This window comes from Antechinus flavipes, chromosome 3, assembly GCF_016432865.1.
Source record: "Antechinus flavipes isolate AdamAnt ecotype Samford, QLD, Australia chromosome 3, AdamAnt_v2, whole genome shotgun sequence".
Taxonomy (NCBI): domain Eukaryota; kingdom Metazoa; phylum Chordata; class Mammalia; order Dasyuromorphia; family Dasyuridae; genus Antechinus; species Antechinus flavipes.
Genome location: NC_067400.1, coordinates 152,086,626 through 152,158,714, shown reverse-complemented (window position 1 = coordinate 152,158,714; position 72,089 = coordinate 152,086,626). Strand labels below are relative to the sequence as shown.

Below are 72,089 nucleotides of genomic sequence, written 5' to 3'. Positions count from 1 at the left end.
TGAGCAGAACCAGGAGATCATTATATACCTCAACAACAATACTGTATGAGGATGTATTCTGATGGAAGTAGATTTCTTTGACAAAGAGACCTAACTCTGTTTCAACTGATAAATGATGGATAGAGGCAGCTACACCCAAAGAAAGAATACTGGGAAATGAATGTACTGTTTGCATTTTTGTTTTTCTTCCCAGGTTATTTTTACCTTCTGAATCCAGTTCTCCCTGTTCAACAAGAGAACTGTTCGGTTCTGCAAACATATATTGTATCTAGGATATACTGCAACATATTGAACATATATAAAACTGCTTGCCATCTAGGGGAGGGGGTGGAGGGAGGGAGGGGAAAAATTGGAACAGAAGCAAGTTCAAGGGATAATGTTGTAAAAAAAAATTACCCTGGCATGGGTTCTGTCAATAAAAAATTATTATAAAATAAAATAAATTTTTTAAAAGGTTATTTTTACCTTTCTGAATTCGATTGTTCTTGTGCAACAAGAGAACTGTAAGGATGTGTACACATATATTATATTTAAAATATACTTTAACATGTTTAACATGTATGAGACTGCCTGCCATCTAGGGGAGGGGGTGGAGGGAGGGAAGAGAAAAGTTGGAACAGAGGTGATTGCGAGAGATAATGTTGAAAAATTACCCATGCATATGTTCTGCCAATAAAAAGGTATTATAATAATAAAAAAAGAATGTTCATGTTTCAGATATAATCTATGCCCAAAATATGTGGTAGAATTGGACCCAAGTTTTTGTCATCTTTCCACCTTTATTGTTGGTGTTTTTGTTCAGCCATTCAATTGTGTTTGATTCTTTGTGACCCCAAATTTGGAATTTCTTGGCAAAGATACTAAAGTGGTTTGCCATTTCCTTCTCTAGCCCAATGATGACAAATGTAAGGCAAGCAGGGTTAAGTGAGATTCACACAAGAAAATGTCTGAGACTAGATCTGTACTCAGGAAGATGAGACTTTCTCTATTGTACTCCTTAGGGATCCCTTCTACTTTTATAAATAGTATTAGAGGATTGTTTAGAGGATTGTTTCAGACACTAAGAGAGTGAGTACCTCATCCAGGGAAAACACAGTACATGTCAGAGTCAGTATTTGCATTTAGGATTTCTTTACTCTGAGGGCAGCTCTGTCTACTATTCCAGGTTCCCTCCTGATCATAAAGTTATATAATTCCTCAAGGCTTTCTAGAAGGGATATGAAATAGTCTTTAAAAATATGAATACGGGGGCAACTAGTTGGTGCAGTGGATAGAGCACCAACTCTGAAGTTAGGAGGACCTGAATTCAAATCTGGCCTTGGACACTTAACACTTCCTGGTTGTGTGACCTTGGGCAAGTCACCCAATTGCCTCGGCGAAAAAAAAAAAATTAATACTTAGTTTATTCTTGTCAAGAAAATTACTTTCTCACTTGATAATAAAGTGGAAATTAGGTAGTAGTCACATTCATTAGCATGACTGTTTAGCCTTGTATGCATAACAACGAAAGAAATATCATTGGAGAAATGGAGACAATTCCCATTTTCCCCAAATTATTTCCCCACTCAAGATTCTTCATCAGGAAAAATGCTTATTATCAGCATCAGAATGGAAACAAACAAATCATTATAATGTTTGTTTCCAGGAAAAATTGTTATTATCAGCATCAGAATGGAAACAAACGAATCATTATAATGTTTTCTAAGTTTATGTCAAAATATAGGTTAAAATATCTGGTCTATGGAAAAAAAATACATATTTTTAAAAATGGTTAAGATCATCCATGAACATTCTAGCTATCTGAAAGGAGTACAAGGAAAAGTCAGGCAGCTAGGTGGTACAGTGGATGAAGTCCCAACCCTGGATTCAGGATGATCTGGAAATTAAATGTTGCCTCAGACTTTCACAAGCAGAGTGAACCTGTTCAAGTCCCTTAACCCCTGTTTGCCTCAGTTTTCTCATCTGTAAAATGAGCTGGAAAAGGAAATGGCAAACCACTCACTAATCCTTGCTAAGAAAATCCAAAATGGGGGTCATAGAAAGCCAGGCACGATTGAAAAGACTCAAAAACAAGAAGGCAAAATTGCAAAAGGATTTCTGTGACATGAATATAAGAGAATGAGAGTCATTTTTATGAACAGCTTGATTTTATAAAGGTATTTTATTGGCAGCTACCTTACCCCGGGCAGATTCTATGATGAAAATCTAACCATGTAACTATCAGAGAGGAAACGTGTTAAGTGAACCTTGTAACAAGGAATAATACTGCATATCACTGTTACTCATTTACAACCCTGTTTATGCTATACTTACTTTGTAAGTTTTTATTTGTCTTCTTTTACTGTATCTGCAGATATACACCATAAAGGAGCTGATACATTCTGCTACTTCACGTGTGCTTGTCGTCTTCCCTCTCAGCCTTCCTTGCAGTGACTAACATATCAATAGATCAAATGTCTGTGATTTTTTTAGACAGGTGAACTCTCTCCACAATTCAAGAGCAATCAGCTATAACTTAATAGGATGAGGACAAGAATGGATGTGTGACTTCTTTGGTACCATAGTAAACTCCTGGATAAGGCACCACCCTCTGCTAATGCAGATTCTACTTTCTCAGGGACTTATGGAGTTAGAGAGTTATCTAGAACAAAGGTAGCAAACTCAAGGCACATTAGAGAACAAAAGAAAACTTAGAAGGAAACCAAAAAAAAAGTAGCTTTAGAAACAATTTGTAGTAGTTACTACAAGTTTTTTTTTTTTTTTAAGTAAACTGTGAAATAGAAATTAATGGTTTTATAGTGAATCCTCATTTTATGTAAATGGAAATGTTCTTTTCTCTTTTTTTGTCATGATGTATTTAAATTCAAGGTGAATAAATTTTTTAAAAAAGATTTATGGGCCACAAGCCCCACAAAACTCCTTACTACTATTGAATCAAATTAAAAAGTTAATTGGGAATAGATCTGTGATGGAAAGTGCCATTTGTATCCAGAGGGAGAACTATGGAAACTGAATGTGGATCAAAGCATAGTATTTTCACCTTTTTGTTGTAGTTGTTTAACTTTTTCTTATACTCTTTTCAGATGCTGGAATGTTCATGGATGATCTTAACCATTTAAAAAATATATATTCTTTTTCTATAGTCCAGATAATTTAACCTGTATTTTGATATAATCTTAAGAAAACATTATAATGGTTTGATTTTTTCCTTTCTCCTGTTTTTTTTCCCTTTTGATTTGATTTTTCTTGCATAGCATGATGAATATGGAAATATGTTTAGAAGAATTACAATTGCACATGTTTGACCTATATCAGATTGCTTGCTATATTGGGGGGGAGGAGAGAGAGGGAGAAATATTCGGAAAACAAGGTTTTGCAGAGATGAATTTTTAAAACGATCTTTGCATGTATTAGCAAAAATTTAAAAAAATTAAACTTAAAAAAAGAAAAACATAATTAGGAAATGTTTAACAAAAATTTTAAATGATAATTAACATAAATAATGTTTGTGGTTTTCTAAATCAATATGTAGTAAGTAGTATCTGTTTCTATCTGAATTTGACACCCCTGACTAGAGCATTGAGATAATTAACTGACTTGCTCAAGAGGTTACACAGCTAATTTATGTCAGAAGTGAGTCTTCCTGATTCAATACAAATTTTTTGCTACTATACCACACATAGTAAATGTTTAATAATTAATGGTTGAATTTGAATTACATTCAAAAATATATTCAATAATATAGCATAAATTGAGAGACATTGCTAAAGGCAATAGATAAGTTAAAATGTTTTTTGAATGGAATAATTTAAGATTTTATATTCATAAGATTTTCAGAACTTCAGCTTTGAAAGGGAGTACAGGAGCCACCTAATCTAATACAAACATAAAGAAAAAAATCCCTTGGAAAAAGATAAAATTGGGAATTCTCATAAGAGGAAAAAAGTCAGCTGGTCTTCCAAGTAGCACTGACATAGCAGATACTTGTTTGGTCCTCATAAAGCTCTCTTATGTTGGTTGTGAAAATTTTAAAGTGAAAAACAATTAAATGCTTTTTGTTGGTCAAAGGCTGTAGAGAGCTAAAGAAGGATGAGGACTAAGAGAAGGCCTTTGTTTGCAATGATTAAGAGATCACTGGAAACATTGGAGAAAACAATTTTGGTTAAATAATGATGTCAAAAGTCTAATGGTAGAGAGTTAAGAAGAAAGTGAGAGGAGGGAAAGTGAAAACATTTATGTAAATGACCTTCTCTAGGAGTTTGAGAAATAACAATATTAGGAGTATAATTTCAGAAGCTTCAAGCCCCCAGTCTTCTTGGAGTTATAAAAATTCAGACATAAGCAGTGTTCTCTGCTCTAATTTGAATTTATGTTTATTTCTAGCTATCCCTTCACTTCTTCATAATAGAGTCAAAGTTTTAAGTTAGAAAGTACAGAAAAAAATTAGAATTTTATTATTAGAAACATTATAACATATCATATTAGAATATGTTATAATGTCCATCAATGGACAAGTACAGGAAGGCAATTTGGGTGAAAAGCAGACCTGTTCATTTAACTTCCCTCAATCTCGAGAAATTGAGTATAACTGTTGCCTTCTATCCAAATCTTCTGCTCTGAGACGCCTGTGGAGTCCAATGGTCTTTCTTGGTCTCTTTCTTTTTCCCACATCAACTTTGCTTTTTCTTTCTCTTTTGGCATGTTTCCCTTGTTCCGAGGATTCTTTCTGATTTTTGAGACCTCCTTTGTTTCTCCCAGTTTGCTTCTTAAAGACTGAGTTTCTTTTAGAGCAATGGGGTATCAATGTCTGGCTGAAAATCATTCTCAAGGCTAAGAAACTACATTTGATTAAATAGGAGAGAGGTTTTTTGACTTGAATGGTAGAAAGTTACCTTATTGGCAACCTCAAGTTTTATTTCCTTCTAGAGGAATCCAATAAGCTATTTGAACACATTATGTTTCTATATCTATCTCCTGTGAATCCTGAGTCTTGTGGCAAAATAAATGCCATCTGCACCCTGCCATTCTGTAGCTTAAGTACATGTATGAGAGCCGGGCATCCTATTACCTACATTTGAAAAGATTTAGTGTAATACCTATGAGCATAATAGGAAATTTTTGTGGAACAACTTTAAATATATTAGTGAAATGCAGAATCACTTGTCCTCACGCCCCTTCCTTCTTGGGGGTTCATGGGAGCCCAGAGTCTTTTGCAGGAGATAAAGAGGGGGTTTCTGCATCACAATTACATATTATTTCTATTATAATCTGAGAAGAAAGCCATTGTGATTTTTAAAACTGGAAACAGCATTATTATTCTATCTAACAGTTAAAGATTTTTCTTATAGATACAAGGAATTTTTAAAACTGTTTCTTATATTGCCAGATAAGTTAACGAATTAGAAATACATACTGTGCTTATCTCTACATATTGTAGGCCTTTTTAAAGTTACTGCTAAGTTAAGTTGTACTGTTGCATGACTGGTAGAATCTGAAATAACTGGGGAAACAAAGGTTTGAGCTTCTGAGCATATTAATCCTTTTTTTCCTTTTTTCATAATAGTAGCTTTTTATTTTTCAAAATACATGTAAAGATGGTTTTTAACATTCATCCTTGCAAAACCTTATATATTCCAAATTTTTTCCCTTCCTCCTCTCCTACCTAGTCTCCCAAGCAGCATGTAATCCAATACAGGTTAAACATGTACAGTTCTTTTAAACATTTCCACATTTATGATGCTGCCCAAGAAAAATCAGATTAAAAGGGGGAGGGGGAAATGAGAAAGAAAAAAAAAACAAGCAAGCAAATAGTCATAACAGCAAAAAAAGGTGAAAATACTAAATTGTGATCCATATTCAATCCCCATATTCCTCTTTCTAGATGAGGATGGCTCTCCCCATCAAAAATCTACTTGAATTGCCCTGAATCACCTCATTGTTGAAAAGAATCAAATCCATCACAGTTGATCATCACATAATTTTTGTTGTTCCTTTATACAATGTTCTTTTAGTTCTATTCACTTCACCTAGCATCAGTTCATGTAAGTCTCTAGGCTTTTCTGAAATCATCCTGCTGATCATTTCTTATAGAACAATAATATTCCATTACATTCATATACCATAATTTATTCATCCATTTCCCAAATGATGAACATTCACTTAGTTTCCAATTTTTTGCCACTAAAAAAAGGGCTGCCGCAAACATTTTTGCAAATATGGGTCCTTTTTCTTTTTTTCATGATCTCTTTAGGATGCAAACCCAGTAGAGACACAAACATATTAATTCTTAAGCAATGCATTGTGCCAGACTAGGCCTCCTTAGCTTGGAACTGGACCAGGAATACAGTATGAGAGAGAATTTTTATGCATCAAAAGAAAACAATTAATTAGATTAAAAAACCAGGATGAAAGATTGGACAATCTGATTTCTAATTGGAGGAAAGAGTAGAACTATCTCATTTGGGAAGGGGATGGGTGATTTTTGAGACCTGAAGGGAAGGGGAAGGCCAACATACTGAAATCAGAAAAAGAGGTATCCCACTCCTCTCAAGTGTCTGTATTCAATCAAAGGAACAAGGAAACAATAACTGATTGATCAGTAGAGAGCCAGTTTTTAAATAAGAGATATAGAGTGTTTGAGATATATAATTGTGAGAAAACTTGCATCTGTCTTTGGATATAATTGGGTTCCTGGAGAGCATAACCTAAGTCCTTAGGTTAAGAATCTCTAAGCAACTGATGGATGTGGTCCAGCTTTCTACCATACAGGGCTAAATTCAAAGGGCAAAAATACAATTTTCTCTCAGCTCCCATAATTGAATAAACTTTTCTCACAAGACTGAAATTGGAATAGATCTATAGTAGAATAAAAAGAGAACTGAGCTAGACACAGAACTAAGTCACAAGATGGAGTCAGTGTGGTTCATTCAATTTGCACAATTTCCTCAGTTTCTATCTATGATGTGTTGTCTATGGACAAATAGACTTTCAGGTCCAGAAATGCCCTTCAAAAAGGAAAGAAAACTTGGTTTTGTTTTTCTCTGTACTTTCCCCCTTGGGATCTTTCAGTTGCATTTATAAAATCATGAAGATGAATCAACTGACATTTCTTATTTTTCCTGAAAGCATTTTTTAAAATGTCATCTATAAAGTTCAATCCATAGACTCAGGTTTAAATTTAAAAGGGACATTGAAAGTAATTTAGTCTAATCCTTTTATTTTACAGATGAGGAAACAAAGATGAAACTACTTGTGTCAAGGTCATATAGATAGTAAATGGGAGAGCTCAGATTATAATCCACGTTTTATGGCTCCAAATTCAGCATTATTCATATCATCTTAGATTTTTGGATAATTTTTCCTCACAAATTTTTAAAAATAAATCTATTATAATTTTTAGTGCATCATTATATTAATTTAGGTCTTAGAAACTTTTAAAATTTATATCAAACTTTTAACATTTCAGATTAGTGATAAAGGCTGGAAAAAAGCATAATTCTATAACTATTCATTAATAAATATATAGTTTCTAATTTGAAAAAATAACACTTTTAAAGTGAAACAGAAAATGAACACTAGAGATAATTCTTGTTTTATTTTTAATTTCAAAAAGATTATTGTTAACAATAAAGAGAAAGCAGTTTGACAAAGAGATAATTAAAAATAAAAGCAAAATATTTTATTCTAATGAATGTGGGAATTGTTTCTTCTGTCTCTAGTCCATTCTTCAATTTATTATTTAAAAAAAATACAGATAATTTCAGAGAGATTTGGAGAAACTTACATGATGTTAAGTGAAGTGAGCAGAATCAAGAGAACATTGTACATGGCAAGAGCAAAATTATATGATCATCAATTCTGATGGATGTGGCTCTTTTCAGCAATGAGGTGATTCATCCAGTTGCAGTGGTCTTGTGATGAAGAAAGACATCTGCACCCAAAGAGAGCACTGTGGAGACTGAGTATGGATCACAATATAGAATTTTAATTTTTTTTGGTTAATGTTTGCTTGCATTTTTTCTTTCTCATTTTTTCCTTTTTGATCTGATTTTTCTTGTGCAGCATAATAAATATGGAAATATGTACAGAAATATGGAAAAATGTAGAAATATGTGGAAATAGAAATATATAGGAAACATAGATGTGGAAATTTTTAAAGAATAGCACATGTTTAACATATATTGGATTATTTGCCATCGAGGGGAGAGAGTGAGGAGAAGGAGGGAGGGGAAAAATTGGAATACAAAGTTTTGTAAGGGTGAATGTTGAAAACTATGCATATGTTTTGAAAATAAAAAGCTTCATATAAAAAATAAATGCATGTTCAAAAAATACAAATCTATGTCACTTAGTTATTTTACATCTTCAAAGGCCCCTTATTGTTTCTAGTATCAAAAATAAATTTTTCACTCTGCCACTGAAACCTTCTAACTATTACATTACACATCTTGCTTCCATGCTTTAATACAAGTATCCTCCTCCAATTCAAAGAATCCTTCAAAGAATAGTTTGAGTTCTGCTTCATGTACAAAACCTTTCTTAATTCTTCAAGAAGGAATGAAAATATATGCTGTTATTTTAGATGTATTTTGGTATGGTATTGGTATGAATGTTTTATCCCTCCAATAGAGGGACAGGTAAGAGCCAATAAATACAGAACTGTTTTTTTAAAATAATTTTTTAAATTTAAAATTAAAAAAAAAATTTAAGTGCCTAGAATAGTGCTTTGCATATAATTGGTACTTAAAACATGTCTGCTAAATTAAATTAAATTATGTCACTGAATGTTCTTAAAATGAATGCATACCAAAAATTTTTAATTTATGCAAATTGGAAAAATAACTACTGAAAGAACTCTCAGCAAGTTTCTCATAAAATCTAGATATATGAGGTATATAGGCAAATGATACAAATACATTAGAATATGATACATTTTCCAATAGATAAATGGTCAAGGGATACTAAGAGGCAGTTCTCAAAAGAAAAATATGCAGGCTATCAGCAAATATATTAAAGAATGTTCCAAATCTCTAATAATAACAGCACAATAATAAGAGAAATGTGAATTATGATAAATTCAAACATGTACCTCACCACAATCAGATTGACAAAGATGACTAAAAAAAGGAAAAGGAAAATTATTGGAGGAGTTGTGAGAAAATAGGCACCCTAAAATATAAACATGTGAATTGATTTGGGCATTATGGAAAGAAATTTTGAACTATATTGGGAAAAAAAAGGCACTGAACTATGTTTTTTCTTGGATCCAGTAATGACCATTAGTAGGCATTTAACATAAAAATTACCAAAGCTTGAGGGAAAGTATTAGTATTTATAGCAGCACTTTTTGCTACGGAAAGAACTCTTTTAAAAAAGTGAGTGTTCATTAATTGGGGAATGGTTAAATTAAATACAAAATGTAAATAAGATAGAATATTATTATACTATTAGAAATAATAAAAGGGACATATTCTGAGAAATGTGGGAAGACTAACATAAACTGATACAGCTTAAAATGAGCAAAACCAGTTATGTTATACAATGGCAAGTACTACACCAGGAATCAGGAACACCCGAGTTCAAATTTGGCTTCAGATGTTTACTAGCTATGCAATCTTGGGCAAATGACTTAATTTATTCTTGTCTCAGTTTCCTCATCAGTAAAATGAGAATAATAATAGCACCTACCTCCCAGGATTGTTTTGAGATCAATTATAAAATACTTAGCACAGTGCCTGGCATCATAGTAAGTAGTGCTATGTGAATGCTGGCTATTACTTCTACTACTATCACCACCACTACTACTACAACCCATAGTTCCTCTACCCCCATCACTGCCACTACCATCACCATCACTACTACACTGAAAAGAAAAACAACCTTGAAACAGAAGACTTAAAATAACTTATCATTTATAATTACAAAAGCCTTTATTTTAATTTATAATCTTATTAATGGTTGTCTGGATTTTTAGAAAAGAATTTGTTCTTTTATTGAGAGGCAATTGGGGTTAAATACCTTGCCCAGGGTCACACAGTTAGTGTCTAAAATCAGATTTGAAGTCATGTCCTTCTGACTTCAGAGTCAGTCCTCTATCTATTTAAGCCATATAGCTGCCCCATAAAAAAACTTGTAACCTGTAGGTTAGGGTATTCTACCTGACAACAATGATGGATTAGTAGCACAGGATGACACATTTTTTAGACTCAGGTAGTAAGTAGATTTTTATTGCTCTAAAAGGAGCAGTGTTGGAATCCTTACTAACTGCTAAGTAATTAGAGTTGATCTAATCTTACAAGAAGTTGTTTTGGCCAGAACCTGAAACAAGGTACTAAGTAGAACTAATCAAGACAAGGCTTGTGTTCCCACCTTTACTCAAAGGAGTCCACACCTTAAAGCTCTTTGGGCCAGAGAGCACTATGGGAGAAAACCCATAATCCCATTCTCTCAGAAGGTTCACATATAAGGCGAGACAGCCATTCCAGAACACATTTTTTTCCTCTTGGCTGGCTGATCGCGCTAGACTCAAGAGAAACGACTCTGCTGCAGAGAACACTTTTGGGATTTCAGTGGAGCTACGCCAGAAGCCCTCTCTCCGCGGCAAGTTGGTGCTGGGCTCCCCAGAAGGAGATAAGAGAGATCTTCCATCTCTGTTGGAGGCAGAAGAAAGCAGAGGCAGAGGCTGAAGGACAGAACCTTTGGATTTGGAGACATCCGAAGGGCTCTAAGCCTCTAAACTGGCTGTGCCCTGAGAAGAACAAACTCCAACATTTGAACTCCAACAGAGCAGCTTTTTGTTCATGTGAGACAGGGAAGGAGGAAGCAAAAGAAGAAGGGAAGGAAAGAGGAAGAAAAAGAAAGAGAGAGAAAAGAGGAGTTTTCACAAAAAAAATAGTGATGTCAAAAAAAAAGAAAAAAGTATTAATGAAATATTTTTAAGATACATAAGAAGCAGGAAGAGAATTTTAAATTGAAAGAAAAATTTAAAAATTTTAAATGCACAGGAAAAAAGCATAAGTTGAAGGGACATAAACAGAGTAGAATTGGAACTTTTAAAATTAATATATATATATATATATATATATATATATAGAAGTAAGCTCTACATATAAATTCATGGATTTAAATATAATCTAAAACTTTAAAATAAATATAATATTTTCCTGTTATTTCTTACCCATGTAAAATTGATGTTTAATTATAATAATACGAAAGAACATTTTAAAATTAAAATGGTAGATCAATTTAAAACAATAAATCTGTTTCTCTTTTTTGACTTGTGCAAAAGGAAACTATAACAAAATGAGAAGTAATTATTATTAAAACAATATAAAGCAATTATTGGATGCTATTAAATGTCATTTAAAGCTCTATAAATTCATAAAAACTTAACATTCCAAATTTATATTCTTCAACATACCCAAACACCCAAATCACTATTGATCAGAGAAATGCAAATTAAGACAACTCTGAGATACCACTATACACCTGTCAGATTGGCTAAGATGACAGGAAAAAATAATGATGAATGTTGGAGGGGATGCAGGAAAACTGGGACACTGATGCATTGTTGGTGGAGTTGTGAACGAATCCAACCATTCTGGAGAGCAATCTGGAATTATGCCCAAAAAGTTATCAAACTGTGCATACCCTTTGATCCAGCAGTGCTACTACTGGGCTTAAATCCCAAAGAAATACTAAAGAAGGGAAAGGAACCTGTTTGTGTCAAAATGTTTGTGGCAGCCCTGTTTGTAGTGGCTAGAAACTGGAAATTGAATGGATGCCCATCAATTGGAGAATGGCTGGGTAAGTTGTGTATATGAATGTTATGGAATATTATTGTTCTGTAAGAAATGACCAGCAGGATGAATACAGAGAGGCTTGGAGAGACCTACATGGACTGATGCTAAGTGAGATGAGCAGAACCAGGAGATCATTATACACTTCAACAACGATATTGTATGAGGATGTATTTTGATGGAAGTGGATTTCTTTGACAAAGAGACCTAACTCCGTTTCAATTGATAAATGATGGATAGAAGCAGCTACACCCAAAGAAAGAATACTGGGAAATGAATGTACTATTTGCATTTTTGTTTTTCTTCCTGGGTTCTTTTTATCTTCTGAATCCAATTCTCTCTGTGCAACAAGAGAACTGTTTGGTTCTGCAAACATATATTGTATCTAGGATATACACAACATATTTAACATATATAGGACTGCTTGCCATCTAGGACATGCTTTGCCTCCAAAGGGTGGAGGGAGAGAGGGGAAAAATTGGAACAGAAGTGAGTGCAAGGGATAATGTTGTAAAAAAAATTACCCTGGCATGGGTTCTGTCAATAAAAAGTTATTATAAAAAATATATACATATAAAAAATACAAACAAATAAGCATTAAAAAATACCCTAACACTTCAACTAGTCTGTCCCCCAATATATCTTGTTGCATTCCTGACTTTTCACTTTGGTTGGGATCCTTTCTCTTGCCCGAGTATCCACTTTTTGCTTGCCTAAATCTGATCCATCCTTTGAAACTCAAGTCAAAAAACCATATTATTCAGTCTGATATGACCATGTCCAAAGACTCTGATCTCTTCCTCTCCAGATTCTTATATTAATGTTTATATATTGATGTCTTAATTAATTTATATATATTTTAATATAATTAGCTGACTTCTTGTAGATAATCTTGCCTCCCCTTTCTAGCTAAGTTGTGAAGTCTTGAAGAAAAGAGTCTGCTTTATATGTTTTTCCATCTCCATTAGAGCTTTGTACCTTTTGGATACTTAGTAAATATTTTTGGATTGATTAAGATCTCCAAAACTTATAATTAGGCAAGAACTGTATGACTAGATCAATGAAACCTTTCCAATTTCTACCAGAATGCTGTGGTCATATAACTAAAGACTGGAAAGAAACTGGATCCCATTTGTGAAGATAAAATAAATAAACTCTTAGATGCCTTTAAGAGTACAAATCACCTCTCCAAATCCAACCGCACTTTAGGATATATGAAAAATTTACAGGTGTAATTCCTGGCAAAATTATAGAACAAGTGATTGAAGAAAATGTTCTGTAAGTCCCTAGAAAAAAAGAATCTTGATAACCAGGATAGTCTTTGGAAGTCCTAATCTATTTCATTTAAATTTCATTTCCTTTTTTTATAGTGTTATAAGACTAGCAGGAAAAGGACCCTCTACATAGAATTCCTAACTTCAGCAAGGCATTTGACAATGTATCTCATGAAATGCTTCTGGGAAAATGGAAATTTGTGGGTTAGAAGATAGTACAATTAGATGGATTCAAAATTAATTAAATGATTAGATACAAAGAGTAGTGATTAATGAATATGTACCATCTTGGAAGAGAATGGTCAGAAGAATGGCCACACGATTCTGTCCTTCATTTTGTTCTGTTCATAGTATTTATCAAGACTTAATCTTAAATTGTTGTATAAAGACTTCTAGAGTTCATCCAAACCCTTTCAGAGTCAAAACTACTTTTATAATCATTCCAAGAGGTTTTAATTTTCAATGCAGTAAATAGCAATAGACATAATCCACACAAATAAAAGTTCCTCAGTTAGGGTTCTCAATAATTTTTAATAGTGCAAAAGGATCATGAGACCAGAAAGTTTAAGACTTTCTGACTTAGGAGGAAGACATAGATAGCATACAGACACTGTTTGAATACTTAGTATACTGTGCATTCCCTTTGATCCAGCAGTGTTTTTACTGGGTTTATATCTCAAAGAAATCTTAAAAAAGAGAAAGGACCTGTATATGCAAGAATGTTTGTAGCAGGTCTCTTTACAGTGGTCAGAAACTGGAAACTGAGTGGATGCCTATCAATTGGAGAATGACTGAATAAATTGTAGTATATTAATATTATGGAATATTGTTTTGTAAGATATGACCAGCAGAATGATTTCAGAAAGGTCTGGAGAGACTTGCATGAACTGATGCTGAGTGAAATGAGCAGGACCAGGAGATCTTTATATACTTCAGCAACAATACTATATGAGGATCAATTCTGATGCAAGTGGGTCTCTTCAACAATGAGATGAACCAAATCAGTTCCAATAGAGCAGCAATGAATTGAACCAGCTACACCCAGCGAAAGAACTCTGGGAGATGACTATGAACCATTACATAGAATTCCCAATCCCTCTATTTTTGTCCGCCTGCATTTTTGATTTCCTTCACAGGCTAATAGTACACTATTTCAAAGTCCGATTCTCTTTGTACAGCAAAATAACTGTTTGGACATGTATACTTATATTGTATTTCATTTAAATTTTAACATATTTAACATGTATTGGTCAACCTGCCATCTGGGGGAGGGGGATGGAGGTGAGGGGAAAGAGGGGAAAAGTTGGAACAAAAGATTTTGCAACTGTCAATGCTGAAAAATTACCCATGCATATATCTTGTAAATAAAAAGCTATAATAATAAAAAAAGACAATATACTCTGTGTAAAGTAAGCATATTCACAATATGAATACAAGGTGGGCTTTTGCATCTAAATGGTTTTAGAACCCAGAAGAATCAGAAAAGGCTTCTTGTAGAAAATATCACTTGATCTAAAGGAAGTTCCAAAGGAAGCCAGAGATTCTGAGAGAAAGAAATGAGAAAGAAGCCCATTATAAGTATGGAAGGCAGTCAGAACAAAGACATGGAGATGGGAGATGGACCATTTTATGTGTGAAAGAGAAGGCAGGATATAGTCGGATTTCAGTGTGCATGGTAGGAAATAATATATAGAAATGTCAGAGATTTAAATGTCAGGCATTTAAATCTGCCAAAAAAAGAGAGTTTACATCTGATCCAAAAGATAATAAGAAACTGAAATATACACAATAGGGATGGGGATCCTATGATCAGACTTGCACTTTAGGAAAATCACTTTGGTGGCTGTACAAGCAATAGATTGGAACGAGGAGAGACTTGATATAAAGAGACAAGGGAGTTTTTTTTTTAAAATAATAGTCCAAATGAGAGCTGATAAAGGTCTGTACTAGAGTAATAAGTATGTGACCAAAGATAATATGTCACATATGAGAATTGTTGTGGAGATAGAAATAGCAAGTTTTGACAAGTGAATGAGGAGTTAAAGACAATACTGACATTGAAAATGATTCAGATGATTATGGAACCCTTTTGGTAATAGGAAAGTAGAGAAGAGGAGTAAATTTTATGGGTATTTGAATTCTGTTTTGAATATGTTGAGTTTAAAACACATTCCCCTTTGCAAAACCTTGTGTTCTAAATTTTTCTCCCTTACCCCACTCTCAAACAGCAGGCAATCCACTATGGGTTAACCATGTGCAATTCTTCTAAACATTTCCATTTTTGTCATGCTGCACAAGTAAAATCAGATCAAAAGGGGGGAGAAAGAAAAAAAAAACACAGGAAAGAAAAAAAAAAAAAACCAAGCAAACAAACACCACCACCAAAAAACAAAACAAAACAAAACAAAAAGATGAAAATACTATGCTTTGAGCCACATTCAGTTTCCATAGATAGCTCTCTCTTTCTCTCTCTGTCTCTCTCTGGATGTAGATTCCTCTCATCATCACAAATCTATTAGAATTCCCTTGAATCACTGCATTGTTAAAAGGAGCCAAGTACAGGATTCATTTCTACACTAATTGTTTATTTTACCAATAGTTACTAAACTAATCACTTCTAAACTATTCATATTTCTATAGTAAACTAAAATGGCTTTATTTAAAATTTCTTCTCTATCTTTCTATGTGGAAAAGCTCAATAACTTCATTTTACTTTAGGAGAACTGAGGCAATGAGATAAAGACAAAGATGTTTTTGTTTAAAGACATTCATGGGCAATTTGCTCTAGAAGGTGTTTTGTTTTTTGTTTTTGTTTTTAAGAATGGATTATTATCTTTGCATAGAGTGAGTTGTAAGTAAACACTAAATAATTATTGTTGTAGTTTCTCCACATTTTCACTTACTCTCCCTCAGGCCTGGAATTCTTAATAGTCCTTATCTCTACTTCCAAGTTGCTAATAGATATAGTTTGTACATAGTTTTCTGCAAAGTTATCTCCTGGTTAGACTGTAAGCCCTTTAAAGTTAGGGACTGATTTTGCCTTTATTTTTACTCCAATTTGGCTAGTAGTAAGCATTTAAATATTTATTGATTTAATTAAGTACTTGAATAGGTAGACTTCAGCTGGAAGATTAAAGGAGGCTTTCCTTTTTTCCTAGCATCCAACATATTCCTAGAGAAACTTAATAAATGACTAATATTCTGTGGATAAAATACTAATTGAATAAGGTTTACAAAATAATTGTGTCTCTTCTGCTTTAAGGGCAGAAAAAGTAAGTCATAGTCAAGTTTTCTAACTGTACTAACTATGCTAAGATAATCCCTGACATTGCCAGAGAAAAATGGCCATGTCTGGAAGTCAGAAACATATCAGGAGACTCTAGGGAATTCAAGACTTTCAAAAACCATCTAACATCCCATAAATTCTGTTATGTTCTCTCTCCTTGTCATTTTTTGTTTGTTTGTTTGTTCTCTCAGTACTCTGACTTAGGAAAACTTTTTTCCCCCTGTTAAATCAATAATAGATGAGACTATTTCAAGGGCAACAATATAGACCAAAAAAAATGTCATTCAATTCTGCTGAAAAGTCTGATTTTTGTCTGAATCTGATGAAAACTCCATTTCTTGTGAAAGCAACAAAGCAGAATTTCTAAATATGTGGAGGTCAAAGGTGCATGACAATGGCAAAAAGAGAAATTACAAATAGAGAAAACATTGATGAAGATAAAAATATCACAAACTTGCTCTTTCTTCTACTTCTGACTTTTGCTTAAATTTAAAGTAATAATAATGAAATGTTCTTTTTCCTTTCCAAAAGTTAATTCTGTAGACCCCATACTTTACTTATGTTCAAGCGCTCATTCCCTTGCCTAACTTGAGCAGCTGCCATTTAAGAAGAATGTATACCATAATCTCACATGATCACCACACCCCTGAAGAAGAGAAAAGGAGGAGACAGGAGGACCTTCTGTCCCAGATTCACATTGCCTAATCAGGGCTGGGAATCTTGGTAGCCTGTCAGCCCTTCAGAACCTGTAAGAAGTTTCTGGTGTAGGCGAGAGAGGCATCTAAAGTGGAGGTGCAGGAAGTGCAGAAAACAAGATTCATCAACGTGACACATCTCCATTCTCCTTGCCACCTGTGTTAAGGATAGCTCACTTATGGTCAGACAAGAGAAAACTAGCTCTGTCTCCCAACCTGTCCTTTCCCATGTTTTTATTCATTCTCCACTTGGCTTGAGGCAAAACTACCAAGGCTATGCCACAGGTTTCTTAATATCCCTCTTTGCTTTAAATTTCACATAAACTATGCCCAAAAAGCTATCAAACTGTGCACATCTTTTGATTCAGCAGTGTCTCTACTGGGTCTATATCCCAAACAAATCATAAAAAAGAGAAAAGGACCTATATGTGCAAAAATGTTTATAGCAGTCCTTTTTTAGAGTGGCAAAGAACTGGAAACTGAGTGGATGCTCATCAGTTGGATATGTTTTGGTATATGAATGTTATGGAATATTATTGTTCTATAAGAAACGACCCACAGGATGATTTCAGAACGACCTGGAGAGACTTACATGAACTGATGATAAGTATAGTGAGTAGAACCAAGAGAATATTGTACAGAGCAACAAGATTATGTGATGATCAACTATGATGAATTTTGTTTATTGAGGTGATTCAGGCCAATTCCAATAGGAGCCATGTGCATCCAGAAAGAAGACCATGGGGACTGAATGAAAATCCCAACATAGTATTTTCACTTTTTTTGTTGTTGTTTGCTTTTTTTCTTTCTCATTTTCCCCTTTTTTTATCTTATTTTTCCTTGTGCAGCATGATAAATGTGGAAATATGTTTAGAAGAGTTTAACCTATATTAGATTACTGGCTGTCTAGGGGAGGGGAGAGGAAGAAGGGAGGAAAATTTGGAATAAAAGATTTTGCAAGGTGAATGTTGAAAACTATCTTTGCATGTATTTTGAAAATAAAAAGGTATTATTATTTTAAAAAAATAAAATAAAGCATCATAGATGTTGTAGCTGTTTTCTTCACACCTGTTATTAGGAAATCTGGGCTCTCTAGGGAAACACCTAGGGCTTACTCCAGTCTTCATTGAATGTCAAATTTTACTGCTTCCCTCCCCTTCCCCCAGCTGGAAGAGGGTGGAGCCCTGGCCCGTCTCAACCTCCTACAATTCCAGCTGGCCAGGTAGATGGGTTGGGCTTGGTGCAACACCTTTATTGGAGGAAGAAAAAAACCCCAGCAGACAAAAGGTCTTCGCGATTCCTCTGTCTTGGCAATCCCGTGGAGGCACTCCAACCTATCACCATGGGTAAGTGAAAGGGGACAGAAACTTGGTGGGTCAGAATCAAAAGTTTTGACAAACTTGAACTTTTCTCTAGCTCTCTAAAGACCTCAGGACCTAGCGGGTGAGCAAAGGAAGACGTGCTCAAAAACCTAGAGCTCTTAGAGTTTCAGAGGTTGAAGAGCTCGGGGTAGTAGGACGTTGGGTGGAGGCGGATCCCAGAGTAGCAGCAAGTTCACCCTCCTACCAGAAGCAGCAAGCCTGGCACCACCTGCTCTGCCAAAGCGAGCCCTCCCAATGCCCAGTAGCGCCGAGTCTTCCACTCTACACCTCACGGTCCGGAACTGAACTTCTATTCGAATAAGCAGCAAATCTTCTCCGAATAGTGTGGAGCTTCCCTCCACGTCTCCTAGCACTGAGATTCCTCCTAAGTGGCACGGGACTCCCTTTGAGTAGCAGCGATCTCCTCCCCCCACTCACAACACCAAATTTCCCCCTGAATAGTCGGGAACAGAGTAGGAGTAAGCCCACCACAGTAATAATGAGCCCTCTCGGAATAGCACGGAGCGAAATATACTCCTCCTTCCAGCACCAGGTGCAGCAAGCCCACTACTTCGAGCACACTCCGAGTAGCAAGGACCTTCCTCTGTCCCCCTCCCTCTCAGTAACAGGGAATCCCCTCGTTTGAATGAAGCTGAAATGGAGGATCAGCTGAAGGCCAAGTCCGAGCTGAATCCGGATTTGGGGGCACATTCTCTACCAGACGCTGCATCCCCAGGCGTTCTCACAGCCCCACATCCGGAGGGAGGTTGGGGGTGAGTATGGAAAAAACACGTGCTAGAGCACTCTGAATGGGAGATAACGAGAAAAGTGAGTCCCAAAAGGTCACTGGGATTTAGGCTGTCTTAATTCCCTTCCCTTAAATGCTGAAACATCAGAAGACTACATTGCGGGGTAGGCGCCTCGTGGGCGGCCACAAATGGGTCTGCATCCTTGGAAGACTCGGCATCACCTCCCTGGTGTCATGGTTATTTTTGAGGACGAAACAAACGATAATCATCCTCGAATTTTTGGCCACTTCTAGGGAATCTCCGCCTTTAGAAGAGAAAACTGGATGCAGCCTTTTCCTGGCTATTTTTTTTTTGCAGAAGAGAGGCTTCCGGACTCCTTTTGTGATTAGAGGTGGGAGGGTGGGAAGAAAAGAAAGGAGAGAGGAAAAGAGCTCAGATTAGTAGTAATAATAGGTTGTGTGTGTGTATCTGAAGGAGGGAGAAACTAAACTTAACATCCCTTCTTTGCCCCCAAGGATTCCTATTACGAGTCCTTTCCCTAACTGGGCATCCTTTCCACATCTTAGAAGCCAATTATACAACTTTGCTGTCTGAACAGATACAAAACTAGGCGATGCTCACTATCTTGGGATGCACTCCACTCTCTAGATAGCCAGCTCTCTGAAAAAAAAAAATGTTTTCCTTTATCAAATCGAATAACAATTAAACAGCAACAATTGAAGTATCCAACTAACAACATCAGTTGGTCCCAGTCCTGACTCCTTCTTGAAGATCAGGAGACTTGTGAAACTTTGGAGACAGTTGTGCACTTCCCCCTTTCTCCTCGAGATTCCTAGTTCACAATTTTTTTGGGTAACGTTGCATGTTTTTGTCACTAGCTGGTACCTTGCAGAATTCTGGATAGGTTCCAATTTGCCAGCATTTTTCTTAAAATTTGGAATCCAGACTTGTTGTTCTTGCCCTTTTCTCCCTCCCCCTTCCCTTTTCCCCTTTCCCTCCCCCGAAATTTGTGTAACTTGATAAAAGAATTTTTCGTTTTGGTTTTGGAGGTAATGGAAAGGAAGATAACTTTGTCTTGCCTAGACAATAGGAAGAGAGGAAAAGGGGTGGGAATGGGCAGAAAAATGAAACTCCCATTTCTAAGTATAGGTCTTAGAAATGGTTTAATCTGTCACCTGGGAATGAATGAATACTGTCAAATTGTAGGCTTGTTTGGCAGGAGTTTAAAGGAGTGGAGATCTCATGCAGTTAGGTTGTGTTTGTATTATCTTTCCTCTTTATGGTTCTTGTGAAATAGACCCTTGATAGCAACTATTTGGCGTCTTTTGGGGGGTCATAGTTTAGTGTTCTGAGCTAATTCACGTGCTTTTAAAGCTAAAGTTTACAGCTTGAATAATTCTGTACTTAACAAAATATAAGTGGCTGGGGCTTAAGCCACCTTTGGAGTATTGTATTCAGTTTATGGAGAGCAGCAAATCAACCAATTGGATCGAAACTTGGAATGGGAATGGGAACAATTCAAAATATATCTGGAAAAATAGGTTGGAGTCAGATTTTGAATTTTGAAGGCCAAACCGAGAAATATATTTTTTCTTAGAGACAATGGAAAACCACTGAAATTTCTTGAATAGGCAATCAGTGTAGCCCAAACTATGCTCCAGGAATATCAGTTGGGTAGCTGTGTGAAGAAGGGATTGGAGAAGAAAAAGACTAGAATCACAGACCAATTAGGAAGGAAATAAGCATTTATTAAGCACCTACTGTGTACCCAACGCTATGATAAAACTTTTGCTAATGTCTCATTTGATCCTCACAATAATCTTGGGAAGAAGGTGTTGTTATTATCCTTATTTTGTAGTTGAGAAAACTGAGGCAAACATATTAATCCATTTGTCCAGGATCTCATGGCTGATGAGTCTGAGAGCATATTTGAACTCTGGTCATTCTGATTCTAGACCCACTGAGGTAGCAGGAGGCTATTGCGGTATTCTGGTGAGAAATGATGGACTAAAAGAAAATGATGGTGATTTTGAACAAAGAGAAAAATGATAGTTATTAGCTATTGTGGAGGTAAGGTAAAGAAGTCTTGGCAACTCATTGGACATAATGGATTAGGAAGGCTGAACTAAGGTTTTTGAACCTGGGGGGCGCCTAAAAAGAGGCAAATACCTTCAACAGAAATAAGTGAAGGGAGCTGGAGAGCAAATTTAGGAGAAGAGATGAGTTTTGTTTGGAGATATGATAATTTTGAGGAAGTATGACACATCCAGATGGAAATGTCCAGTAGGCAGAACAGAAACTCAGATATGAGGATTGGATGTATAGGAGTCACCTACATAGAAATAATCAATGTGATTACTGACAATATGTGATAAAGAGAAGTGAGCCAAGAAGAGAACTTTGGGAGATAGGAGGAAGGACATGGATGATCTCAAGTAGTTTTGGACAGCTAGGTTCCCCAGAATAGTGGTGTCAAACTCAAAAGGAAATCTGAGTTTGAGAAATTTGAGATTAGTAGGAACTACTAATCCATATGCGAGGATGATTTGGGGCTACATATTGATTTAGTTTTAAAATGTAATGTTATCTGTGTTTTATCTTATTTTCACTTATTTTGTTTAATTTTTCCCAGTTATGTTTTTATATGGTTCTAGCTTCACTAAGGAGTTATGTGTCCCAGGACTTTGTGCATTAACTTTCTTCTCTAAGTTAAGTATGGTCTAAGATGTATTCTTTAGCTATCTACAAGAAATGTTATTGAAATCATGACTAAATCCTCGGCTAGCATTATTCAAGTTATATGGCAGAAGACTATGTAATCTTAGACCTTAAACCTATAATGAATATCTCAATTGAACAGTTGAAACTGGGATTTTTCTAGTGGAAAATTTGTTCCCCATATGATAAGTAAATATATTTAGAGGGCTGCCATTTGAAGTGTTTCAAAGGCAGTGTTATATTAGGAAATAATGACTTTTAGACAAATTAACAGTTTTACAGTTACACTGAATCATCTCTGAGATCTCTTCCAATGTATCTGTGTTCCTATAATTCTTTAAGCTGAGAAGGGGACAAGATGATAAAGCATTGGAAAAGAATTTTAAGACTCATCTTGACAAACTCTGCATTATAGATGGTTACACCTTTTATGTACAAATCACTGCTCTACTAATACATAGACTTGCTCATTTATTTGGTGTCAAGTTCAAAATATAAAAAAAGGAAAAAAGATAGCTCTAGTGCTATTTTCTCTAAAGATGCCTTCCTTGATCTTCCCCTCCCCCCCCCCCCCCAGCTATTGATTCAGCTGTGTTACGAATGGGCTTATATCCCAAAGAGATTTTAAAGAAGGGAAAGGGACCTGTATGTGTAAGAATGTTTGTGGCAGCCCTCTTTGTAGTAGCCAGAAACTGGAAACTGAGTAGATGCCCATCAATTGGAGAATGGTTGAATAAATTGTGATATATGAATATTATGGAATATTATTGTTCGGTAAGAAATGACCAACAGGGTATGCACAGTTTGATAACTTTTTGAGCATTGTTGATTATAGCTCTTATGTTTTCAGTAGGGTTTAAATCAGGCAAGTTCCCAGATCATTAAAGCATGTTTATCTCCATCTCTTTGACAAATTTCATAATCTTTTGTGACATGTAACTGACCTGTTTTTGTAGGAGTTTCTAATAATTGAGAATTCCTTATATCTATGAAATCACAGGTTGAATCCCTGTTCCTCACTAGCAGTAGAGGGGGGAACAGTTGAAGGGGGGAACAATAGGTACTTTTCAATATCTATGATTTGGTTAAGATTAAACTTCTGATAATCAGAAGATACAATTATCCAAAAAACCCTAGTTCTGGACTATTGCTAAGTGCTTTTTTCTGTAACTTAGAAAGTGTCCTTGAGAGAAATTTTTCTTTTGATAGCCAGTTATTCTGAATTATCTACTTTGGGCATTATACATGCCTTTTCTTATTGCTGACATTCATTTCACTGTTAATAATTGGTTTTTTTTAATTTTTAAAAAAGTAGTCAAGCTAATTATATAAATATGTATGCACATATTGGATTTAATATATATTTTTGCTATGTTTAACATATATTGGATTACTTGTATCTAGTGGAGAGGGTTGGGAGAAAAATTGGAATGCAAGTTTTGCAAGGGTTAATATTGACAAATTATCTGTGCATATATTTTGAAAATAAAAAAGCTTTAATATATTCAAAGATAAAATGAAGTAAAAAAATAGAAAAATAAAAAAGTAGTCAAGGAAAAGAAAAATTATGCTTCAAAACTAGCTGTTTATGACTTATTAACACTATTGATGTTTTTTTCTTGGTGAGAATTATATTTACAAGTATTTTTCTTAATTACATGTAAACAAAAATGTTAATATTAATTTTTAAAAATTTTGAGTTCTAAATTCTCTTTTTTCCTTCCCCTCCTTTTTCCTTTTTGAGAAAGCAAGCAATTTGATATAGGCAAAAGAAACAAGAATATTAAAGAAAGTTTTAAATGTATACTTCAATCTGCATTTTCAGACTCCAGCAGTTCTTTCTCTAGAGGTGGATACCATTTTTCATGATAATTCCTCCAGAATTGTCTTGGATCATTGTATTTCTGAGAATAGCTAAGTCATTCACAGTTGATCATTGTACAGGATTGCTGTTACTATATACAATATTCTCCTCATTCTGCTCATTTCATTTTACACCCATTCATGTGCGTCTTCCCAGGTTTTTCTGAAAGTGTCTGCTCATCATTTCTTATAGCACAAAAGTATTCTGTCACAGGGACAACAAGGTGACATAGTGGATAGAGCACTGGTCCTGGTGTCAGAAGCCTCCCTCTCCCACTTCCCAACTTGAATCTGGCCTTAAAACACTTACTTGCTGTGTATTGCTAAGCAAGTCACTTAACCTTGTTTTTCTCAGTTCCTTATCAGTAAAAAGATCTGGAAATGAGCTAGAAAATCCCCAAATAGGGTCATGGAGAGTTGGACATGGCCAAAATGACTTAATATCAGTATTCTACCACAATCATATATTATGTCTGTCTGATTCAACTATTTCTCAATTCATGGGCATCCTCTCAATTTCTAATTCTTATCAATACAAAAAAAAAAGCTACAGTAAATATTTTTGTACTTATTCCTTTCCCTTTCTTTTTTTCACCAGGAGATAGGAACTTAAAAGAAATAGAAAGTAGTAGATAAAAATATAGTAAGTAAAGAGAGCTTAAAATAAAAACCTTACCTTTAAAAAAAAAAGATATGATATGACCGACATTATACCAAGATGGGCATGCATAAAATACTATGGCTGTATAAAACATTAAAAGTCTATTGTGTGCAAGGCACATAGAGCATATCAAGACAAAAAATCTCTACCCTCAAAGACCTTGCATTGTACTAAAGGAATACAACATATAAACAGATAAATATATTCATGATAATTCATCAAATCCCTGCACTTTAGTGTCTCATCTATAAAATGTTGGGATTGGGCTAGATTTCTTAGGACTTTTTAGTCATAATATAAGATTCAACTGTATCATAAACTCACACATTTCTTTTTTCAATGAGATTTATCACCTATCAGTTTCAGGATATTTTGCTGACTCCCTACAAGAGGAGATTAACAGTTCTTGAAAAGAGCCAAACAAAGATTTTCAATACATTTTATTTTGATGGACTCCTCACAGTGGAAGGAGTAGAGGGGAAGAGAGGAAGAAGGTATTCTGAAGGCAAATTGGACATTGACTACCCTACCACTGATCCTGAAAAACAGGGAGTGCGGAAGCCCTGATTTCCCTGATGCTTTCTATTGGTGATTTTTCAAAATGGCAAAGGGGTCATGGATATCAGAAATGATTGTTTCAGATCTCTGTTGAAAATAAAAATGATTAGAAACTCCAATCTGAGACTGATCCATAAATTCAGTTCTACCTCTTTGTTACTATGCTTTCTGTTCTTGACCATTAGTAAAAGATAAAAATTTTATTATTTCCAAGGCAAGTGCTAAAAATCAGTCTCCTAATTCCCAGGAATGGTGTCTTCATGTTACTACTCCCTATCTCAAAAAGCTTATAGAGAACACCATTCTATGTCACCTGAAGTTCACCCTCTACCCGAAGGACAATATCATATTTCCCTTATGCCTTGTGTCAGGTCAAAGTAACCTAAGAACTGTAGTTTAACAACGCTATTTCAAGTGCTTTATGTTAAATCACATCTTGTTTTATGTTAGGGAACATTCGGATTAATTTATGTAGGCGATATCTAAACTGACCCTACTATCATTTCAATACATCGGAAAAAAAAAAATCAGCTTCCCAAAAGCTTTTCTTTCTGGAAAGCTTAACTTGAATATGAATAGCCTGGTATAAAGTATTATAAATAAGATTATTGTATTTCTAAGTCATGCACTGTTGATAACTATACAGTATTGCTGTTACTAACAATATATAGTATTTTCAAGGGTACAGACATACCTTGAGTTTTCTGTTTTCTATTTCTCAGATACTCCCTTTTTTGGATATCTTGTTACTTAAATGATACTGTCCTATCTTTCATGATTATTATGTCTTTTCATCACCTTTGGAATACTTACATTTTAGATTCCTTAGGTTGTGATATTATGGATATATATGATATTTATACATATATATGATATTTATACGTATATATACATATATATATGATGTTTTATGATTTGCCACTATGGAGTATTGATTGGATAAAAAGGGCTACTGAGGATTAGCTTTCACAGCAATGTAATAGCTTTGGATCACTAAAAATACTGAACAACTTGCCAGATGACAAATCCAGCCTGATGTCTTACTTATAAATTCTGGATCTAGCTCATACGCCAAGTGTCTAGGCAAGATGTTTTTTCTGAGCATACTTTCTTTCTTTCTTTTTTTTGCAATATTCATTTTTTTAATAATAGCTTTTTATTTACAAGTTATATGCATGGGTAATTTTACAGCATTGACAATTGCCAAACCTTTTGTTCCAATTTTTCCCCTCTTTCCCCCCACTCCCTCCCCTAGATAGCAGGATGACTAATACATGTTAAATATGTTAAGGTATAAATTAAATACAAAATAAGTATACATGTCCAAACCGTTATTTTGCTGTACAAAAAGAATCAGACTCTGAAATAGTGTACATTTAGCCTGTGAAGGAAATAAAAAATGCCGGAGGGCAAAAATAGAGGGATTGGGAATTCAATGTAATGGTTCTTAGTCATCTCCCAGAGATCTTTTGCTGGGTGTAGCTGGTTCAGTTCATTACTGCTCCATTGGAACTGATTTGGTTCATCTCATTGCTGAAGATGGCCAGGTCCATCAGAATTGATCATCATATAGTATTGTTGTTGAATATATAATGATCTCCTGGTTCTGCTCATTTCACTCAACATCAGTTCGTGTAAGTCTCTCCAGGCTTTTCTGAAATCATCCTGTTGGTCATTTCTTACCGAACAATAATATTCCATAATATTCATATACCACAATTTATTCAGCCATTCTCCAATTGATGGGCATCTACTCAGTTTCCAGTTTCTCGCCACTACAAAGAAGGCTGCCACAAACATTCTTGCACATACAGGTCCCTTTCCCTTCTTTAAGATCTCTTTGGAATATAAGCCCAGTAGTAATACTGCTGGATCAAAGGGGATGTACAGTTTGATAACTTTTTGAGTGTAGTTTCAAATTTCTGAGCATACTTTCTATCAGTATTTTTGTATTATCTTCCTATAAAAAATGTTAACTTTAAGTAGATCCATTTGGCAATTTATGAAAAAAACCATGGTATCAAAGAAAACAAACATGTGACCTAGCACATTAATTTAAAATCTCATAAGCATTAACACTTAAATATCAAAGTACACATCATCTTAGCACTTGAGTTTTCTGTCCCTGATAAATCTGCTTACCTGTAATATATTAAGATAAGAAATGCTGACTATAGTTATAGGCAATAAATAGCTTAAGGCTTTCTTAAACTTAACCTCTGCTCTTTCGTGTAAAAAGAATGTTTCAGGGAAGCTATAAAAATGACTACTTGAAATATTATAGGTGTGGCTTCCCTTCAATTCCAGAAGTGAAGTTTTCAATCCCAGATTTTACTTGAAGTTTCTTATATTTTAGAACTGGAAGAGGCTTTGAGGATTAACTATTCCAATTTTCTCATTTTATATATAAACCAATACTCAAATTGTCCAAATCTTATCAATATCTTATCGGAAATAACATAGCTATTAAATCTAAAACTTCAAGAAATCAAATGCAATATTTTTTTCATAGCAGAATACAGATTTGTGTAGTAGCTTGACTTTCTTTAGTATTATTTATAATGATTGGTTGATACCCACATCAATGAGATCCAATCATGTATGAAAACTGTAGTAAGACCCTATCTCTCAATTGAAACTCCTCCCTTTAAGGCAACCACTCATCCCTTTTCTTTTCTTTTCCTTTATTTATTTATTTATTTTTTTGAGACACTGGTGGTTAAGTGACCCAGAGCCATACAGCTGTAAGTGTTAAGTGTCTGAAGCCAGAGAAGAACTCAGGTCCTCCTAATTCCAGGGCTGGTACTCTGTCCACTAGGCCATCTAGCTGCCCCCACTCATCTCTTTATTGTGAAAATGAATGGTATTTTCTCATTCTTCATCTACCACAATCTTTCCTCAGATTTCAACTCTGAAAGTTCCTTCCTTCTGGATATTTTCTTTTCCTTTGACTTTTCTGACACTTCTCTCTTGGCTGTGTTCCTTCCTCAAAGCAACTTGCAAGAAAAAATTTTTCTGTTCTCTTTATTTTATTTCCCAAGTATGTAAGGGTTGTATCCTGGATTATTTATTAATTCCATCTGTTTCCATATCACATCTAACAGATGACTCCTCAAGCTATATTTTCAGCCTTAACATCTCATGAACTTTAGTCCCATATCTCCAACCTCTTTGTTAGACATAGTCCTCTATTCCTTGATAGCAATTCAGATCAAACACATTCAAAACAAGTTTTTTCTCTCCCTGAATATATTTTTCTCAATCTATCATCAAGCAAAGATCACAATCTTCCTAATTACCCAGTGTTACAGCCTCAGTTTTAGATTTTCCATTTCCTCATGCCAAGTTCTATCAATTCTATCATCTCTACATCATTTTATATATCTCTCTTTTTGTCTCTTCCTCCCTTTCCCCCCTCTTCCTTCTTCCCTCCTTTTCTCCTTCCTTCCCTCTCTCCCTGTCTCTCTCACCCCCCCACCATTCTAGTTCAGATTCTATATATTTGTTTTGACTATTAAAATTGAGCTCTCATTCTCTCTAGTCTTCGTAGGAGACGGAGGGGAGGGGGGAGAGAAAAACATCTATATAATATATACTATGTATCGAGTATCTATTATGAGCTAAGCATTTTTTTATGAATATCTTTTTTGTTGTTCCTCATAATAACTTTTTGAGGTAAGTGCTATTATTATCTATGCCCATTTTATAGTTTAAAAAAGTGAGAAAAGGAGAGGTCAGGTGACTTCTCAGAGTCATACAGCTAGTAAGTATTTGAGGCTGGATTTTAGCTTATTTTTTATTATTATTTCAGATTTAACTCTATTCATTAAGCCACATAGCACTTAATTTTAAATATTTAAACTTTATTCTAAAGTAGCTAGGAGATCATTACCCATTTTTCCCCCCATTGGTAGCTGATTTATACCCTCTTCCAAATGAGAAACTACTTCAGTTTTCTTCCAAATAATCTAATGAGTAACTTTCCCAATGAGCCTCTCACTATTCCAACTAAACCAGAGCATAATTAGTTGCTATGAATTTACAAAAGAATTAGGGAGTAAAGAGTATGAATCTTCAAATATGTGGAACTCATTCAGTGGTACTTTCACTAAGTAAATCAGTGGTTTCCTATTCAGAATGTTACTTTGATCCTTTTCAAGTAAACACACTGTTTTGTTTGTGCATAGGTATAATGTACTCTTCCTTTTTCAAGAGGAAAAAATAGAAACCAGGATATTTCACAGTTTGATTTGCATGTGTGTAGGTGGGGCAAGCATAGTTAAGTTATGAGTTTTTCTTTTTTTTTAATCCCCTCATGACTAGGAAGATTTTAAAATTGCCCTCGTCAGTGACATAAATCAAAAATCTAAACCTAAAATGCATAAGGTAAGAGAGTGACACAATTATTTATGATGTTCTAGAAAAAATTATTTCATAACTGAAAGATCATATACATTGTATTTACAGTACTCTGAATTACCCAGGCACTAACCAATACATTTGAATTCAAGTTTCATATTTATGAGATTAATATGTAAAATATTTAGAAATATTTTATTTGACTTCCTGGTGTTAAGTGATTTTTTTTCTTGCCTTCTAGGGACCACCAAATCACTGGTAAGTATATCATTTCAGTTATTGTTTAAATGGCTTCCTTTTTAAAAGATTTCCCTATTTATTATTAAGAAATAATATTATTTCCCTATTTATTATTAAGAAATTATGCATTATTTATATCAAGTATTTCATTCATAAATGCTGTGATTAAAATTTTTTTCTTAGATCAATTTATAGTAGATGGGAAATGACAAGACAAAGAATTATGAATTTTTAAACTCTGAATTGTTACATAACTTTGGAACTCTGGTTAAGTAACTAAATATAGCTGTCTCTTTTCCCGTTTCTGAGTATACTAATAAGAAATAAATTTCTATCTGTCCATGAAAGACCTTTCTGTTGTGTAACCAGAATATTTTCTTTCTTTTCTCTTCAGAGTTGCTTTGGTTATCCTGTAAGCATCTTTTTCATTATCGTCAATGAATTCTGTGAAAGATTTTCCTACTATGGAATGAGAGGTAACTATTTGAATTCACACTTTACCATTAGCTTCAACAAATGATTGTTTTGGATATTTTAACATTTCCTTTTTGTTCTCCCTACCCCCTCCACGTACAGCAATTCTAGTTCTATATTTCCAACGCTTCCTTCAATGGCCTGATAATATATCTACTGCCATCTATCACACATTTATTGCTCTATGCTATCTAACACCAATTCTTGGAGCTCTTATTGCTGACTCATGGCTGGGCAAGTTCAAGTGAGTATTTTCTATTTTTTATTTATGGAGAGAATCTTCTTGATCAATTCAGTTATCTTTTTTAGAGTATATGTACTTTTTCTTTAATGTACATGGAGTTAATCTTTAACATTCTTCAAGGAATGTTCAATTGCTTTTAAGCACATGCTGTGTGTAGGGTACCATGTTGAAGTACAGATATGTATAGAAACATAAAACAATCTTCCTTATGGACCTTGTAATTTCACTAGAGTTGAAAACATGGATACACACAAAAATAGAATGTATTAACTTTTATTAAATAAGACTGTTGGACATCAAATAAAATAGAAGAACTGGAGCTGGGAAATGAAGGAAGTGTTGGAAAACATTCTTGGATAGAAGAATGGCTTGAGCACCAAAGGCTAGAATGTCTGATTATCATCACATTTTTAAAAAAAGTGTGCTATGCTACTGTTCTGTTCAATTCAACAGGCATTTCTCATAATATTTGTCATTATATGAGACAATTATAAAAAATCTCAAAGTAACAGTACAAATTATCAGGAATATGGTATCATGAGAAATGATATTGATAAAATGGAAAATCTTTTATGGTTCACAAGTATAGCTAGATCTTTTTATTCCAACTTTTTCTTTGTTTTAAAGAACAATCATCTCATTGTCCATTGTTTATACTCTGGGGCAAGCAATCACCGCCATAAGTTCCATTAATGACCTCTCAGATTCTGACCATGATGGAAATCCTGATAACCTTCCTTTGCATGTGTAAGTTGAAACATTTTCTTATTCAATTTTTTCAGCTTTATCTATCGTACTTCATTCTCTCTTTCTTCCTAAAAAAAGTGCCTTCTTTCCCAGGTAGGTTATAGAAATAAAAGAGACCATTCCTTTTAACCATAAGTTGGGTCTTGAATATGATGTCATATTTTCTGTCTTCAGATTTTGATGTTTCACTTATCTCCATGTCTTAGTTGCAAAAAGCAATTTGTATTGTGATCAGACTATCCTTGAAGCGATTGAAAGAGTCTTAGTGAGTAGCAGTTTGGCAAACACAAGGAGCTTTCTCAGGTCTTAGACTTGCTGACTTCAATGTTCAACTTAAATGCTAATTTTTCTAAACTGAATTAATTTTCTCTTTAGTGAGGTATGGCTTGATGAACATAGGTCTAATAGTGTCCTTTGTGTATACTATCTTGTTCCTATAAGTTTATAGAAAATGAAATTGAGAACTAACATTTTGGCTGGACAAGCCAAGCTGGGAAAAATTGTTCCTTCAAGTATTAGGTCCCTTAATTTACTTTCCATTATTTATTTAAAACTCAAATACAAAATAGAAAAAGAAAAAAATTAGAAAAAAGAGAAAGGAAAAACACTGTCATGTGCACAGCAGAACATAGGGGAGGATTCAAAATATGTAACAATGAATTTCTATTTCAAGAAAGCATATGTAATAATAGAAGACATTGTATTTGGAACTGTACATCTTTTCTTTGCTTCCTTGTAGGTTTTCTTTTTTTTTGCATGGTTTTGCTTTTTAGAGTCACATTATCCTCAGCTCTACCCTAATCTTTCTCTTGGACAATGACAATCTTAGACATATGGCTTATATGTATCTCATATATAAAACATAAATAGTTTTTCCTTAATGAATCCCTTGAAAATAGTCTTTGCCATGGCTCTTGTATGGCACATTTTCTATTGTTGGCAACAAAATTCTGAAAATCTGACAGTTCATTCAATGTTCTTGTAATTACCAATATATAGTATTCCAGGACTTACTATCTTTTATTGTAGTCACTGATGGGTCTTGTCTTAATTACAGTTCCAGTATATTTGAATCTGTTGTTTGTTTTTGTTGTTACTGTTGTTGCTTGTAAAATTTTCTCTTTGATCTGGGGTTTTCAAAATTTAGCAAAAATGTTCCTGTTTTTCTTGTAAGATCTTTTTCAGGTGGTGATGGGGGGATTTTTTTTCTATTTTTACTTTCTCCTCTTATTCTATCACTTAAGTACAATTTTCTTTATTTCTTGTACTATTATATTAAGATTCTTTTTCGTCATAACTTTTCTTATGAGATGTCTCACATTATCTTCAATTTTTTTCATTCTTTGTATTTTGTTTTGTAACAAATAGTCTTTTATAACTTCACTTTGACCAATTTTAATTTTCAGAAAGTCATTTTCTTCCTTAAGATTTTGGATCTCCTTTTCTAGTTGGTTGATTTTCTTTTCATAATCTTTTCATTTTTCTTGAATTGCTCTTTCTCTTTGAAAAAAAAAAGTTTTTCTTCAGTCTCCCTCATGTGATTTTAAATGTCTTCTTTGAGTTCTTCTATGAATTCTTTTGAGGCATGTAAGCATTTAATGTTACTTTTTGGTATAGGGGAAACCTTTTTTTTTTTTTTTTTTACTTCAATGTTCTCTGAAGATGAAGCCCAGTATTCCCTAATCTTGTAATAACTTTCTATACTTGGGTTCTCTCCTCCTTTGCCTGCTTTTTTTTTAAATTTTTTTTTTAAATGTGCTTGTTAGTGTAATCATCTCTAGTTCTGAGGTGAAGGGATGAAGCCTCGGGCTTCCCTTCAGTTCCTTCTGACCTGGAACCCAAAACCAAAACCTCCACCTTTCTAAACATGCCCTCAACCAGCAGCTACCCTCCATCCCTACTTCTGCGCTCAACAGTAGGTTCATTTTGCTTAGGGCCCTGTCTCAGCAGCACAGCTGGGCCTGGTTCCTTATCAACAGAAGTTCCCTCAATCTTCCCAGATTTTCCCCCCACCAGGTGAGAATTCCTGTGGTTGGGGCTACCGCTGAACCCAGCTACTCCCAGGGTTCCCGCATAGCTGTTTCTGCTGAGGTAGTCTGAAGATATTTACATTTCACAGGGGTCTGATCCTCCTGGACCTGAGGCACAATTTTACTTTATTTGTGGAAGAAATCTGGAGTGTTTGGAATTTTATGACCTACTCTGCCACCTCTCCAAAATTCTCTCCCCAACCAGAATCCAGAGACTATTCTAGTATATCCAGTTTCATATTCTTATATGAGGCTTATTTTAACATATTTAACATGTATTGGACTACCTGCCATCTAGGGGAGGGGATAGAGGGAATGAGGGGAAATTTTGGAACAAAAGGTATTGCAAGGGTCAGTGTTGAAAAATTACTCATGCATGTTTTGTAAATAAAAAGCTTTAATTAAAAAAAAAAAGTTGTCCGCTACTTTACATAAACTGTGCATATTTAAGGACTATTTCTTTGTCAGTATCAATAATATTAATACTGGATAGCATTTATACAATATTGTAAGGCTTAGAAATGTTACCTCATTTGATCTTCATAACAACCCAGTGAACTAAGTGTCCCCAGAGACAGTTAAGTGGCTTTCCTAGAGTCATATATATAGTTAATGACTATCTAAGATGGGATTCAAATTCAAGTCTTCCTGACTCAAAATTCAGCATTCTTTCCATTATACTACTTCCCTGCCTAATCGTGACAAGCTGTTAAGATGTGACTACTTGAATATGGTCAAAAAAACAAAGGGGAAAAAAAACCATATACATTTTAAAAACGCCTAGGCTATATTCCATAATCTTGGGTCACTTTCTCATTGGTTACTTAGTTTCTACAGCCCATTACACAAGTCAGGGATATTTGGTTTCTTAATCCCCAAATTCCAGCTTTGATCTTCCTACTCCTATACAGTTCATTACATTAATCATTAGGACTTGCTTTCTTCCTTTGGGATGGTTTATACTCTTCTTGTAAATCTCAGGTAATCCTCTGATAACTTGCTATACAAATCTCAATGTTTTGCATCTGTTAGCATAGTCCAACTGACTAACCCACCACTCAACATTGTTAGTCCTTTAAATGCCTTTAAAGGGTGATTTTAAACTGAATTTGTCCAAGCTTTAGCTGCTCAAGTATACCCCTTTCAGTTACATAGCATAGCTATGGAGCTTACCTGTCCCTTATAATGTTACCTTAGTCACATTTTTGTGGAACCAATCAGAGGTATTAAGGATAGTATGCTTGTGCCATTACCCAAGTTTTGCTGTGAGGAGAGAAAATTTATTGTTTGCTATTAAGAGACTGTAGACAAAATGTGTAGGAATGAGAATTTCACTTACATTCTTCAATAAACATTTGAACCTGCTCTGTGTTACCATATCAAGTATTGCAGAATGGGAAGGTTGTTAAGAACAAAGAAGAAACAAAGAACAAAGACCTTTACTTTTGAGGAATAGATGTTTTAAAAAGTTAATTCCTTTCCCTAGAGCTTTGTCTATGGTGGGGCTTATCCTGATTGCTCTTGGTACTGGTGGAATAAAACCCTGTGTGTCAGCATTTGGTGGAGATCAGTTTGAAGAAAATCAGGTATGTGCCCTTTGTTGAAAATGTATAACTGTATCAATATGTCTAGTAATAAAGTTTCATTGACAGGCTCATTGGCCACTTGGTTTTTTCAAGTGTGCTTGGAATAATATATACAGTGATAGAAGATGAATTAATCATGAAGGATAATCAGTTGGTTTTTGTCCTTAACAGTTGCTATTGATTTGTGTTCACTATTTTTAAAAATATCCTTTTCAATACAGGAAAAACAAAGAAACAGATTTTTTTCCATTTTTTATCTGGCCATCAATGCTGGAAGCCTGATTTCTACAATCATAACTCCCATACTCAGAGGTAAAATAGTGTTCCCACTTCTTTCTCTTCCTTAGAAGCAATATCACATTGTTGTGCATTGTATTGGGAGTCAGAGCTTGAATTTTGAATGTCAATTCTGCTAATTTAGGCCAAGTTTATTACTCTCTATTGTCATTAGTTTCCTTACCTATAAAATGAGGTGGTTTGACTAAATGATTTCTGAGATTCTTTCCAATGCTACCTTTGATCCTTTGAAACTCTCTATAAGATAGTATAATAAAAAAAGATGATTGCACATGAAACTGCAGATATACTATGCATAACTTGCTATTCCTTTCAAACATACAACAAAATTATTATGTAAATTTCTTTTTTCTCTTTTCCATTTTCCCATTTTAGAGATAGCTATCATTAGACATAAATATTATATATATATATGTAAAATTATCAAATATTTTTTACATATAGCTGCTTTCTTTTTTTGCTCAGTGAGACATATGTTGTAAGAAAGGAGAAAAAAAAGTGTAGGAGGAGGGAACAAATTAAGTGAATCATCACATCTGCTCAGTATAGCAGTATATGCAGTATTCCTCACCCATGGTCCCCATAATAGGCAAAGAAAGGATCATAGGCTCATTTAGGGCTAGAAGGCCTTGAGAGTACTGATTCTAACCCCCTCATTTTGCACATTAAAAAAGTGAGTCTCAAATAGATAAAATGACAAGTCCTTGCAGAATAAGTGGCAGAGACAGAATTTAAATCCAGATACTCTGACTACATACAAATTCCTTGTTCTTTATCTTTTATCTTTATTAGATAAAGAAATGCTATTTAAAATCGAGCTCTCTAAACCTATTGAATTTTCTTGTACATATGTCAAAGTTTTATAACATATGCAATTATTAGCATAGACATTTTAAATGTAATTATTAGCATAGTAGGACATTTTAAAAAATTCATTTTTATTTATTTTCAGCTCCAAATTTATCACCTCTATCCACTTTTTAAGAAATCAAGACAAACAAAACCCAGTCAAATGGCACAGTGAAGAGATTATTAGGCCTGGAGTCAGGCCCATGTTTAAATCTAGTCTCAGACACCTGTGGGACCCTGGGCAAATAACTTAAACACTTTCCCCCTCAGTTTCCTCATCTGTAAAATGGAATAATAATAACACCTATCTTCTAGGTTTGTTGTGATGATCAAATGTGACAATAATTGAGAAGTGCTTAGTGCCTGGCACATGATGCTATTATGACAACTAGGTAGCACAGTGGACAACTCCTGTTCTTGAGTTGAGATACTTATTAGCTGTGTGTGTGGCAAGTCACTTCTCTTTGCCTCAGTTTTTATATCTGTAAAATGAGCTGGAGAAGGAAATGGTAAACCACTCCAGTATCTTTGCTAAAAAAAAACCCAAATGGATCATAAAGAGTTGGACATGACTGAAACAAACAAATGAGCTATTATTATTGTTGTTGTTATCCTATTGAATTTTCCAAGATAGTTGTAAGACAAATATGATGCTAGTAGACATCTTATTTTTAAAATACAATCATGTTAATACAAAAAATTTTTATACAGAAAGATACAAAACTATTTATGTCATTTGACCTAGTGAAATCACCTCAAGAATTATACCATGAAAATATTTATTTTTCCCTTGAGGGAAAAAAGATTCATATGCAAAAATATTTGCAGCAACATAATAAAGCCATTCACAACCAATCTTCCCAACACCCAAGGATAGGTGAATATTATATAGAAATATAATGGCATATTCTTGTTATCTATACCAACTCACTTTTTTCCCTATGAGGAAACAGGCTTAAAGAAGTATTTTGCCTAAGGCTGGAGGCCAAACTGAAATAAGAAAACCAGTTTCTCTTTATTATAACATAGATTACTGAAAGAGGTAAAATGAAAAGTTCAAGTGGTTGAATAAAGAAAAAATATTTAAGTTTACTCTCAACTCCTTCAGGACAGGTTCCATTTTCAAAGTCTGTTTCATCTAGAATTTGCTTTTTATGTGGTAGGTGCTTAATAGTATTTTAGCTTTAAATTGGTAACTAACCTAGATGTTGCTAAAGTATGGGTGAAAGAAATTTCTTTTCATTAATATAATGAAGTATGATCTGACTTAATTTTCCCATAGTTCAAGAATGTGGCATTCATAGCACACAAGCATGTTATCCATTGGCATTTGGAGTTCCTGCTGCTCTGATGGCTGTATCTCTGAGTAAGTCTCTCCAATTCACTAATGCAACAAACTTACTGAGTTTACCATTGTCATAGCACTGTGGATAGCTTTTTAACAAGTGTTTACAATCTTTGAGAATCTAGGTAGAAAGATTGTATTCCTCATCCTAAAATATAAGTATGGATGATTTCATGTATTTGTCTTTGTTCTTCCAGCACCTAGCATATTGCTTTGTACACCAAGCTGATTAATTCCTCCTTTCTTCTTTAATGAGTTCAGCAACTGACTGATGATCTTTCTCTTCTCTCAAACTACTTCTCTAATAATAGAGAACTTCAGCCTCTATGTTGCTATTCCCTTAAATACCTTTACTTTCCAGTTGCTCAGTTTACTCATTTCCTATTATCTATTCTTCCACTTTACCAGTTCTCTGGATGGGTTCTGTCACAATACCAAAAGATTCCCATTGCTATTTTAACTAGAAAAAAATCTTTGGTTTTCCAAGTTACTGGGAGAAGAAAGAGGGTAGATAGAAGTGAGTTTTATCTTGTGATGGCTTGTCTATCCTTGCCAGAGCATGGGGTACAGGGAGCTAGAGAGTACTAAGTGAATACATTGAATAATAAATTTCTCTATATGATCTAGATCATGAAGACAACTAAAAGTATGAATATCCTCCAATGCTCTGTCCTGGACCTTCTTCTCTTCTCATTCTACATTGTGTTGCTTGGTAATCTAATGAGTTTCTATGAAATCTATTATCATCTCTGTGTAGGTAACTCTTAAATGTATTTGTCTAGCCCTCACCTCTCTCTAGTCTTCCAGTCTCTTGTCTCCAAATGCCTATTTAATATTTCATCCATTTTAAACTTTTATCCATCTTAAACTTTACATGTCCCAAATGGAACAAATCCTCTTTACTCCTAAACTCTCCAGTCTTCTGAATTTTCCTCTTATTCTTGAGGGCACCATAATACAAATCAGTTAAGCTTGAAACCTCATTGTCTTCCTCAACTCATTTGCTCTCACCCTCCCATATTCATTCTGTTATCAAATTTTATTAATTCTACTTTTGTAACATCTCTTATATATGTTGCCTTCTCTCCTCACACAGTCACCAATCCTGGTGTAGATTCTTCTCACCTCAGACCTGGTCTATTGCAATATCCTTCTAGTTGGTCCCCCTACTTCAAGTCTCATCCCATTCCATTCCATCCATTGTTGCTGCCAAAGTGATTTCCCTTAAACTCTATGTCTGACCATGTCATTCACCTATTTAACAAATTCTAGTATCTCCTTTTCATCTCCAGAATTAAATATAAAGTTCTCCTTTTAGATTTTAAAATCCTGCAAGATCCTTTAAAAAAAAAAAACCTTTACCTTTTTTTTTTCTTACTCTTTTACTTCTGTAATATGATCCAGTGACATTGGCCTCCTTGCTATTTCTTAAACAAGCATTCCATCTATCTAATCCTAAAAAAATGAGTGGGTCAAACAACAAACCATAAAAACAATTGAGAACTTCAGTCAAGAGAACAACAATAATGAGACAGCAGAATTTCTGGGATTTGGCCAAAGGATTTCTTAGGGGAAATTTTTTTTTAAATCTCTGAAAAATTACAAAAATAAAATAGAGAAAGAGGAAATCAGTGAGCTGGATGTGCAACTAAAAAAGCTAGAAAAAGAACAAATTAAAAATCTACAATGAATTATCAAATTAGAAATCTGAAAATAAGATTAATGATCTAATGGATGAACAAAATAATAAGATTGAAAGTAAGAAAAAAAACTGAACTGATAAATGAAACTAGCAATTGGTTTTATGGGAAAGCAGCCCAATAAAATTGATAAACCTTTGGTAAATTTGATTTAAAAAAGAAAAAAGAAAACTAAATTACCAGTATAAAAAAATTAAAGGGCGAATTCACCACTAATGAACAGGAATTAAAACAATTCATAGCTATTTTGCTCAACTCTATGCCAATAAATCTGACAATCTAATTGAAAAGGATGGATATTTTTAAAAAATTCAACTTCCCAGATTAACAGAAGAGGAAATAAATTCTTAATGAACCCTGTTTTAGAAAACAGAAACTGAACAAGCCATCAATTAATTCCCTAAGAAAAAATCTCCAGGGCAGATGAATTTGCAAGTGAATTTTACCAAACATTTAAAGAATAATTAATTCTAATATTATATAAACTATTTGAAAAAATAGATGAAGAAGAAATTCCACTAAATTCTTTTTATGACATAAATGTGGTATGGGGATACCTAGATTAGGAAAAGCCAAAATAGAGAAAGAAAATTAGAGACCATTCCCCATAATGAATATGATACAAAAAATAAAAATTTAAAATATTAGTGATAATATTGGTGATAAATTGCTGTAATCTTTTGCTAATATTTTTATTACCAGGATAATATACTATGACCAGGTGGAATTTATACTAGGAGTGCAAGGCTGATTCAATATTAAGAAAATCAGCATGCAGAACCATATCAATAACAAAATAAAAATCATATAATTATCTTAATAGATGCAGAAAATTTTTTGACAAAATCCAAAACCCATTGTTATTAAAAACATGAGAGCACTGGAGTAAATGGAATTTTCCTTAAAGTAATAAGTAGTATCTAAGAATATTAGCAAACATTATATATAATAAGAATAAGCTAGAGGACTTCCCAATAAGATCAGAGGTAAAGCAAGGATGCTCATTTTCACTATTATTATTCAATATAGAATTAGAATATTGCTTTAGCAATATGAGAAGGAAAAGAAATTGAAGGAATTAGAATAAGCATTGAGGAAATAAAACTATTACTCTTTGTAGATGACATGATGGTATACTACCATTCTGTAGAATCCTACAGAATCAACTAATAAACTATTTGAAATAATTAACAACTTTAGCAAAATTGCAGGATATAAAATGAACCCACATAAATTATTGGATTTCTATATATTATTAACAGAATCCAGCAGCAGGAGGTCGACAAATTCCACTTAAAGTAACTGTAAATGATATAAAATATTTGGGAGTCATCCTGCCAAGACAAATCCAGGAACTATATAAACACAATTATAAAATGTTTTTCATACAAATAAAAGAAAATTTCCATAATTGGAAAAATATTAATTGCTCATGGATAGGTCAAGCTAATATAATAAAAATGACAATTCTTCCTTAATAATTTATTTAGAGAATTGAGCCAAATTTATAAGAATACAAGTCATTCCCAAATTATAAATAGCCAAAGGATATGAATGGGTGGTTTTTAGATAAAGAAATTAAATCTATAGTCATGAAAAAAATGCTCTAAAAATGCAAATTAAAACAACTCTGAAGTACTACCTAATGTGTCAGATTGGCTAAAATGACAGAAAAGAAAAATGCTAAGTGTTGTGGGAAAATTGGAACACTAATGGGTTGATGGTGGAGTTGTGCGCTGCTACAACCCTTCTGGAGAGCAATTTGGAGCTATAATAAAATTGTATACTCTTCGCTCCAACAACTACTAGGTCTATATCCCAAGTAGCTCTATATGAAAGTGTTTATGGTGGTGCTCTTTGTGGTATTAAAGAATTTGAAATTGAGGGAATGCCCATCAATTGGGGAATCACTGACCAAATTGTGGTATATGAATTTAATGGAATACTTTCTACTATTAGAAATAATGAGGAGGCAGATTTCTAAAAAAAAAACTAGAAAGACTTAGATATACTGATGCTAAGTGAAGTGAGTAGAACAAGGAGAACATTGTACACAGTAACAGCAACATTTTGTGATAATCAACTTTGATAACGTTTGTTCTTATCATTATTCCAACAATCTAAGACATTTGCAAAAGGTCATGATGGAAAATACTATTCACATTCAAAGAAAGAACTATGAAGTCTGATTGAAATTGAAACATACTATTTTTATTTTTTGTTTTTTCTTTCACGTTTTTCTCCTTTTGTTCTGATTCTTCTTTCACAACATGACTAATGTGGAAATATGTTTAATATGATTGTACATGTATAATCTATATCAGATAGCTTGCCATCTTGGGATTAAAAAAGGGGAGGGAGAGGCAGAAAAAAATGGAAATAAAAATCTTCTGAGAGTGGATTTTAAAAACTATTTTTACATGTAATTAGAAAAAATAGAATTCAATTAAGTGGGGAAAATAAATTTTATTCAGTCAAAAAAGAGTTCTAAAGATCAAGAAATACCTATGGACTAAAGTATTTAATAAAGTCTTCAAGTAGAGCATAGAATTTAGACTGGTGAACCTTAAGGGTTGAACAGAATCTGAACAAATCTACTTAGGTCAAATTTTAGGAGTTACAGGGGAACTACTGTGAAAAAGCATTTGAAGAAGGATGAACTATAGGAGCTATAGCTCAATATTTTTTTTATAATAATTTTTTTTAAATATTTTTTTAAAAACAGGCTAGAAGAAAAATAGACCTCTTCATTGTATCAAATTAATCATTAATTGTTATAAAATAATTGTATGTTGTGGTAGTTTTATATAGGAGATTGAGAATTTCTAATATCCATCATGATTTTAATGGGCTTTAAAGTAGTGCTTTAGAAGATTCAAAGGTCCTGGGATAGAGGGGAAAATTAATTTTGCTTTTTAGATACATAACAATCTTAGCTTTTTTGAATTACCCTTGCATTGTTGCCTAGGCAAGTGTTAAGCCTCAAGCTCCATAACATAATGTTAACTTTTGCTTCCCTTATGTGTATATTACTCAAAATTGATTGTTTTCTCTTTAATCAGTATTATAGCCAATTTATATGACCAGTATAAGTTATCAAATAGATTATTATCTAATACCTGAAGAAATTAACTAATAACATTTGATGAATTGTTGAATTGTCTAAGGGGAGACCTGCCTTCAAACTTATTATATTGTTAAATGCTCAGAAAGAAAACTATTTGAACTTTTAACAAATTGTAAAAATCATATCCACTAAGTTGTGATTTTTTTATGCTGTTTACAAAAAAGTGGATGTAAGAACAGTCTATGGGTAGAGTACTTCAGTGTCTTTTATAAAACTGGTTTACAGCTTTTGTTTATGATGTTCTTGATAAATAAAGAAAAAACATGAGAAATTCTTCTCTTTACTTTAGTTCTAGGGGTCCAAGTGTTCCTAACAAATGGTATTATAGGAAGTAATCATAACCAGGGGAAGGTGGATATAAAGACTTCCTCTAGTTGGAGAAGAAAGACTAGAAATTCAGGGCAGAAGTAAGGGAATTAATTCCCAAATATTTTCAAAGACACAGAGAAAGACAAAAGATAGAATGCCATGTAAAGGAAACTATCAGGTCAGTTAAACTGTAACAGAGTGTGAGATCCAACTTGAAACATAATTTGTAGTTTAGTGGGAAAGAAATTTAATATGACAGTGTATTTTATCTGGAGTAAATAAGGAGTCACTGAAACTTCTTAAGTTGGAACTTCATGGTCATCTGATCCTACATTATACATAGAGGAGAGACTGGAGAGGAGAACTGGAGGCAGGGACACTAGTGGGGAGGCTTATCTTATCTATGTGAAAAGTCAAAGAATGAATTAGATGGTGGCCATGTGAATAGAAAGGAGATAATGAGATGTTGCTTTTTATCTTCAGAGATGTGATGACTGAATGGACATAGGAAGTGAGAGCAAGGGAAGAGAAGATGACTCTAAAGTTATGAAAATTGAGGGCTAGAAAAATAACCAAAAGCTTCAACCAAAATAGGGAAGTTATAGGACAGCAGTTTAAGGAATGCAAAATTAAGTTCTTCTGAGAGTATGTAGTATTTGGAATGCCTATGGGACATTCAGGGACATACTGGTGCTCAAAAGAGAGATAAGGATTCCATAAGACAGAATAAGATAGAGGGGGAAAAAAAGGATTCCCAAATGGAAATTTGGGAAGTTATATGTCTAGAAATGATTACGCTATGGAAGCTGAGGAAATCAATTAAAAATGAAGTAGTGAAAAGTCATAATAGCTGATTAGTGATTTAGTTATGGCATAAGTCAATTCAGGTAGACATTGTATACCTTGAAAGTCATAAGGTTATTTTAAATTTGATATATTCCAAGCAAAAACTGTTTGTTTTTTTCTTTATATTCTAATATAGCACATGAAATATAATAGGAGTTTAATAAAGGCTTGCCTATTGATTCTCTGATCTATTTCTTTTTAGTTGTGTTCATCATTGGCAGCAGCTTGTACAAGAAGGTTCAACCTCAAGGCAACGTAATGGCTAAAGTTGCCAGCTGCATTGGTGTAAGTATGACAAACTATTCCGTGGTTATGTTTAACCATCTTAGAACATTCTTTTTTACTGCTTCACTTTTTTAATGTCATGTAATCTGCTTTTTGAAAATATCAGGCAATTCTAAGATATTTTTGAGTCTCTTCTAGTTTCATTTAGGTTAACTTGGATGCTTGGCTTTACAGCTCTAAGAAGCTCTACAAATGTCCTTTTCTTATAATAAATATACATATTCTTAAAAGTTGCCTGCAAGGAGAGAACCACTCCAAATAATCATCTGGCTTCCAGATGACTTCCATTTTAAAAACTGAAGATTCTTCCATCAGAAAGACCTTTAACTAACATTTAAATGAAGAACCTACCACTTAATTAGCTGTGTGCCTTAAGCTTCATTTAAGTCATTCTGGACCTCATATCTGGAAGCCCTTCTGACTCTTCACTCAGTGCTTCTTCTATCATATATTCTCATTCTCAGTTAGAAGGTCCATCATTCCTTGAGTGAGACATTTGATCTTTAGAGGATGTGACTTTTGGAATACTCCAAATGAAAAGTTAAGTTATTCATAACTTAAAATCATTAATGACCCAAGGATCATTTCTTATTCCATCTAATTCAATCCTTTTAGATTTGAAATCCAGAGAAGTTTACTATCTTGTCCAAGATAGTTAATAACCAAAAATTGAGTAGGATTTGATCTTCTAGTCTAGTATTCATTCAGCAGTATCATTATCTTGATATTTGTTGTTGTTCAGTTGTTTCAGTCATGACTGACTCTTTATGATTAACATTTGGGCTTTTCTTGGCAAAAATACCAGAATTGTTTACCATTTCTTCTCCAGCTCATTTTATAGATGAGGAAACTGAGGCAAACAGGGTTAAATGACTTTGCCAAGTTACACAGCTAATAAGTATTTATGACCAGATTTGAATTCATCTTCCTGACTTCATGCCTGGTGCTTTATCTGATGTATCACCTAGCTGCCCAAACTTGAAATACTTTTCTCTTATTTTACAAAACAGAGATAATATTAAACGTGATCCCCACCAAAAGCACCTATGTTTAATTACTCTGATAGTCATTGCTCATCATCAGTTTTCTTCTGACCTATAAGAAGAACAAGAATTCCCTTTATTTTTTGCCTTTTTATTGTTGTAGTGTTTCCTGATTTATTTATTTATTTATTTATTTTTACCATCTTTAATAGTGACACCTTATTTTGGTTTGGTTTGGTTTTTTTCCAGTTTGCAATCAAAAACAGATTTTTGCACAGGAGTAAAGAATTCCCAAAGAGGGAGCACTGGCTGGATTGGGCTAAAGAAAAATATGATGTAAGTGTTTTATTCATCTTTAACTGGACCCAATCAATAGCTTTCCTCTGGAAAGAGCTTCAATAGAGCTTTCCATGGGATAGTCATGGGATAGTTGAGATAAATTTAATTCATTATCAGGTTTATAATATGAAACCACTCTGTTTGTTCCTGAAGTACTTAGCAGGCATATATATATATATGCTATTGATGTTTCTGAATATATGTCTATTTAATTATATTCTACCATTAGTCTTTCTGCCTCATGGAATTTCTCTTTTAAGATGTTACTCAAACACTGACTTTTATATCAAGGGTTTTTAAGCCTTTTTGTGACAGGGAGATATTTGTTAGTCTAAATGCATAAAGCATTTTATATATCTATTTATAGACATATATAGGCATGTATGTGTCTATATTGATACACATATATTATATATGTGTATATGTATATGTGTGTATACCAAGGAAACCAATTATATTAAAAATATTACCTAAATAATTTTTTAATTAACAGAGTTCTTGTGAGCACTATCTATAGATTAACTTTAAAAGCTCTGTTCTACAGAGAAAATTTCCCAATTCTTATATTTAATTATTTTTACATATTTGTCTTTACTATGTTTACTCCTTTTCCATACACACTTGCTTCTATGCTTATTGTTTTCCTCATTTGAACATAAATTCCTTGTGAGGAAAAATTTTCACTTTTTTGGTATTTATATCCCTAATATCTAACACAGGGACTAGCCCATGGCACTTACACAATACATTTCTTATTTATAAGTTGATGTTATTTATATGTATGCTAATTTTATGATTTCATAGCCAAAATTTGCTTTTTATACACTTGGTACATTCCTGCAATATATATATATATACATAAATTTGGAACCACAATTTGAAACATTGTCAAGTTCTTCTAGGCTTCTTGATCATGTGAATTTTCATAACTTCTAAGCTTTTTAATCATGTGAATTTTCAATTGCTTATATATTTTTCGGACTCATAACAAAGGGAGGCACACTGGAGTTGGCAGGTGAGAGATGAAAACTTTCATGAGGTGTCTTGTTTTATTTCTCTTTGTTTTAGGAACGACTTATTACCCAAATAAAGATGGTTGTAAAGGTGATGTTCCTGTATATTCCTCTCCCAATGTTTTGGGCTCTCTTTGATCAACAGGTAATAAAGATTGCCAAGTCTGCATTTTAAATATTTAGCTTCCCAAGAGATATCCATTTGGCAGGCTAGGAGAGCATTCTGGGTCCCTGTCTCATTCCTAGCCACACTGATAGTGATATTTCTAACTCAGATATTAGGTGAGAAAGTTAGATTTGGCCAAACATCCTATGAAAAGCTTTGGTCAATTAAAAAAAAATCACTTTAGTATCTGAGGTAGAAGTGTAGCCAGCAGAACAGCTTAGAATGGTCATTGCTTTTACTAAGAATTCAGACAATTTCAATCATGATATAATTGGGTATTTACAATTACATTATTTTCAAGGGCTCAAGATGGACTTTGCAAGCAACAACCATGAATGGAAACTTTGTAAGTATATAAAATATCTGTCTAAAACCTTAGCATTCATTGTTCATCTGGGCTTCTGATCAATGAAGTCTCCTTTCTCTCTTTTAGGGAGCGATTGAAATTCAGCCTGATCAAATGCAGGTAAGATTGAGGACTTGGAGTATTTTAATTCTTGAAACTTTGAAAATGATTAAGTTAATTATGTTAACTTTATTCCTGATTTATTTGTAACAGACTGTGAATGCCATCCTGATTGTTATCATGGTACCAATTGTAGATGCTGTGGTTTATCCTTTAATTGCCAAGTGTGGTTTCAATTTCACGTAAGTATAAGTTACTTTATATATCACTATAATGCATCATATACCTGTATGTATATAGGCACATATACATGTATGTTCACATATAAATATAGTATATAAATATGTGTGTATGTCTCTCTCTCTCTCTCTATATATATATATATATATATATATATGATATATTGCTTTATATTTTTATGTGGAAGTTCTATGCCTCAAATATACTGAATTTTTGGAAGGGGATGACTTTTTATTTACTTCCTTTCACCACCCAATTATAATGTCTATTAGTGCTTTGCAACCAATAGTCCAATAAATATATTCATTTAAATTGGTCGGATATAGACTCATGGACCTCTAAGAACTTGTTCTTTAAAATTAAGTATCCTCGAAGGAAATCATTACTGTATATGACCTCTATCTAATTAGGGTATCCTTGTGCATCCAGAAGAGGTGAAGATTGATTAGGTAATTCTGATTCTCTTCCTTATAGAATAATAGATTTCAAACTAGAAGGGATCTGGAGGCCATTATTAGTACCCCTTCCTTTTACAGATGAGTAAACTGAAGCCAAGAGAGGTCAACTGATTTGCCTGTGATCACCTAGATCCTAAGTGTCTGAGACAGAATTTGAAATTGGGTCTTTTTATCTTCAAGTCCAGTGCTCTCTCCACTGGGCAACTCAGCTGCTTCAGGAAACATTCTATCACTCAAATGGAACCTCCCTGAAATGTTTTCAATTAAACTGTTTTTTTTTTCCCACTTAATCTAGTCATCTCCAGTAGGTCAACAATGAATAACTAGGTGATATAAATTAAAGCTTTCTAGTAATTAGGAACTGCAATTAAATCTGAATTAGCTAATTATATGACTAAGTTTATTTAATCAGCAGAGACATTTATTTCTGTTGTGGTCCACTGGTGAAAACTTAAGACACTCCTAATTTTATTTTTGGAGGGTCATTTTGAATGGTTTGGCTGATCTTTTCAGACCAGTTATCAATCTTTTCTTCTTTGGTCCAGACCTGTAGTGTTAGGAGTTCTTAGTGTAGAAATTCCTTCCACTAGTTTTGCAACTGAGTACTTCACCTGTAGTGAAGAAGGAACTGCCTTATGTATTCCTGTAAGAAACAGAACTTGCACCTACATCTTTTTATTCCAATGCAAGTCTTCTGTCCATCATACAATGTTGCCTCTAGTTGCAGATGAGTATTCCAAAGTCTAATGTACAAATATTTTAAGATCAGTTTGTCTTATTCATTTTTTGAGCTATTAGAATTGCTTCTCCTCCTACTTCTCTCTGACCTTCTCCTATTTCCTCTCTGCCTCCATCTTGCTCTCATATTGGCCATCCAAATCTAATGGAATTCAGTCCCAGATTATGCTTATTTTATTTGTATAAAGCAGTGGGTAAGGAATTTACATTAGATATTAATATAAATGTCCCACATCTTCTCTCTGCAGGTCCTTGAAGAAGATGACAGTGGGCATGTTCTTAGCTTCCATGGCTTTTGTTGTGGCTGCCATTGTGCAAGTGCAAATAGATGTAAGTTATCCTTAGAAATTAAGAAGCATCTGAAGGCATCTCTCCCAGTGGCTCTAGGGAGGTTCCTTAGACAATGAAAGAAAGGGAGTTCAGATTCTTTTACTCCTCTGAAAGCCTTTAAAGTCAAAAGGGTAAACCTTGTTAAAACAGTTAACTTTCTAAGTGCATTAGCACATCACTTAAAGGTAGGTATTACCAAACTATCAGTTTGGGGGATAAAGTCGAGGGGATAAAGATCAAAAAGATTGTGAAAAATTTGGGGGAGTTTTTGAGAAACTTCTTTGAAGAACAGAAAGGAAGAAAGTATCTCCTCAAATGCCATTTGTAAATGGACAAAAAATTAATTAGGGCAAGGCAGCCTTTCACCAATTTTTTAAAAAGTTTCTGTTTCCTCTTTTGACAATTTCTCCTCCTTTTATTTTTCTATTTCTTTTCCTAGGTATAGCCCACTTCCCCAAAGTACTTGAAACAAACATTACAGGATATGTTTATTTTCCTTCAGAGCAAAGTGGATTCCCAGTGTGCAGGCTAGCTGTGGCATCCCTCTCTAACCCAAAATGGCACACATTACTTCCTTTTATATCCGTTGTTCTAGCTGGCTTTTCTGTTTATTGCTCTACCTTGCTTTTATGTCCATTGTTTTAGCAATTGTTCTAAATATTTTTTTTACATTTATTGTTCTAGCTACTCTTCTGGCGTGTTTATTCTACCTTGCTTTTATGTTCATTGTTTTGGTTTACTTGGTTTCCACTCCCTGTACCCTAATTTGACATACAACCTTCATGCCTTACAAGCTGTATTTTCTCCTCCCCACTTGAATGTGCTTCTCTCCTTATTTTTTTAAAAAAATAAATTTATTTCCATCTATATTTTATTTAGATCCACTCATTGTTTAACTTACTTAGGTACTTCATTACATACTGCCTTCCCCTATCCTAACTATTTGTGTTTTCCTCCTTCTTCCCCTTTAAATTACCTTGTATTTACTTATCTGGGTACATATTGTACTTCACCATCCCCAAAGACAGCTCTCTGAGGAGAGTTATTGTTCTGTTTTTATCTTTTCTTTGCTTATGGCAGAACTAAATGTTTAGGTTGAATTCAGTACAGGGAAACAGGAAAGATGTATGGTATATATCTTAAAATGTAATGTTGAGTCCACATCTTCTAAAATTTGCCAGAGACATGTCAGTATATTAGCTTAGCAAACAACACAACTAACAATGAAGACATGTGTGTGTAAGTGTCTGTATGTTCAAAACCTTTATATTAGATAATAGATATGTAAGAGTGTGCTAGGAAATATTTAACAATCAGATGTAGGAAGGGGGAAGGGTATATACCTAATACATTTTAAAGTTTAATCTTGATTATAAACATTTCTCCATCACTTCCTTAAATCTAGATAATCAAAAAAAAAGTAATTTAATATTCAGCTCTTGTGGGCCAGTTTGAGTTGGCTCTAACACATGCCTGTATATAAGCCAATTGGGAGATTTTTCATCATAATTAGGACTACTTTTTATGTAATTTTTATTTAGATAAAATTCTACTTTTTGTAATTACTACCTTAAAACTTTCCCATCTACTTTTTTTTTCCTTCCAATTTTTCCCAGAAAACTCTTCCAGTCTTTCCTACAGGAAATGAAATCCAAGTTCAGATATTGAATGCAGGCAATGAACCCTTACATGCATATTTTCCTGGACAAGACGTCAGCGTAGGAGTGAACCAGGTAAGTAGAAGCAAGTAGAATTTTTCATGTATTTTACTTCTTGCTTATTTTCACTTTGATTTAGAGCTGCTATTCTCCAATACACCAATTAGATAAAAAATGCCTGTTACCTAGACCATGTTAAACATCTAGGTGGATAATTTACAGAGCTTGTCCATAAATATATATGTATGTGCATATGTTTATACATGTACACACACATAAAACATATTTACATATGTCTATCACATATATAGAATATATAGATGTACATATGTATAGAGATGATCAGTATTGTACAATTTGGAACGGTATGGCTTGTTTTTGTTTTTAACAGACAAAAGCTTTATTCAGTCATTCTGACTACTCATTTTGCTTGAGGCTTAAAGTCCTACAACTATTTTTATAGAAAGAATTACTTTTGCTGTTTCCTTATGTTTGAAACTATATATTTGATTGTCTAACTGTCACCTAGAATAATTAAAGTTACTTTTAAGATCTCAAACTATTTTGAATGGAATTAATACTCAGTAAGGAGATTTGGGATCTAGCCCCATTTATCAGTAATTACCTTTACGAACTTTAAGAACTCATGTAACTTCAGGTGACTTGAATTTCTTTATAAATCTAGAGGATCTGGATCTCTAGAGTCTCTACTGATTCTAACATGGATGTAATAAAATCTGAATACTCTCTGACAGTTAGTGACTTATAGTTGGAAGATAGGATAGGATTCTCAAGTTTGCTCTGCCATTGATTTGTGTAACCTCAAATAGATTATTTTCTTCATATATTGATTAAATTATCATTATATGATCTGTAATCATATACTCTCAGAATTGGAAGGAATATCATTTAGCTGAAATCTTCTCCAGATCATGTATCTTGCTTCAACAGTCCTAAAAAATACTTGTTATGTTTTTGCTAAAATACTTACATTGACAGAAAGTTTATTTTATGCCCATCTCCCAAGGAAGCTCCTCTCTTTTTTTGGATAGCTATAGTTATTTTCCCCAAAATATGCTTCCCTATAACATTTTCTCTGACAGAACTCCTACCTGTGTTTTTTGGAGCCAAGCCAAACAAGCCTAATCTATCTTTTGTATAATAATCTTCAAATACTTGAAGATATTATGTTCTTCCCTTTAGTCCCCTAAATACTTCTCTAGTCTAAATTTTTTTATTTTTTTCTATTAATTTCATATTTTTTTACTCCTTCACTCCCCTTTTCAATCTCTTTTTATGCTATAGGAATTTCCCAGCAAAGTACTCAAATGAGTACTCAAAATCATTTGACCTTCTGATAATTGATTGATGTTAGATGAGGCATGAAACAGAGAAAAATGTCACAGTTACAGAGGAGGTAGAACCCAGAGTCTAAGTTATGGGATTCCTGATAATGATAATAAGTCTTCTAGATTGTCCTGTTTACAGATGGCATTGAATTGAAACCTGAAACATTTCAGGAGCTACTAGTTAAGATAAAGCTCAAGAGTTTGGTCTAATTTTACAAAAAGGAAAAATCAATTAGATGAAGAGTACATTCTATCTACGCCATGATACATTATGCATTTGAATAGACAATCCATAGAGTTCATGCATAAATATATATGACTATCTTAAACAGACATTACAAATGAAAAATAAGATACACCTGGGATTGAGTAAGATGAGGAAAACTAGCAGAATTGTGTTTGGGAAATTGCAAGGTAACATCATTTCAGTGATACTAAATTTGTGATACTAAAGTTCAAAATTTTAATACCAGTATTCTTTTGTGGATTGACCAAAAGTCTTGTAACCCAAAAATTACCAATAAATTGAAAATGAAGATTGCCCAGAGAGTAGTAGAGAAGTAGAGATGAGTGTGAAAATGAAGACACATATTATCATCAAAAATTTATAAAGAAGGACTGCAGCTAGGGATAGTATTAAACAATGTATTTATGAAAAATATGACTACATTATATTAAAAGTGAGGGATGAGTGGTAGATAAGCTCTAGTGTTCATTCCTATCCCAGCAAAGTAAGAAAAAGTAAGAAAGGTCCCCTATTGGACAGATCTTCTGTGTTAAATTTAATAAAGAAAATAGACAAGTCATACAGGTTAGGCTGGCATGGTTGAAATATGATCTGTACCATTTGGAGGTGGGGAATGCCCATGATTAAAAATACAGATCCACTTGGGTGAATTTATTATCTCCTAATATGTCACATAGAATTTTACTTCCAATGTTATCTAATTCCCTTGTTTTACTCTGATGAAATTTTAAAACTTTTTTTGTTTTTTACTTTTTAACAGCTATTGATTCTTTCAACTTGCAGCTCACTAAAATCCCCAAGTCTCTTTTACAAGAGCTACTATTTAATCATCATTTCATTAACCTGCATATGAACAATTATTTGTTTGTTTTCAAACCTAGGCAGAGAACTTAGACAAAATTAAGTAAAGAATAAACATAAATTTGAGTCCATGATTCCAGCCTGCCACTTTGGGAATCTTAAATATGTCATTTTATGTTGGCTATTCATAGCAGTCTTAAACTTATTTGATAAGCATACTATTGGGGCAACTAGGTGGTGGTGCATTGGCCCTGGAGAAGGAGAACCCGTGTTCTAATCTGGCTTACTAGTTGTGTGACCCTGGGCAAGTCTCTTAATCTTGATTGCCTCAAAAAAAAGTAATGCAGTTAATAAGCATACTATCTATTCTTTTAGCCAAAATACTTTTTTTTATATGTTGAATAGAATAATATTAAAAAAGAGAAAGACCTTTGTGCCACTTGACTAACCTAGCAAGACTATTTATGAATACTTTTATATGTAGTCCATTGATATGCCAAAACTATCCATAAAAGAATTGCCATATTCCAAATAAGTGTAAATAAGAAGGAAATGAAGTCAGTTGATATGAACTAGTCTTAATGAGCCCATTCTGGCTCTTGGTGATCAGATGCTAAGTACTTTTAACATATAAATTCTAGAGTTTTGTTAGTTATTGAAGGTAAGCTAAGCCAGTGGAGCATCTATTTTTTCTCCCTTAAAAAATTTGTGACAATGTTTTGTTTATCTATCTCCAGTTCTAAGTAGTTTCCTCTTCTCTACAACTTTTCCAAGAGCAGACATAATTGGCTAGATTGGTTATTTTTTTTAATTTTTGTTTTTTTATCTGGTTATTTTTAATACATTGGGGTATAGTTAATCTAGAGAAATGACTTGAATCCATTAAGAGAAGCTAAGGTCTCTTATCATCTCCTAATTTTTCTTTGTTAGCACCAGTCTTCCCAGCTATGAAAAGCAAGAATCCAGTACCTTTTTATTATTTTTTTTTATCTCTAACACAAGGGAGAAAAAGGTGCTTTTTATTTTTAGCGTTTACTACGAGCTTCAGTACCTACTAGATTTTATTCTTCCTGATATGACCTTTTTTCTCTCAATAGTATTTTATTTTTTTCTAATTACATGTAAAGATAATTTTCAACATTCAATTTTTTTGTGTGTTCCAAATTTTTCTCCCTCTCTTTCTTACTTTCCCCCTCCTCAAGGCAGCAAGCAATCTAATATGGATTAAAAAGTTCAACCTGATATGACTTTACAGGACTTTGCCCTTATTTCTTTCTATTTGTCCTTACTTCCCACAACTTCAATATCCTGCACATTTAAAATCTTTGATTTCCCTAAGCACTCTCCTTAGGCTTACCCATTTTCCTCCTCATTCTAATCAAATGTGACTAAGCCACCAGATCTAGTTTCTCAAAGCCTCCCATCATTTGTGAGCTAACTTCACTCTAAAAATCTTTATTTAGGTCATGATAATCTATCAATCCTATATCTGAACTCTGAAATCCACCTTCTTAAAGTCTAGACTTTAATTCAAATAATGAGGCAATTTCCTTCTTGGCTTAGTCTTATTGATGTCTATCAGATAAAATATTTTGTTTTTTCTATTAAAGGTTTTTTATTCTTAACTTTAATGTTAAACTGACATTAATTAGTTCTTACCTTTCAAACTATGACTAGGTACATATTTGATAAAGTAATTTCTTTGTTGGAATATACTCTGATATCAAGATGGTTAAAATAATAGGGACTAACATCATGGAAATTTCTCCAGAGTTATCATCTTTGGATTGAGTGATTAAAGTTATCACTAAATAAATAGACATTTGCCACTTGAGCTCTCTTGTTCCAAAGGAAGAGAGATTTATTTAAGTCACTTGGCAAAGCTAACTGACTTGACAAGACTAGGAAACTGAAACTATTTCAAACCAGAGAATATGATAAAAGTGAAATTGTAATTGTTTTATTCTCTGAGGTCACCCCAACCAAAGACTATAACTCAGTGTTTTATTCTCTGAGGTCACCCCAACCAAAGACTATAACTCAGTGGCTTATACAGTTTGTTCCGGTAGGTTGAATGGTAGTATGTGTTGAATTATGCAATTAAATTGTAATGAAATAGATGTGAAGTCCATTTCTGACAGTAGTTTCCTGATTTCATCAAATCACTTGCTCTCTCTATTCCTTAGTTCCAAAGGAAGAGAGATTTACTTAGGTCACTTGGCAAAGCTAACTGACTTGACAAGACTAGGAAACTGAAACTATTCCAAACCAGAGAATATGACAAAAGTGAAATTGTAATTGTTTTATTCTCTGAGGTCACCCCAACCAAAGACTATAACTCAGTGGCTTATACAGTTTGTTCCGGTAGGTTGAATGGTAGTATGTGTTGAATTATGCAACTAAATTGTAATAAAATAGATGTGAAGTCCATTTCTGACAGTAGTTTCCTGATTTCATCAAATCACTTGCTCTCTCTATTCCTTAGATTCCTCATCCATAAAATGAAAGTTGGACTTGACCTCTAAAGTCCTTTCTAGCTGTAAAATTGGCCCAATGATGATAGTTGCTATTTACATGGCATCTTAAGACTTAAAAACACTTTGTCCATCTCATTTGAATCATACATTAACTCTGAATAAGTGCGACTTGTATTATCTCTATTTTATGGGTAAAGAAACTGAGGCTCAAGTTAAATGATTGCTCACAGTTAATAAGTATCAGACACAGGATTTGAATGTAGTTCATTGTTCTTCCTATTTTATTATACTTAGGAGAAAGCTCAAAATGTATGACATCCAGGTGAAATAAGACATTTGAAAAATTCCAGTATGCCCCTTAGTATAATGAAAAAAAAAAGTTTTTTTTTTCCTTTTAACTATTGGGAATGAGATAATAATGGAGGTATAAGAGCCTTACTTATTATATCTAGGAAGATAATAGATAATGAGAAAATTACTCACAAATTTTGTTTCTGCTTACTTTACGCAAAAAGAACTTTCAGATTGGGTAAGATAAAACAAAAGCTAATTACTAACAACTGAAACCGTTATAAATGAGAATAAAATAAGGTCATAGAAACTGCAGTCATTTGAAGCTTCTTTAGGCCACTTGACATAACCTAGATAGGATCACTTGACCCATTGTTATAGTCCACCTGCTGGTAATAATTTCTGTGGTTATGTTCTTGATTTTCATAAGATAAAGAGAGATTTAGCAGCTCTAAAGGAAACCTACTATGTTTCTGTAATCCTGAGATATCTGGAGGCAAAAACCAAAGGCAAAGGTTGTTGGATAGAAAATGTAGGCAGATAAAGCAAATTTAATGGGGGGAAAACCCTGTTTGTTTAAACATGCATGATGAAGATAATTCAAGAGTGAGGGAAGTATTCCACAAGCAACTAAATTCCAGAATCCTGAAGTTTCCAATTTAGCACAATAGAATAGATTAAATTTATGATTATGGCCATCTTTTTCTTTTCTATAGTCCAGTGACTTCTTGACTTTGAAAATGACTAATCCAAATATAAGCATTACTTATGGACAGCAGACCCACACAGTTCCAAATAACTTTGAAGCGGGCCATCGCCACAGCATTATAGCATGGAATATCAACAACATTACTGTAGTAAGTGTTTCTATTAAAGAAAAATACTAGCTCTTTGTTTTTAGGGCCTATAGCAGATATCATCTCTGTAGATGTTGTTATTTTAAGAATTGTCTCTTTTCTTGTTGCTCACAAATATAAATTATTTTACCACTTTCCCATGTAAGTTGGCATGTGAAACTTAAAAGACAATACTTGATCTTGGTTATAAGGGCATTAACACATCTGATTTCTTTCAGAAGAAATGAACTAGATATCAGTCAAACATTTATAGTGTGCCAGATGCTATGCTAGGCACTGAGGATACAAAGACAAAATTTAAAATTCTCATTCTGAAGGAGATTACACTGGTCCCTTTCACATCATGACTTTCCCTAACACAGTTTATGTTGTAAGTTAGCACAAGAAATTAAATAGGAATTTTTTTGATAGTTTTGCAGAAGCCACAGATGATGAGCGAAGGCCAGCAGACAATATAGAAAAAACTTTGAAACTCAGAATTGCATAAAATATCAACATATTTTATTTTTTAATACCATAATTCAGGGTTTTTTGTTTTTGTTTTTGGTATAAAGGAGGGCAAAAAAATTTTTACATGGTTTTTCCAATTGCAAAACTGGATGTGAAAGGGATAACTGTATATTTTATATAACACTGCACATTGAAGCCATTAATGTTGTTTCCAATGAACTAGAAACCACCAATATCATCTTAGTACTTAAAAAGGTAAATTTCTCAATGAAACAAATTTAGTGAAACTAAGCCTTGTTCAACAGCAAATAAATGCAGATATATACAAGGTCTTCTGTTAACACACCTTAACAACAAAGAAAGTGGAGAAATTTTCTACCCACTAAACCATCCAGCCCTTAGACTAAGCATCCTTCACTTTAAAGATACTTAGGATTGATACTTTATCTGACCTTTATTCTCTAAGAAATATGTACTCAAATAACTTCAATTAAAAAACATTTCTTTTTTCCTCCCCCAGGTGAAAGATGGCCTTAAAGCCAAGCCAGAAAAAGGAGAAAATGGAATCAGGTATCATTTATGCTTTAAAACAAACAAACCAACCAACCAACATTTTCTCTTCAGCAGGCTAAATTTCACTAAAGGATTTGACATTTTCAGGATAGTTTTTATTATTTACCCCCAGTCAGCTTTGCTGAATCAGTTTATAGTTCATGTTAATTTCAAGGGAAGTATTAGCAATAACTTTCAAAAGCCATGATCTGTCAGTTCTGAGGAGATTTTTGTTTAATATATGAAGCTCAAGAAAGATGTCAATTATTTTTGGCCAAAAGTTGTCGCATTTAATGATCTGATGCCATCAAAAAGTAAAACTTTTATGCTCTATCCTTAAATTAACCTAAGTCTTAATCTCTAAGGATGAATCTTATAAAAGAGAGTTCTGCTTCTTATTTAAGTTTGGTGTTTTCTCATCTTTGTTTATGATAGCCCTAACATAATTGCCTTTAATCTCTAATGTATTTCATGTTGGAACTTGACTTTTCAGTTTAATCAAGTTTTATCAAGATTCTATTTTATCACATATTTATTACTCTTTAATAATGAGCTCAGATCAATGAATGTTTTTTAGTGGTTCAAAATGACGAGATAACTGTACTGAGATTACACATCTATTAAATATCAGCAAGATGACTCAACTTCTGTCTGAATCTCTCAGGTGTGGGGCTAGTATGTTTCTATTACAACTTGCTGCCTCTCAAAAATCACATCTATGTTTCAGCCTTCTTTGAAAGAGGATATATGTTGATTTGCTTGACTATACTTATTTGTTAATGAATGAAGGTTCTTCCATTGGATGAAAAATTAATGGGAAATGAGTTTTCCTTTTTTTTAAATAACATCAGTAAAATACTTAGAGATTCTTCTCCTAAAATCTATTACTTTGTGTTTATATTGCTACTTGTATTATATTCTGTCATTATGGAAATTTTATTGTAATAGGGATTTGAGAATTTGCTACAGCTCAACTCTCTTATGCTAAACCCATTTTCTTAATCTTCACCACAGCAGTGCAGTTCATCAGATGGAGCTAATGCTGTTATATTTTTGGTGTTTCACTCATAAAGATCTATTTCTTTTCTGTCCATCTGCCCTCTTGCAGATTCAGGTCTCTTTTTAAATGCATAGGCAAAACTCAAAAGCACCTATAAATATCAACATAATATGAATCTTTTTTCCTGGATTAGGAGGGAGCACTTCTCTCTTTGAAATCTAAATTCCAGTCAAACCCTATTATATCACTACACATTGCACAATTGAATTTCTATATATCACTTTCACATCTAGCATTATGCTTAATCAGCATGCCTTTCAGTGGGATTAGAGAAATTTAAGCTGAGAATCAATAATTGTGACTTTTATGTTCTCAGGAGCAAACGAATGTTAGCTCAACTAGAATCTATAATTTCTGGCTCTTAACCAATTAATTAATCTTTTAAATGTGATACTATTACTATTTAGACAGTGAAATAAATGCTAATGATGTGGTTAGAAACTTGGCTTAGCAGATGTTTAGATTACACAGATTGATTCTGGCATACATTCTAAAGATAATTTTTAAAAATTGAATACCAGAAAAACCTCTCTTTGTATTGAATCTTAAAAGTAGTACTCAGAAAACTCTGGTAATTTTAGAGTTTGAAATAGTTGTATGTTAAATGTTGCATTTTAGTAGGTGCCTTAGAATCTCAGTTAAGAGATTATGTTTCAATTTTGTTTTAAAAGCCCTAAATTATTTTTATTAATTATTTTAACTAGTAATTTTTATAGTGCTTTAAGTTTTTTAAGTACTTATTTTCTTTGTTAGTATATCCTAATTTTTTAGGAATCCCTCCCCCAAAAAAGCTTTTAATTTCAATTTTATTGCCTGAAGGCACATGATCTTTAGGTAGAAAAACCAATAATAGAACCCATGATTTTCAATCCTTAGTATAGTGTTTTATCTGTTGTCATAATGGTTATTTTAATATTTTTAGAATTTTGTACCTTATTTGAAATGGCTATTTCATAGTTGAAATTTTTCTTTTTTGCTTTAATGGATTCATTTTCATAATGCCAAAATGAAAAGGAATTTGTTCAAATTAGGCACTAAACAAAGCATGTTTAGTAAATATATTTAAATGTTGGAGGAACTCTTTAAAAAAAATAATTTTGAGATGTGGGATGCCATCATTTTTAAGTGACTTGTCCAGAGTCACATAGTTAGTAACAACTGTCTGAGGCCAGTTCTGAACTTAGTCCCCCTAACTTCAAGGAAGATACTATACACACTGCACTACCTGGCTGCCCCTGGAACTAATTTTTTCCAAGTATTATCGACAAATATTTTGCACAGAAATTCCATCAAAGAATAGAACTTAAAAAGATATGGGACTTTGTTAGAAAACTATGATAAGATGTTAAATTTTCCAGATTCTGTACTTTATTGTATTTTTAAAAACAACTAACATATTTTCAATTCTTTCAGATTTGTCCATTCCTTGAATCAAATCGTCAATATTAGTATGGATGGAAAGGTGTTTAGTAATATCGGTAGTTTTCAAGCCAGTGATTATATGTTTTTTCCTTCTGGCTCGTAAGTACATTCAAAAAATTTCAAGTAGGGATTTTTAGCTCTATTTTCTTTAAAATTAATATAGTGAAAGCAAAGACCAGCAACAAGAATGAAACAGAAAGAAGCACAGCTCCACCTTCCAATAGTTTCTCACAACCGAGGTATTCAGTTAGAAGACTATACAAATAAGAATGAAGAGATCAGGTGGTCAGACATTTGAACTAGTCAAAGGAGATAGAATAAATCCACGCTTACTCATATACATGCATAGAATATGCTTCAGTCAACAGGAAAACAGGAGAGAATAAGGAGTCAAGAGGGAAGGTAAATTCAGGAAGTAAAATCAACTCTAATTTGTAAGAATGGATTTTAAAGAGATATTTTAAGCTAAAAAAGAAAGAACAAAAACTTGATTGTACTAGTTGGGGAAAGTGGAAAGACAGGGAGGTAAAAGCAGAATGTATCAAGCATAAAACACTGATGCTGAACATATTTCATCTTTTACTTCCCTCTTCTTTGTAAAAAGGAGTAGAAAATTAAAAAATGAAAAAGTATAAGAGATAGGATGGAGGGGAATGCACAATTGATAGTCACAACTCTTTGTGTAAATGGAATGAACTCACCTGTACCCCTAAAATGGAAAATAATAGCAAATGGATTAGAAAGCAGAATCCAACAACAAGTTGTAAATGAAAACAAAGATTTGTAAAAAAAATTTTAGTCTAAATCAGTCTATTTTGTTTCACTTAGAGTCAAAGAGGCAGAGATAGTAACCATAATCTCAAATAAAAAAAACCTCAAAAATATATTTATTAAAGAAATCAGTGAGATTACATTATACTGAAGAGAAAATAATGAATATTAATATTTAAAATATGTATGCTAAATAGTATAGTGTACATAAATGCTTGAGGGAAAATCCAAATAAGTAAATGAAACTTAATAGTGAGGGATCTCAATGTATCCATTTCAGAACATTTAGCTAATCTAATGAAAATGTAAATAAGTAGTTAATTACTTAATGGAATTATAGAAATTGTCTATTTGTGTTAGACACCTGATGATTATTTAATTAAATAGAAAAAAGTACACATTTATCTCAACTACATATTTTATAAATATATATATATATACATTTTTTTTTTTTACAAAAAATAATCAGGGCATAAAAACTTCAGAAAATGCACAAAAGCATCACTACAATGTAATAAAAATTGCATTTAATAAAGGACCACTGAAAAAAAATTAGAAATTAGAAATTTGATAACTTAATCTTAAAGATCTGGTAGGTCAAGGAACAAATTATAGAAACAATAGTTAATTTCATTAATGATAAGGATAGCAACTAGATAACAGATCAAAATTTGTGAGAGTCAAAATGGTTCCTTAGGAAAAATGTGTATCTCTAAACATTTTTAAGAACAAAAGAAATTTAAAAGAATCAATGAATTCGGTATGAAAGCAACTAAGAATAACCTAGGAAATCAAGATATTTAAAAACATCAATTAAATACACAAAATAGAAATTCAAAAAATCAAAGAAGAGAACAACAATACTGAAAGCAAAAGAACAAAAACCAAAACTAAAGTCAAACAACCCACTAGGTTAACTAAAAAAAAAAGAAAGAAAGAAAAGAAAAAGTTGAGCCATTTTAATTTGATTTTTTTTTTAAAAAAGGAAACCAAATTACCATTATCAAAAAGAAAAAGGAACAAAAAAGAACAACAAATAAAGAAGACACAAGGGATTTGTATGTAGGATTCTGTTCTCTGCATCATATACAAAATATAAATGAAATTAATGATAATTTTTAAAAATAAAAAAGTCCAGATTAACAAAATATTAAACAGAAAATTTAAATAATCTATTCTTAGAAAGAAACACTGAATAAAACATAAATAAGTTTCCAAAAGGAAAAAAAAAGCTTGAGGTCTTTTGAATTTACAAGCGACTTCTATAGAAATTCAAAGAACAATTCCAATATTATATCAACTGTTTAAAAAGATGGGAAAAGAATGAATACTACCAAACTTCTGCTTTTATAATATAAACATGCTCTAAATCAGGGAGAAGAAAACTTTAAAACAATGTCCTATAACTTGAACAATTTTTAATTAAACATCTAAATAAAATGTAAGCAGGGACATATAGTAACATACCACAAAAATATACAATACGATAAGAGCCAGGTTGGCTCAATATTAAGGCAATTATCAAATAATAGAATAGAATTACAATAAGAACATCAAAAAATATATAATTATATCCAATAGATTGCAGAAAAAGCTTTTGAAAATATATATATATATTTCTATGAAAGAAAATTTAGGAATAAATAGAACTTTCTATAATAAAAGTAGTATTTATCTAAACCTGAGTCAACCAAGAGTAAAGCAATGATGTCTATTATTATCATTAATGTTTGATATAGTGCTAGAAATGCTAAATATGGAATTAAGACTAGAAGAAGAAATTGAGAAAATAAATATGGACAAAGAGAAAACAATAATATTGCATTTTGCACATACTATCACGGTTATGAGTAGATCTTAGAGAGAAAAATAAAAACTACCTCAAACAATATCAATAAGCTTGTGAGATATAAAAGAAATCTACATAATCACCAGCATCTCTATATTAGTAATAAAATCCAGTAGGAAATATGTATACTGATAAAATTTATATAATTGTAAATTATAAAAAATTGGCTATTAAATGAGAAATTTCTTTCTTCCCTTCAATAGAAAAACTATATCAGTTTCAGAGCTCTGTGAAGGTAATTCTGAAAAACTTGGATTTGGCAGTGCATATACCTATGTAATAACAAAGGTAAATTACCAATCCCATTGTAGCATATTTGTTATAGATTTCTGTGCTATGTGTCTACTTCCCCCCAAAACACTAATAATTAATACTATTATATTAATATCTTTCCAGAGACAATCATCAATTTAGTATACATTTATTTTAATTTAGAATTGATCTTATTAAACATTCTTTATACCTTTAATTCTAATTCCTTAAACCTTGGGAATATTTAAATAACCTTTTTAACTTTTTTTATTCTAAAATAGAGTAATCTTGTTCTAAAATTTAAAAAAATCTAGCCTTGTCTTTTTGAAACATTAATGACCAATAGAATTTTGAGACAGAATTTTTTCTTGTTAAGGTGCTCAAATTTTATTCTCCTTTGAAATTTTATTCCTTTGAAAAAAAAGTATTGGTGGCAAATACTTTTATAGTCCATTAAGATACAATTCCAAAATTCTTTCATGTGAATTAATTTCTTCCTTAAAACTTCATTGGAAATTCTCATTGTGTGTCTTGATAAAAAGAAAACAGAACTTAAAACTCTTTCTTAAATGTTAAAATCTCCTTATTTTTTTTTAAGAAAAAAAAGTATTAATTTTTCTCTCTCTCTCTCTTTTCCTTACTATTTTAGTGTAATGGCAGTAGCCTAGAATACAAGGTTTTTACAGATATCCCGGCCAATACAGTTAATATGGCTCTACAGATCCCACAATATTTCCTTCTGACTTGTGGTGAAGTTGTCTTCTCTGTAACTGGCTTGGAGTTCTCATATTCACAGGTTCTGTATTCATTTGTTTTCTCTCCAAGAATATTCATGTTTTGTACTCTTGTTATTTAGATTGTAGATCTAGCAATATCATGAGTTCACATTAAATATATTTCTCTTTGAAGCAATATTAGAACAGTTTTGTTCCTTATCTCATTTAAGGTTCATGTGAAAGTTTATTTCTATTCAACCATCTAAATAATAGACTCAATCTGAATTAGAATTATAGGAAGCAGGGAATCTCCCTACCTGATGATCATCCTAGCCATTGATTTGAATTCTACAGCAAAAGGTGATATTGAAGCATACATTTTAAAAAATTAAGTAAAAATTAACCATTTTCTATAACTAATGTCTTGGGAAAGTTCAAGTGTGTAGTAGTTTCTATTCTCACTGAAAATACAAAAAAAAAAAAAAAAAACCCCAAAAGTAGCAAAATACTACTTCCTAAAGCATTGACTTAAATAATTGCTATGATTTTAGAACTTGTGATTGAACTAGATCTTCTCCAACTCTAAAACTTGGTCCTCATAGGCCTTCTTAAAAGTATTTAAGAATATGACCATATCAGTGTCAATAATAGTTATCTATATAATTCAGTCATATGCATTTTCTCATTGCTACAATGAGAATCTCTTACAGATTTTTGAGACATTAAAAGACATTATCAGTTAAGACCAACCCAAAAGCTGTTCGATTTTCCACTTAGCCAAACTTTCTTTCTAATAACTACCAAGGTACTTCATTAACAATTGTATGGATTAAGCAGTTTAATAGATTCAATTTATTGAAATTGTGACTTTAATCAGATGTCTTCTAAACAAAGTCTAGAATCCTAAATTGTTATAGTTCTTCCTGATCAACTTAATTTTCTCAGGTGAATAATTTTCTAGGGAAATATTTCTGTACAGAAAAACTTTGACAGGGCAAGCTGCTGTCAAAGGTGCATATTGAGAATGATTGTTTCCATTTAGTTATTCTAAACTCTTCTTTGGAGGATAAAATATAATAGTGATAATAAATACTCTAATTCAGCTTCAGTAGCAATTAGATCAGCTCACATAGAAATTATCCTCTGAAACAAAATTTTTAAAAAATTCATTAAAATTACATGTTTAATGTCAAATTAGTATTCATCTAGGTAGCTAAGGGAAAAGATTTTTCTTAAAAATAATGAACTTATTGATTTTAGAAAAACATACTTGCATGAAATCACGAAAAAGTGAAGTGAGCTGAATTAAAAGAATATTGTATATAGTAACAACAATATTGTTTGAAGAATAACTGAACAACTATAGAAGTACTATAAATACTCAGAAAAATATAAATGACATATGAAGGAAAATGCTATCCATGTCCAGAGAAAAAACTGATAAATAGAAATAGGAATAGTATGGTTTTACATATATTTATACATCTGTACCAAATGGTGGCTAGGGTGGGGAGGGAGGGAGGGAGATAGCTCAGAACTTAAAATGTAACAAAAAATATTTAATTTTAAAAATAAAAACTAAGGATTAGAAAGGAAGCAAATTTTTATTGATAAAAAGAGCAAATAATCTCTCCCTACATACATACAACCAAACAGCCTTGGTTGGTACTTGGTTCAAATCTTCTTACTGTTGAATTTGAATCTTTTATTTCTACAGGCTCCTTCCAACATGAAATCAGTACTTCAAGCAGGTTGGCTGCTTACAGTGGCTGTTGGGAACATCATTGTTCTTATTGTGGCTGGAGCAGGCCAATTCAGTGAACAGGTAAGTAGATGCTTGAAAGAGCCCTGCTTATGTTAAGCTCCATTGAGTTCTACTTGGTCAGAGAGAATTGTCTCCAGCATTAAGCTCATATTCTCTCAGTCTTCAGTGTTAATACCAGTGACCCAACTGTCTTTGTTATAGTAGCAAGGGCTCCATAGCTTTCCTTGTACTTTTTATATTATGACCATAGGTAGCTGTTAAACACAGAATTTTCCTGAAGTATATATATGTATATATTAACAATTTTCCTTTTCCTTTTTTACACCTTTAAAGTGGGCTGAGTACGTTCTTTTTGCTGCGTTGCTGTTGGTCGTTTGCGTTATATTTGCCATCATGGCACATTACTACACCTATGTCAATCCAGCGGAAATTGAAGCCCAGTTTGATGAGGATGATAACAAAAAAAAGAAGTTTGGATCTGATCCATATGAAAAATCTGAATCATTTTCACAGACAGCGATGTGAATGCTAAGAACAAATCTTGAGAACAGTAGAATTCACATCAGGACTGCTCTAATATAAGCAGAGCACTATTGGATTATGGCTGATGAGGAAGAAGTTAATTTGTCAACACCTATGGTGAGCAACATACCAAGCTAATTCTTCTCAACTGTAGTGAATGACAAACTCTGGAAGCATTTATAAGACATATTTGCTTTTAAAAAGAAAGCACAAATTTAATTTTTATAACACAAGCTCAACTTAGTTGAGGACTACCCCCTCTCCACCATGAAGAGAACTAACCATTATTTTTGTTTATTCCTTTTTTTATTGTGAAAAAGCAACTTTTAAAATATGGCATACTATTTGCACGTCAGCACATTTTAAACAACATTGCATTTAACAATGTAAGGAAATTTATCTAAAACCCATGCTAAAAATGAATCAACCAACTAATATTTCAGGATATGAGGATCTAATTACCAGTTAGTATTACTTCACTGTCCACTTTCACTAACCCCTACCTCTATTTAAGTGTGCATGTAATTCAAAAAACCACTCAGGTGAAGGCCAGTTATGATACTAGGTGTATAAATGGTAGATTAAATAAAGTCCTGTTCCTAAAAATAAATGTTTAGAATTTTTGCTTTGGAGAAAGTAAACAATTTTACTTGTTGGATCTTGGATACTTGATGTACTACATTTCAATAGTTGGATATTATAAATTTGTTTCTTAGGGGTCACAAACATAGGTTTCCATATTTTCCCAATTTCTTTTCTCAGTTTGTGTACTTTGTAAGTCATTCAATTTAAAATGTCAATAAAATCAGTTTTTTGAAATAAAAAATTTCAATTATTGTACACCTAATAAATAGGGTGGATATCCACTCTACCAACCTAAACAGGAACTCTTACATTCCTTAGATAGTCTTCATGGCCAAAAATTTTATCTCCTGATGATCAGCCTTCTGTGTTCTCTGAGCTCAGTAATTGAGAAGTAAATGAGAGATGGGAATGTCCATGGTAGAGTCTCTTTTAGATATTGTTGGGCTTTTCCTCCCTCTATTTTTCCTCACTCAGAGTAGAATGAATATCTGGTATCCCCTCACAGAATGAGGATAAATTAATTTTTTGAGATCCTGAGTTGTTCAAGGAGTGAGGATAGGATTGTTCTTAATTCTTAATTCACCCTCAATTATAATGCATAACTCTGAACATCATAAGAAAGTCAGGCTAAAAGGATGAAGCTTCTATTGAAGAAATGGGTTACTGTTGTAGATAAAATAAAACATTATCTAACAGCATAGTAAGACTGAGCTTCAAAACCTAGCTGTTTCTTCCCATTTAAGCTTGTGCAAGTCACTGAATTTCATTGGGCTTCCACTTCTTCCTCTATAAAATCAATCTTGTAATATTGTAAAAGATTTGAGAATACTGTTCACTCTGATGATCAAACATGGTTCCAGAAAACTGATGAAGAGTGCTGCCTATCTAATGACTGAAAGATAATGTTCAAATATACAGAATGGATATGAATTGGTTGTGGGAAGGTAGAAAGTGGTTTTGCTTGACTATGCTCAATAATACAAGGGTTATTTCTTTATTATTAATATATATTTTATTTTTTATTTTAATTTTATTATATTATATATTATACATATATATTATAAAATTAATTTAATTTTATTATAATCATTATTATATATTTTAGCACTATGTAAATGCTAATTATTTGTCCTAAATTTCTAGGTTTCTTCCTTTCTATCTATTCTTTTTATATGGGATTGGAGAGGAGATCTAAAGGAGAAAAATGCTCAATAATAGAGAAAATTATTTTAAAAAATAATTAGAGGTGAAGTAGATACTTCTTAAGTTCTCTTTCATGTCTAAATATTATGGACAACCTTATAAGTGATAAACCTCTTAGGTGTGTTGGTTGAAAGAACATTTATTCTGTTCTTTCACAGAATTATGGTGTTATTAAATATTGGATTGTTTATTCACAGGAAGAAGAAAGCAAGCTGAAAAACAAAATATATAGAACCTGCACATTTATAAATAAGTCCAATAGTGAAATATGATCATTTACACTGCAAGCATTCTATAAAAAAAAGCAATTGACATGATAATATTAGTTCTCATAGTAGTCTGTATTGTAAATCCAGCCACTGTAGTCTGGGGGAGAGGGAGGAGCTATAAAAATTAGTAACTGATAGTTTCAGCTTAAAAAAAAAAAGAAAAATCTTGAAGGCATTTATTGATATTTCCCTTTGTTTAATGGCACCTTACTCTTCCTATTTAATTGAGTTTGATGTCAATTTTCACAATCTACTAAAGCAGAGACTTTAATATGGAACCAATTTATAGTAATTTAAAATAACATTTCATCCTTGTAATTTTTAAAGAAATCCAAATATGACACCTGATAATTTTTTTCTTGACCACTTCATTCACTCTGCCCCTCGATACCATCCTATTACATTTCTAGAAAGAGTAGTATGTATTTGTTGATTCTATTTTCCCATTCCAACTCCCTACAATTTGGTTTCTGTCTCCATTACTTTTCTAAGACCATCTGCTACAAAAATAATCAGTGACCTAATTGCTAAATGCAATGATAACTTAATTCTCCATTTTCTTGACTATTTTGCAATATTTGGTGCTGATTACTTCTTTTTTCTTTAATGTACTCTTTTCTACTATCTTCCATGACGCTTCTTTCCTCATTTCCCTTTCCTGCCATCCAACCATCTTTCTGAAAGTCTGTGTTAGTCTCCTTTGCTCTTCATTTTCTTTCTTGCTCCTTAAGTCTGCTCTTGGACTTGTTCATTTCTTTGGTAATTGGTCATTTTACCTACAACTTTGACTACAGTGAACACTTCTGAAAATAGACAGGTCCCAGAATTTCTGTGTTCTTTTTGAATAGGTGAAAAACCCAGAAATCATGTAGTTTAACCCTTAATTGTGGAATAATATTTATGGAGGAAATAATGGGTGGTCATTCAACTCTGGGATCCAACTAGGTATCACAGTGGTTAGAGTACTAGACCTGGAATCTTTTTTGAGTTGAAATCTGACCTTAAAGACATACTGGCTGTGTGACTCTGGGCAAGTCACTTAACCCTGCTTGCCTCATCTTCATCTGTAAAATGAGCCAGAAAAGGGAAAGTCAAATCACACCAGTGTCTTTGCCAAACAAATCCCAAATGGGGATTTTGAATAGCCCCAATTGTTGGGGAAGTTTTATTTATATTGAACTGAAATATTTGTAACTTCCAATCAATTTTAGTTATATCTTCTAGGGCCAACCAAAATCTCTCTCCTACATATAAACAATCACTTTCATTCTCCTCACCATGGTCCTGTTAATGTGACTTAACATCCCATTAATTTTCAGGGTTAGAAAAGAGTTCAGTAGTCCTTTATTTCAACCCACACCTTGAAAAAACATCCTTTTTACAAATGTACCAGGGAAATAGTTATCTGATCTTTGCTTAAAGACTTCAATGAGGTACTTCCAAGACAGCCCTTTCCATTACTGGCTACCCTAGTTCTTGTTTGGCTCTTTGCAACTTCTACCCATTACTTCTAGTTCAACTCCCTAAAAAGTAAAACTCACATGTTACAGACTACATACATCCTCACATTCATTTTTGTGTGACTGGCCAACTGTTTTTTTTTTTTCCTTTTTCACTTAACACATTTAATTTCCTCCACTAAAGTTCTCTGATACCTCATCTTGTAGAAGATGTTCAAATACATGGGTCCATAAAATTACCCAGTGCTGCCAAACCAAATTAAAATGTATCTAGGAGATGTTTACCAAAACAAAATATAATACAAGATGGATACTATTAAAGTTTTATTTCTTAAGTCGGTATGTGGCCCACATGGATCCTTATATATGATTTAGTAGCCCCTATTTTTACTTGAGTTTGATACTGCTGGTGTAGTAGAAGGAATATTGGCTTCAGGTTTCAGTCCTGGTTCTACCATTTACCTCTTGTGTGACCTCATTGGTCAGCAATAAACTTCATAGACTAACCAAACAACTTGTAGGTTTCTGAATGTGCAAATAAAAAAGGAAAAACATTATTATTTTTGTATTTATTTTTATAATTAGTTATTATTATGAGAGAAGTAATCATTTCTCTCAGAACCTTAAATGAAACAGAGCAGAGATATTAAACAGTAAGTGCTAGAGGAAAAAAAAATTGGAAAAGAAATGAGTGATCAATCCACAGTGATTTATGGTGTGTCTTCAGCACAGAACACTCCTGAGCATAGCCCAAACCAGAATAAAATGTAATTGGGAAGTATTTTAAAAAATAAATAAAAATACAATAAAACATAGATAATGACATTTTAAAGTTAAGTCAAACTGCAGCATATTGAGACCTTTATTTACCGATTAGTGATATTCATTCCCATTTGAATTTGACACCACTAAATGAGAGGACTTCTAAGCAATCTTCATATAAAGACAAGAACTGCATAGAAATTTTGACATATAAATGAGAGCCAAGAGAAACACAAAAAGATAAACAATCATAAGGGAACAAGCAAGGACAAACTACTTACATGTGTTATATGTGTAATGTAAAGAAAAAATTCTTTTTTAATCTGAGTCTAATTAGACAATTTGGGAATATTTTTCTCATATTTTGGTAAAGGAAAAATGGAACAGGAAGGGAAGAAGAATATACAAGGAGAGTAAAGATATGAAAAATTATCTCCAAAATCTACTTTTATGAGTAAAAGTCTTTACAAACAAGGAGGAGGGGATGGAGAGGATAGTTGATACCTAAACTTCCTGCTCATCTGAACTAATCAAAAAAGAAAAAAATATACTTACATAATTGGACATAGAAATACATTTCATTTATTGAGATAGGAGAGAAAGAGTTAACGGGAAGGAGTGAATAAGAGGTAAAAATTAGTCCTAAATAAAACAAATTCTGAGAATGTACTAAAATATTTATAGCTGCTCCTTATCCATGGCAAAGAATTGGAAACTGAGATGAACATCAACTGAGGAATAGCTAAACAAGTTATGCTAAATGAATGTGATGGAATAATATTGTGCTATAAAAAATCATAAAGAGGATGGTTTTAGAGAAACCTGGGAAGATTTATAAGAGGTATTACAGAATGAAGTAGATATAGTGAGATAAATATTTACAAAAATATAAATTGTCCAATTAACAGAAGAAGAAAAAGAATGCTTAAATAATTATAGTTTTAAAAAAAGAAATTAAACAAGCCATCAATGGTCTCACCAAGAAAAAAGTCCCAGGACTAGATGAATTCACAAATGAATTTAAAGAATAATTCCAATACTAGATAAACTATTTGGAAAAATAGGACAAGAAGGAGATCTACCAAATTCCTTTTACAACATAAATATAGTACTGATAGCTAAATGAGAAAGAACAGAATGAGGATAAATTAATTTTTTGAGATCCTGAGTTGTTCAAGGAGTGAGGATAGGATTGTTCTTAATTCTTAATACTCACCCTCAATTATAATGCATAACTCTGAACATCATAAGAAAGTCAGGCTAAAAGGATGAAGCTTCTATTGAAGAAATGGGTTACTGTTGTAGATAAAATAAAACATTATCTAACAGCATAGTAAGACTGAGCTTCAAAACCTAGCTGTTTCTTCCCATTTAAGCTTGTGCAAGTCACTGAATTTCATTGGGCTTCCACTTCTTCCTCTATAAAATCAATCTTGTAATATTGTAAAAGATTTGAGAATACTGTTCACTCTGATGATCAAACATGGTTCCAGAAAACTGATGAAGAGTGCTGCCTATCTAATGACTGAAAGATGATGTTCAAATATACAGAATGGATATGAATTGGTTGTGGGAAGGTAGAAAGTGGTTTTGCTTGACTATGCTCAATAATACAAGGGTTATTTCTTTATTATTAATATATATTTTATTTTTTATTTTAATTTTATTATATTATATATTATACATATATATTATAAAATTAATTTAATTTTATTATAATCATTATTATATATTTTAGCACTATATAAATGCTAATTATTTGTCCTAAATTTCTAGGTTTCTTCCTTTCTATCTATTCTCTTTATATGGGATTGGAGAGGAGATCTAAAGGAGAAAAATGCTCAATAATAGAGAAAATTATTTTAAAAAATAATTAGAGGTGAAGTAGATACTTCTTAAGTTCTCTTTCATGTCTAAATATTATGGACAACCTTATAAGTGATAAACCTCTTAGGTATATTGGTTGAAAGAACATTTATTTTGTTCTTTCACAGAATTATGGTGTTATTAAATATTGGATTGTTTATTCACAGGAAGAAGAAAGCAAGCTGAAAAACAAAATATATAGAACCTGCACATTTATAAATAAGTCCAATAGTGAAATATGATCATTTACACTGCAAGCATTCTATAAAAAAAAGCAATTGACATGATAATATTAGTTCTCATAGTAGTCTGTATTGTAAATCCAGCCACTGTAGTCTGGGGGAGAGGGAGGAGCTATAAAAATTAGTAACTGATAGTTTCAGCTTAAAAAAAAAAAAAAGAAAAATCTTGAAGGCATTTATTGATATTTCCCTTTGTGTAATGGCACCTTACTCTTCCTATTTAATTGAGTTTGATGTCAATTTTCACAATCTACTAAAGCAGAGACTTTAATATGGAACCAATTTATAGTAATTTAAAATAACATTTCATCCTTGTAATTTTTAAAGAAATCCAAATATGACACCTGATAATTTTTTTCTTGACCACTTCATTCACTCTGCCCCTCGATACCATCCTATTACATTTCTAGAAAGAGTAGTATGTATTTGTTGATTCTATTTTCCCATTCCAACTCCCTACAATTTGGTTTCTGTCTCCATTACTTTTCTAAGACCATCTGCTACAAAAATAATCAGTGACCTAATTGCTAAATGCAATGATAACTTAATTCTCCATTTTCTTGACTATTTTGCAATATTTGGTGCTGAT

The 72,089-nt window shown here is 32.9% G+C and overlaps 1 protein-coding gene across 1 annotated transcript; it reads left to right on the top strand.

The window, feature by feature from the left end:
- The first annotated feature begins 18,225 nt into the window (after positions 1 to 18,225).
- SLC15A1 (solute carrier family 15 member 1) lies at positions 18,226 to 65,939 on the top strand. The gene is made up of 23 exons (XM_051984045.1): positions 18,226 to 18,399; positions 29,564 to 29,580; positions 29,957 to 30,038; positions 30,139 to 30,280; positions 30,908 to 31,027; positions 34,544 to 34,643; positions 34,865 to 34,955; positions 37,072 to 37,155; positions 43,319 to 43,401; positions 44,634 to 44,720; positions 45,792 to 45,881; positions 46,204 to 46,248; positions 46,336 to 46,368; positions 46,462 to 46,550; positions 47,993 to 48,074; positions 49,691 to 49,807; positions 55,614 to 55,754; positions 56,725 to 56,774; positions 59,230 to 59,337; positions 62,062 to 62,146; positions 62,760 to 62,906; positions 64,544 to 64,651; positions 64,925 to 65,939. The coding sequence occupies exons 1-23, from the start codon at positions 18,396 to 18,398 to the stop codon at positions 65,114 to 65,116; spliced, it is 2,097 nt and encodes a 698-aa protein (XP_051840005.1). The 5' UTR covers positions 18,226 to 18,395; the 3' UTR covers positions 65,117 to 65,939.
- The last annotated feature ends 6,150 nt before the right edge of the window (positions 65,940 to 72,089 follow it).

Excerpts from the sequence above, each read along its gene's own strand:
- SLC15A1 (XM_051984045.1), top strand. Across the intron at positions 31,028-34,543 it reads GATAACCTTCCTTTGCATGT|AGCTTTGTCTATGGTGGGGC; the intron begins GTAAGTTGAAAC and ends TCCTTTCCCTAG. Across the intron at positions 49,808-55,613 it reads TCAGCGTAGGAGTGAACCAG|TCCAGTGACTTCTTGACTTT; the intron begins GTAAGTAGAAGC and ends TCTTTTCTATAG.